This window comes from Homo sapiens, chromosome 18, assembly GCF_000001405.40.
Source record: "Homo sapiens chromosome 18, GRCh38.p14 Primary Assembly".
Taxonomy (NCBI): Eukaryota; Metazoa; Chordata; class Mammalia; order Primates; family Hominidae; genus Homo; species Homo sapiens.
The window spans coordinates 25,803,559-25,875,647 of NC_000018.10; the positions used below are offsets into that span (position 1 = coordinate 25,803,559).

Consider the following 72,089-nt stretch of genomic DNA (forward strand, 5'->3'; position numbering starts at 1 on the left):
TATCACCTGTAGCTACTTCACTCCCATAAAAACCAAGCCCCAAGATAAGACTGTGCAATGCCAACCAGAATAATTATAAATAACTGCAACAAAACATTTCCATTTCTCTCACTTCCGAGAGTATTTTGGGCTATATTTTCCGAATAATTGCTCATCTCAACTTGCCTATGTACATTTAACCCACTCAAGCCAAAGTTGATAGCAGCTGCACATCCAGAAGGAGCTTACACACAGTTGAGGGCATTCAAAATTGTTTTATGGATGAGGCAAACATTGTCTGAGACATTGTGTCATGCCCTACCGTTTCTGCAGATTTCCAGGAGACCTTTCATCTTACCTAATGTTTCACAAAGGACATCGCTGTAGCATCTCCACCTCCTCGTGGTTTCACATATAACGGCTGCAGCCCTCTCTCGCACTGCACCATGGGGCTGCATGGGAAATCCATGAAAGACCTTCAACAGATCTGACTCCGGCAAGTCATAGGCCCAGAAGAGAGAAGCACATGAGCTTGTGTCTTTCTAATCAAAACCAAAATCCAGAGCTTCTCCACAATATCATAAAAGCAAAACCATCACATTTGTGAAAAAAGCAGAGCATATGGTAATGGGATCATTAAGATCAGCCCTAAAGTATGTTCACAAATATCATGACAGCGTTGTGGATACTAATTGCTGTCTAAAAACACCACTTCAGCCTAAGTGCTAGTATTAGACAAGGGTACATTCTATGAAATCTTGTTGGGCCCTTAATTGAAAGGGTCATTAAAAATTTACTGAAGGGGATACTGGAAACACTATAAAGGACAAAAGGTGTGTTTGATGCTCCATTCATTGTCAAGGATGCCACATCAAGTGTCAAGCGCTAGGGGTCAAGATAGGAGAGAATGGATTTGAAGGCAATGGTACAGAGAGCTTTTTTACATGAAGACCAAGCCCAGGGCTGCCTGACTTTAGGCTCTGTGAAATACACTGTGATGAAGCATTGGTGGTCCAACACACTTCCCATCTAAGAAATGTACCTATGAATTTACATCTTATGAATATTTGATCCAGCTACAAATATGAAAAAAATCAGCAGTCTCTGAATTATTTCATTGTTTTTGCCAAAGTCCTAAATTATTTTTCCTGTAATAAAATAAAATGTATTGGGTGGGAATAAGAGTCCAAAAAGGCAAATACCAACTCAAGCCCGTTAAAACTAAGGTTCCAGCCATGCTGATTTTCTTTACGACATAAGCGGTCTACTTGGCTGATAGCAGCAGAGACTTGGGTCAATACTGTCATTCCCACCTGCCAGCACTGCAGACTTCATGCATTCTCCCTTGAATTAACTTGACCACAGGCTATTTCTTGTAGGGTATAATGAAGAAATTGGCCAAAGTTCCTGCAAGAGATATAATGTTGACATGAATTCTTTAAAACACATAAACAAACCTTGAAGACTAGAAAGGTCATGGTGAAAGAAGCAAATTTCTTTACTTTAATATTTATGGGAAGAAAAGAATTCTAATCTGGGAAGTGACTTATGAGCAATAGCAATAGGTCGGGGCAGAATGTCACATGTGACCATGGGGACCAGACAGGTTACTAATCTTTGGTAAGGACTGTGGGGAGATGCTGTAGGTGTGCTGTGCTGTGTGTGTGTGCGCGTGTGCATGTGTATGCAAGTGTGTGTGCATGCTAAAACAGCAAGATTAAAACATTCTAACCAAAAGAATTTGTTCTATGCTGAAAGTTCACAGAAAGATAGTACACTTAACATTTGAGAAAAATAAGATTTTTAAAAAGTGAACAAGTATGTCCTCGGTAGTTACAGAGACTGCTGGCAAGGAAAATCCCTTGAGGACTGCCAAGTGTGTCTTGATATCCAAAAGAATGAATGCTGAGCCAGAAATGTTGTGAAATGGGCTCCATGATTTCATCCCCTGATATTTATGCCCTTGTGTTGTTCCCTCCCACTGCGTGTGGGCAGGACTGTGAGTCGCTTCTAACTGATCACATATGGCAAAAGTGTTGGGATGTCCATGACTCCGTGTATGTGTTTACTTTACGTAAGGCTGTAATCCTTGTCATCAGAGGAGAGTATCTCCCTTGCTGGCTGCAAGAAAGAAAGCAGCCATTCTGAAAAGACCCATGTGGCAAGGAACTGAAGGCAGCCTCCAGCTGATGGGCAGCAAGAATCTTAGGCCCTCAGTCCGGCAGCCTGCAAGGAACTGAGTGCCAGAAGTGGATTCTTCCCCAGTCAAGCCTCAGATGAGTCTACAGACCTGGCTGACACCTTGAAAGAAGCCTCCTGAGACTCTGAAGCACAGGACACAACCAAGATTTGCCCAGACTCCTGACCAATGAAACTGACATAATAAGTCTGTGTTGTATGTAAGTAGCTAAGTTTGTCACAAGTATTATTACACGGCAATAAATAATTAATACAGAACTAATACTGATGCCAAAGGCTTTGACTTTGACTCAGTTCTTTTTTTTTTTTTTTTTTTTTCTTGGATATGGGATTTCACTCTGTGGCCCAGGCTGACGTGCAGTGGTGCAATCAGCTCACTGCAGCCTTGACCTCCTGGGATCGAGCAATTTTCCTGTCTTCAGTCTCCTGAGTAGCTGGAACTACAGGCATGCACCACCGTTCCTGGCTAATTGTTTTATTTTTATAGAGACAGGGTCTCACTGTGTTGCTCAGGCTGGTCTGGAACTCCTGGGCTCAAGGGATCCTCCCACCTCAGCCTCCTGAAGTGCTAGGATTACAGCACACCCAGACTGACTAGGTTCTTTCATCCCTAGGGGCTTCTCCTTTATACAATGTGATCACCCACATGTGCTACCAAAAAATCCAAAGAAGATTATAACAAAGTTATAGAGGGCCAGATTTTATGTCGAGATATCACTAAATGGAACAATGTAATACATAGAAGAAATTATAGAATTCACAGCTGTGGATCTCCATTTATCTTCCAAGGAGAACGAATTCTGACTTTCTAAAGAAGCAGTAACAATCCATCTTCTGTGGAATATAAAAAAACATAGTTGTGTCTGTAATGTAGCCTATGATACATTAGAAGGAGCTTTGGAGGCAGACAGATTGAGGTTCAAATCCCAGTTTTTCTCTTTACAAACTTGGATAATATATTGAGTTTCAGTTTACTCATTCAAACAATTGAAACAATCAAACCAACCCCAGTGTTGAGAGAAAATGAATAAGATACATAACTTGGGCATCAACCACAGGAGGAAAATAAATACTAGTTCTCCTCCCCTTTCTTTATCCCATAAGATTAATGCATCTTAGATTTTAGAAGAGAATATTTTAAAACAAAATCAGGGAAAATACAACACTAGAAGGAAATGTGGCCCAAGAAGTGTTAGATGCACTAAACATGAAAACCTGATTATATAATTATGCATAGTATTAACAAAGAGGAATTATCCTAAGAAATCACAGTAGTTGCTTAGAGTACCCTCCAATAAATCCTTCTTTTTCTCTTTTTTTTTTTTTTTTTTTTTTTTTTGAGACCAAGTCTCACTCTGTTGCCCAGGCTGGAGTGCAGGGAGTGCAGTGGTGCGATCTCGGCTCACTGCAAGCTCCACCTCCTGGGTTCGAGTGATTCTCCTGCCTCAGCCTCCTGAGTGTCTGGGACTACAGGTGTGCACCACCACACCCAGCTAATTTTTGTATTTTTAGTAGAGACGGGGTTTCACCATGTTGGCCAGGATGGTCTTGATCTATTGACCTCATTATCCACCCACCTCAGCCTCCCAAAGTGCTGAAATTACAGGCTTTAGCCACCACACCTGGCCAATAAATCCGTTTTTTAAGTGTGTGAATGAAAAAGAAAGGACAGTTGTATAATCCAAGGTTCAGAGTAGGAGGAGGAAGAGGAGGAGACAATGGACCACAAGAAGAGGGCCACAGAGACCACAGGCCAGAAAGAAACTTAGGCCAAGCTTGGTGGCTCACACCTGTAATCCCAGCACTTTGGGAGGCCGAGGTGGGTGGATCACTTGAGATCAGGAGTTCGAGACCAGCCTGACCAATATGGTGAAACCCTATCTCTACTAAAAATACAAAAAGTAGCCAGGCATGGTGGTGGGCACCTATAATCTCAGCTACTCGGAAGGCTGAGGCAGGAGAATTGCTTGAACCCAGGAGGCGGAGGTTGCAGTGAGCAGAGATCACGCCACTGCACTCCAACCTGGGTGACAGAGCAAAACTCTTTCTCAAAAAAAAAAAAAAAAAGAAGTAAACTTAGCCTGGCAAAAAGTGCAAAGACAGAAACACATCTACTGTGCTGTATTCAAAACAAAGAAGTGAAAAATAAAAGGAATACTATCTTTGGTTGGTGAAGATGTGCAATATTGTCAGGTAGTACAAAACAAACTGCTTTTACTTTGCACTCATCTTTACCAAGAAGGGCGATCATCAAACAGAAAAGAGAAGAATAGACATAATTAAGATACAATCAAAGAGTAAGATTATGGAGATAATAGGAAAATTGTAACTTGGCTCAGATAATTACTCCCAGGAGAAATAGTTTGCAAATACAATTGGAGAACCACTTCCAGTAATTTGTTTAAAATCTTATAGAACCAGAGAAGCCAAAAAACTACAGATAGGCAAAAAAATTGATTTTTAAATAGTAAATGCTTGATAAATCTTGATACTGATACTCGACTAAATTCTCTAATGGATAATCAAACAGATGCTTGGTAAGCACTTTGAGAGAAGAAATTATCATCACTAGGAGCCAAAATGGGTTCACTTAAGAAGATGTTAGGCCAAACAAATTTTATTTATTTCTTTAAAAAGTGACTGCATTGGTAAATTAGAAGATGCTAGAAGCATACTTATAAGATCTAGAAATTAGAACTGAAATAATTATTTTTAATTTTATATTTAGACTAGAGGGATAGGACTTGAGAGAAGTGCTATCTTCAAGTGTTTCAAAGACTATCATGGTAAAGGAAATATGGTTCATCACATGGACACAGGGAGAGGAACATCACACACTGGGGCCTCTCGGGCAGTCAGGGGAAGAGGAGGGAGAGCATTAGAACAAATACCTAATGCATGCAGGGCTTAGAACCTAGATGACAGGTTGATAGATGCAGCAAACCACCATGGCACATGTATACCTATGTAACAAACCTGCACGTTCTGCACATGTGTCCCAGAACTTAAAGTAAAATTAAAAATAAATAAAAGAAAATATGGTTCATGTACACCATGGAATACCATACAGCCATAATAAAGAATGAAGTTATATCCTTTGCAGCAGCGTGGATAAGACTGGAGGCCATCATCCTTAGCAAACTAATGCAGGAACAGAAAATCAAATACCCTGTGTTCTCACAAGCAGGAGCTAAGCATTGGGCACAGATGGATATAAATATGGGAACAATAGACACTGTGGACTACTAGAGGGTGGAGAGACAGGGATGGGTTGAAAAAACCACCTATCAGGTACCATGCTCACTACCAGAGTGATAGGATTTGTGCTCCAAACCCCAGCATCAGGCAATATTTTCATGTAACAAATCTGCACATGTACCATGTATTACAAGGAGTTAAAATTACTGAGCATTGCTGCACCCTTCAAATCGAAGCTCAGATGACTTGAGGAGTCTCTCTGATCCCTCGGGTTTAGAGTTGAAATCCTTGCTATATGTTGCTATCACGCATTTACATTTCCACGATTGTAGTGTTTTTGTCAGAATGTATTATGATTGCTTGTTTAATTGCCAACCTCTCCAGTGGGATGTAAGATCCATAGAGCAAGGACCAAATCTATCTTTTTGGTTTGTTTTATCCTCAGGGTCTAATACCAGACCCCATACATGGAAAGTGCTTTATAAATACTTGCCAGTGGAATGAATGGATGAGAAAGTAAAGGAATTTTCAAAATGTGTGCTTCACAACGATGTGGTTTTCATCTCAATATCAGGAGGAACTGTCTTATAATTAGGAAAGAAATTATAAATTCCTCATTCTAAAAGTGTTCAAGAAGAATATGAAAACCAAATGATCCATACAGCATTCCATATAGTGGAATGGAAGTTCAATTCGATGGCCTCTAAACTCCCTTCTAACTCTACTCAAAAATTCAAAGCCGTATCACCTTTTAACATAAAATCAAAGTGCACAGCCCCAGAATTCCAGAGGCACAATAGCTGCGCTAAACAGTGAGCTCCTGAAGGCTGGTTTTATTCTTTTGTTGTCTCCTACCTTGCCTAGAACAGAGCTTTGCCCAAGCTGACAGTTAATAACTGTTGATAAATAAATGGCTGCAATAAATGTAGATTGTTTCTGAAATGAAAACAACAATGAATATATTCAGTCTGACCATCTTATTTCACAGAAATAAGTTCTTTCCCGAAGATTGAGGTGACTTCTCAAAAGTCATCCAGCTACTTGGGGACACAGCCAAGACTTTATACAGTTTACTGCTATTTCCACCAGTCTAGGTTGCCTTAAAGACTCTTTACGGAAACAACTGAAGACAAAAAACCCAAGGACTCAAGACATCTAGACCATCTGGGGACATAAAAAGCATCTCTATAGTGAAAAACCAAGGGATCAAGTCATCACTGTAGTAAATCCAAGAGGGATGTTGACCAGGATCAGAAGAGATAGCACAGAGAACCAGAGGTTCATTGCATTTCCAGGTGATCCATACAGTGTTTTGTACAGTGGAATCGAAGTTCAATTCAATGGCCTCTGATCATTGCATTTCCTAAAGTAAATTAGGGCTAGACAAAATAATAATAACAATAGCATCATATGTTAAGGCTCTCCTCAAAGGGCTGAGCCAACTCATTAAAGTTCAGTGTCTATAACTACAACATAAAGAAAAGTGGGCAAGTTACTGTCACTTGGTTACCTTGGTCAAATAAAAATTCAGTTGTAGAATGTAATAAAGGAGATTTTTTTGGCCTGGTTCTCTGCATATACATATAATTAACGTATATCATGACGATCAATTTTAGGGCCTTTCTTATTTCTACTGGTGGTCTATATTAATCTAAATCAAAAAAAATAGGAAATCATTATGAGAATTTTCACTCTGTAGCTACAGTCCATAGGTCCAGGATCAACAGAAAAGTTTTACCCAGCAGTATTTCCTAGGACGACATGCTGTTTCTTTCCTTTTGTAGAACTATTTGACAAAATGACAAACTGTTGCATTTGTCCATTCAAAGGATATTCAGAGAATGCCCATTGCATGGTGGCCACTTTGATGACATACATTGCAAAACATAGTCCCCTTAACAGTCAAGAAGGCCAGAACCAAGGACCGGGTACTGTGGTCATTGCTTCATTAGCAGTAGATCCGGTTCTATGGGAATCCAAACAAGGGGGAACGGGGCCTGCCAGAGGAGCTAATGCTGGAGGGGAATCTTGAAGTGACAGTAGAAGTTAGCTGGCTAGACAATGGGTCACCATTGTTTCTGGCATAAGGCAGAGCATTTGCAAAGGCACAGTCATGGCAGGAACTTCAGGCAATCTGGTGTGGCTGAAGTTTGTGGATCATTGAAAGGAGGTGCTCTAACCACTCTGGTCATTTAGCTTGGAACAGGGACAGTCAAGGACTTTTTCCTACTCTTTATCCTCCCTGTCTCTATGTGTGTCAGGCTCTCTCTCATGCTCTCCAGAGGTATTACAATAACTTCCTAACTATGCTCCCTCCTGCCAATCTTTCTTTCCACTTTTCAATGCATCCTCTACACTTCAAAAGATTTCACTTTCCAGAATGCAAATCTGATCATGTCATTCTCCAATTCAATCTTTGCCTATCAGATAAAGTCCAAATTTCTTGGTGCAAAGCATGAACATTTTCCATTCTGGCCTCTTGCCTTTCTAACTTTATCTGCTAACTCTTCCCACCTCACAGCTGAAAATGCAGCCTGGTAATGCATACCTACTCAACATCCCCTCACATCTGCTGCACCTCCTCACACCTCTGACCTTTGTACCTAGTGTTTCCTCTGACTAGAATGCTTTTCACGGAGAGAGATCAAACTCACCTTCAGTAAAGCCTTTCCCCACACGACTACAAAGTCCTTCCTCCATCTCCCCGTAGTCCCCTATACAAATCTCTACTCATCAATTTGCACAATATATTGGGTCTTTTTAACTTCCCCACCCAGAGGAATATCCGTATCTCAGTTTTCTTTGACTTACCATTACCCTTCAGAATTACCCAGTACTTGGCAAACAATAGATCCTTGAGGTTTGTTAAATGAATAAATGAGCCACTATTTCTTCATATTAAAATTGAAACCCCTTCTCAGTTTGACTTTTTGTTTAGACCCATCATCACCTATGTCTGAACATGGACAACGTTCCATCTCTCCCCTTTGATTTACACTTCTTGCAGGCCCTGCCTCACCTGTCAATCACCTGCTTTTTCCAAGCCATGGTCTCCAAAATCACCTGAAAGTCCTCCAATGCTGTGAGGATTCATCAGTCATGCAAAACACCCTACGGGTAAATAGTCACAAACACCTTCATTAAAAATAACCTGTGCATGCTTTACACATCCGATGATGATGTGTAATTTTGAGTGTGAAAATTAAGGTGAAGCATATCTCATAGTGCTTCCACAAACAAAAAAAAGTGCTTAGAGAAAAAAGGCCTAAAAGTTAGTTCTTCCTGCCCTGGGATAAATGAATGTGTATAAACAGGAAAACCATAAGGAGTCCATACACTGATGTTCCTAGGAAGAGGGGAAGCGACACTTGTTCAGCAGGAAGAAATCACACTGGACTGCTGTTTATTCCTGTTCCTTCATGTGAACTGGCCCAGAATCCCTCCATTGTCCAAGGGAACAGATGGTAGGGAAGGGGAGTATTTACATGAAATTCCTGTGTTAAATTAAATCTGAAATTCGCATCCTAATTTCACAACTCTTTCCCAGAATGTGGACAAATACGTTGAGGCATTGATGGTTCAAAAGACTGAGTGGCTTCTGTAAAAGGTAGACTCAATATTGTGCAAATACAGATATATATATAAATATATATGAAATGGAAATTAATGTACTATTTGAAGGTAATCAGCCTTTCCACAATTATTTCATGGTCATGGATTTTGTGTTGATGCTGGTTAATTAGCCAAATATGAATTATATATGTATATTTTAAGTAAGTGTGCATGCATATTAAAGGATTTTTCCCTTTATTTCATTATGAAGCAACTCATTTGATGTGGCTCTGCATAAAGCTCTAATACACATCAAAAAGCAATCAACAAACTCTTCGAGTACATCAAGCAGGATAATTTAGATGGTTTTTAATCATGATTATGAAAATATAATTAGGTGGTTTCATGTTTGTTGTTCAGTACATGTAAGGAAAAGTGATTCTCCAAATAGAAACTGTGGGCAATATTACACAGAAACCACAAGAGAACTGTGCACATGAGACACAAGTGTGAGCACATGCTCACTCACACGTGCATGTACACACACACACACACAAGAGGGTCCCTTTCTTTAACACATCAGCAGCTCTCATATTTAAAAAGAATATTATTTCTTTCATAGTGTCAAAAGAAATCTTATTTAATAAACTGATTATCTAGAAGTAGGTTTGAAAAATGCCTCCCTTTAATGTCATCATAAACTTTAGCCGTTGCCTGCAATTTAAAACAAATCCTCCCTGCCATAGCCCCTACAGAAAGAGTGGGGAGGCTCATCAGGGCTGAAGCAGCTCATGTGTCATTAGTGACCCCTGGGAGTCGGCACAGTCGTGGATCTGCACAGCTAAATGATTATGCACTCGTGGCTTTTAGTAATCCATTTGAAATAAACCTCATATTTATCTATCTCCAATCACCCAGTTTAGAAGTCAAAGGATCTGTAAGTTCTCACACAGAAGGATGAGTCACACACAAGCAAACTGCTGTCTCATGCCCACCTATGCAGGCATCCCCTACCACGGCCAGAAGAGATGACATGAGGGACTTAAGGGACTCCATTCCCCCTGTCCCCCATGGTCTCTCTTGCTCCAGGGTTCCCTGGTGGGCTCTCCCAAGCCACATTTTATTTTTTTCCCTGTGCAGACAGAGTTGATTACTGGCCCTCTTAGAAAAATCCATCCTTCCTAGTCCATCTCAGAAATCATGTATAGGAGCCTGGGGTTGTGCTTGGAAGTAATTTGGTCACCAGCAAGCTGGCCCCTTTTATTGAGAAATTCAAAGAGTTGCAGCGCCATGACTTTAACGAAGCCACAATTAGAGCGGCTTTCTTCCAGCACTGTGTGTAATCTGTTTTACCACAGAAATACAAAGTTGCTGTCTATGCACACAATTTTAGCATTTCTGGTTTTTATGCCATCTTACTTACAAGAAACTCCCAGCTGTTATAATTTGTCTCATCCATCGCTCTCTTGTAGAGCCAGCCTTTGTTCCTTTTTTTCAGTGCCAGGGACTTGCTGGGTTTCACCTGATGTGATTTGTCCAGGCATTAATAATGCATCTTCAAGATGCAAGATGCATGAATTCCTTTAGTAACGGATCTGCTGGCAGAGGGCTGTATGGTATTGTACAGTTTTGCTGCAAAAAAGGTAAGGCAAGGGACAAAAGGAAGGTCATCAGCCTTGGGAGTGAGGGTACCAGTTGTTTCGGAAGGTCATTGCAACCAGCTCATAGTAAAGGCAAGGGCATGCTGAGGATAATAAACATTCGACCAACAATTCCTTTTTTTAAAAAAAAGTTATTGCCAAATCTGCAACTCATAACTCGTCCCTATAAATGAAAGTGAGTTGCACATTCAGATGACTATTCAGGAAGTCCAGGATGCTGTCTGTCTTCATGTCTTACTTGGTCTATCAAAGGATATTTCCTACTTACAGATCTTCATTCTCCCTTTGGATTTTGGAGCACACTCCAGCTACCTTCTCAGTGGCCTTGATGTGATTGTTGTTAGTGCTACTCGTATGCATTTTTTATCATCTTGCATTTGTAAAGAGCTTGTATTTTCAAGTGCTTTATAATCATTAATAAGTTATTTCTCACAATTATCCCAAAAAGTAGGGCAGAGTTCTTTTCTCGATGTCACAGTTAAGGAAAAAGAAGTGCAGATAGGTCACAATGCCAAAAGTTCACAGGGAGTATACATTCCAAAGTTGGAATAAGGTCACATTTAGAGGGTCACCCTACCTCCAACACCAAACAGCTACCTCTAGAGTGGGAATGGGAACAACAGAAGGCAGAATGTGGAACTCAATTAGAAATAACCAGGTTGCTTAGTGGACACATTCATAAACCCTTCAGAAAATAATCCTGCTTCAGATGACCAGGTTTTGAACTCAAGATTAGCAGTGCTACCTGGTTCCAACATCATAGGCTTTCTTAAGAAACCATGAATTGCCTGTGTAATGTTGAAATCAAAAAGTTCAGCCATGGACTGAAACGGTAGCTTGTGCAGATGATCATTTAACTTTCAGTTTCTATAAGGACTCCTGACAAGATTTGTCAATATTCAACCGAACCACACTTTCTGTACAGTCATTAGAGTAGGTTCACCTGCCTCCTCCTCTCATTCTGCCAACCTCCCACCCCCCAAAAAAAAAAATTTCATTTAATCAATAACATTTGCTTTCAGGGCAGCTCTCCTTTACTGCTGTTCCATCTCTGTCTGGGTTACCATAGCAACTATTCTCAGAGCAGTGTGATACCCAGTTTATACATTTCAGCCCTGTCACGTGACTGACTACCTGCTTCTACTTTAATCATTGCTGGAGGGAACACTCAAAAAGTGGCTGCTTCCTGCTTCCTGTTGCAGTCCACCAAACTGCCCTCATGTTTTACATTTCCTCCCTCAACCTAGAAAACACGTGTTAATTGTGCTGACTTCCAAAGCAGAGAAGAGGGAAGGCTACTGGGGTAGGTGAGAGTACCCAGATTGCTAGAATTAGCAGAGCCTTCCAGGCCCTACAGCCAAATTCTCCTTTTTCCCTGTAGAGATACTTTTGTATTTAGAAGGCCCCCTTTCTAAGATCTTAATTGTAGAGGAAAAGATGTGTCTGACCTCATCCTAGCCTGAGATCCATCTTCCAGCGGCCCCACGACCTTCGAACACTCGTCTCCATTCATGTGGCCATTTCGTGGGCCCCCTGCAAGGCAAGGCCAGGAACTAGGGACCTCAGGAGCCTCCCTTGTTGCAACTTTGAGAGGTCTGTTTAAATCACATTATAAAGCTAATGAAACACAGCTAATGAAGCACAGATGTCCCATCAGATTTGGAGCTCTGAGTCCCCGTAAAAGCCCAGTAAAAATAAATGAAAGGAGCCTTGTATCCATGGAAATGGGCAGCTCACATGCTAATCCTTCCCCTCACCCATTTATGAGTTCATTACCATTTCTAATTCCAGGGCTTCTGAAAGCATTTGTGGCTTCTGGGTCAGTCATTTCCTGGAACTCATGGCAGGCTGGGCTCGAACATCCTTGGCCTGGCCCCTTTATTCAGAGATAGAGGAAAGTAAAGAGGTGTATATTGCTTATCAGTTGCACAAGCTCCTGGTTACCTTTTTTCCTTCTGAGATGCTGGGAAGAATCTAGAGTCCTGTGTCCTCCTGGGACCTAGCAGAAGGATTTCCATGACCAGGCTCCTATGTCTGTCGGCAATAGCCGTGGTGAACCAGATCGGGAGTGGTCTGATACCAAACAGCTTTTCTGTCAGAGTCAGTTACACCCCACATTCATCATCTTTCAACGAACACAATATTCCTTCATTAAATGGAGTTGATTTCAGCTACCATTATACAGTTACTATTATATGACAAGGTAATGAAGAAAAGTAACAAAAGGGGGTAATTTTATTGGGGAATAGGGTTAGACTGAATCAAGGCACTCCCTGGAATGACGGGTGTGGGCAGGACGCTTAGGGAGCTCTAAGAAGCACCATGAGGACATCAGCTACCCAGGGGTGGAGGGTCCAAGGAGAGGGAATATGCTACAAAAAGAAGAAGAAAAGGAGTATAGAACATCTTCAGAAACAAGACCTGCCTCTCTCACAAATTTGGCTCAATGAGATAATTGAGCGGCTTCTTGGGATATAGGACAAGGGATGATGGGGGCCACTGCCCATCAGAAACCTTGCTTCCTAAAATTTTTTGGCTACTGGGTAATGTTCATTCTCTTTCTTGGGTATTTTTTGTTGTTGTTTGTTTGTTTGTTTGTTTTTTTGTTTTGAGACGGAGTTTCACTCTTGTTGCCCAGGCTGGAGTGCAATGGCACGATCTCAGCTCACCACAACCTCCACCTGCCGGGTTCAAGTGATTCTCCCGCCTCAGCCTCCCGAGTAGCTGGGATTACAGGCATGTGCCACCATGCCCAGCTAATTTTGTATTTTTAGTAGAGACAGGGTTTCTCCATGTTGGTCAGGCTGGTCTTGAACTCCCAACTTCAGGTGATCCACCAGCCTCGGCCTCCCAAAGTGCTGGGATTACAGGTGTGAGCCACTGTGCCTGGCCTTTCTTGGGTATTTGTTTATAGAAATAGGTATTTCATGTTGGAGCCAAAGTGGTTCTCTCAGGGAGGCCCTTGGGGGATAAATCTCCACATGTTTTATTTTTGAAATATAATTTTAGAATTTTAAATTCTCAAAGATGTATTCTGAAGGAAGAGAACATGTTCTCAATTTAAAAGTAAATATCTGAGTGTCAGTAATACCTCGCATTAATGTTCTCCCTTTAAGAGACTAATTGTACTTCTCTATCACTTAATCAGCCCCAGAAACTGAGGATAAGAGATGTTAGAGATGAGGAAACTGAGGCACAAGGAATAGAGAGACTTTCCTGGAGCCAGGCATTATCACAAGCACTAGAACTGAGGTTCCTTGTGATACATTTCAGACCCCAAGGAAGGAAGCTATAAGCCCTAGACATTCTTCCAAAACAATCAATTTTGTTCATCGTAATAGCTGAAAAATGAATGCTCTGTAAAAATGGTCCAAGAAATTAAAGCTTAGGCTTGTGATTATTACAGTGATTTGTCAGCGGTAGTGTATGATTTTTGGAAGAGCACCAGCTGTATTAACAAGAGAATAAGAGTGCAGTTCATTTTTCATTTACCTAATATAGATATCCTTGCTTCACCAAAGAAAGAGCTAAATAGAAGTGATAAAACACCAGCAATGGAGCAACATAAGTGACTTCACGGAAAATGATTTAATCCTTTCACCACCTGCTAACACGAGAGATTTTTACCACTGACTTATGTGAACAACTCTCTGAACTGTCAGAAATAGAAACAACCCTAACCAAAAAAAAAAATAAAACTGGAAAAGTTATGTGGGCAGCTAAGACCATTTAGCTACTCTCTCTACCATCTGACTCAGGGCCAGTGATGGGGGAAATGTATCACAAAAATTAAACACAGTGACCTATATGTTGACAGGAAAGGTGTGGAAAGAGCTGACGGCTTATAATGAGAAAATGTGGGATGTGTTTCATGGATCAACAACCTGTTGCTCAGAACTTTCTTCTCCCAGTTAAGACAAAGCAGCTAGACTTCAGCAGGCAACCTAATCTCCCAGCCCAAGCCGGCTTCCCAGCTGTCCTGGAGTTCTTTGGCTCACACTGTTTTTCCTTTCTAATCACTGTCCTCTTTTCTTCCTTAACCTTTTATTTAACACATCCTTTGTCACTCTTTTTTTTTTTTTTTTAAGAGACGGGGTCTGGCTATGTTGTCCAGGCTGGAGTTCAGTGGCTATTCACAGGCATGATCCCTCTACTGATCAGCATGGGAGTTTTGACCTGTTTCGTTCCCAGCCTGGGCTAGCTCACCTCTTCTTAAGCAACCTGGTGGTCCCTTGCTCCTGGGAGGTCACCATATCAATGCCAGATTCAGTGCAGACACCCGGCATAGCGCACTACAGCCCAGAACTCTGAGCTCAAGTGATCCTCCAATCTCAGCCTCCCCTCCTGAGTAGCTGGGACTGCAGGCCGGTGCCACCACACCCAGCCTCTGTCACCCTTAGTAACACGTTTCAGACAGAGTGGATTAGCCCAAATTCATAGAACATCCTACCTATTTAAGATGTTTAAGATAGAAGAATGTTCACTCAACAATTTCAAAAATGAAATCAAGACCAAAGTATTCGAATTATTTTAAAGCAAATTTAAGAAACTGCTGACATCATAAATTGAGAGACTTCCTATACTTGACAGAATGGATGCTTTGAAGTGAAAGAGTTGACATTTTAAGTTTCAGGCCTAAGAGTTAACTTTCGCTAATGCTGATGGCCCCAGCCAGAGGGTAGGCGTGTGATTTGGAGACATCAGGAGAGCAGTAGAAACCCATGCCTTGCACGGCTACCTTTTCCTCATTAATGCTCTTTCCAAAGTTAACAAGAGTTGAGAAGACTTAACTTCTCAGCGATACAAATTAAGCTAATATTTTGCACTTTGGAACAAAGTCCTCAGGAATATTTCTCAAGCTAATAGCTCTGCATCTTAACATAAACCGGAAGTAACTCTTTTCTATAGTAAAAGTGTGTTTCAAAGCCCTTGGCATCTCTTGTCTCAAGTGGGTCTTCATGATCCTACAGGGGAAGGAAAGTATTTTACAGATAAGCTACCAGAGTTGAACGGCATCTGATGGCCCCACAAAAAGCTGGGGCAGATTTGCTCCAGAATCCAGCTCTGCCAGTGCCTGATCTCTGCTCTATGTGTGGCCACATCTTTCTAAGATCTCATACTCAAATAATACATCAGTTTGATCCGCTGACCCAGTGTCTCTACTTCTTTTGGAGAAGTATGACTAATATATAATTGAGTGGGCCGGGTGTGGTGGCTCACGCCTGTAATCCCAGCACTTTGGGAGACCGAGATGGGCAGATCACCTGAGGTCAGGAGTTTGAGACCAGCCTGGCCAACATGGTGAAATATATATATATATATATAATTGAGTAACTAAAATAGCAGATTCCTCAAAACTACATCTTGAAAACGTAGTGCTTATTCTTGGATTAGAAATAAAGCTATCTCTTGCTTTCTTCAAAAGTTGTAAGTAAATTTTATAACCAAAGAATTTTAATGATTAACTGAATAATTTAATCCAAGTCACTATAACCAAATGAATGCTGGACCAGGGGCTCTGAGTTTTACTCCTGATTTTACTACTGTGAGATTTCTAGGTATCAATTCTCTTCTTTGTAAAATAAGGGGATTAACCCAATTTATTCATAAAGTACCTTCCTATAAGTGTAGATTTTATGAATCTAAAATCTGTCTTTGGGGATATTAGGCTTTCTTCCTAAATGCTGTATCCATATTAATCCTGCTTCATTTTCCCCACTAGGAAAGAGCAAGCAGCACTTTCCTCTCTGTTCCCTCCCAAGAGCTCTCTGGGGAATAAGGAGGAGTCTCCTGGGTTTAAGCAGAGACTAGCAGCCTGTGCTGCTCACATATCTATTCTGGAGCCCCAGAGGCCCTAAAGGGAAACCAGCCAAAGAAGGAGAAAAGGGGAACTGGTGCCTAAAAATGCATGGACAATCTCCCTGCTGGCTCCCCTCCCTGGGAGCATCCCTGTGCCCTTCCTCAAGGAGTCCAGAAAGGCTTCTCCGTTAGCAGCCAGGTGACCTCTGGCCTCTTTGCAAGGACTCTGCTCTTCAGCTGGTGTGATGCCTGCACACAAAGGACTGTAAGCAAAAAGAGAATCTGCTCAGCTCTGCACCAAGAAGGGTGACTTTCCAGACACAGAGAGCCCAGAAATAAATAATGCCCTGCCACCTACAATTTCACAGGAATAATGAGGAAAATAATGAGTTAAGCATCATTACTTGGGCTCCTGTGCTTTGAAAAATAGTCTAGTGGTGATGATGATGATATACTCCATGACATTATAGATTGATATCAACCAATATTCACATGACTAATCAAGTAAGCATCTTATTAAGCAAAATTACTAAAATATATTTGGCAGAACTTTTTCCTCCATCTTCATGTTTGCCATGATAGCCCACTCTTACTACTATCTTGAGACTAAGAAAAATACATTTAAATATGCTATCTTGCTCATTTCTTTCACATACTAATCTAGCCAACAAATGTATTGATCATCCTCTTCATGCCAGGCACTGTGATAAGAATGACAGAAGGAAAGACAAAAACACACAGTGCCCGCCTTCGGAGACCGCCCTGTCTAAGAGGGCAACTGACATTAACAGCAACATAAGTGCTATGATAAAGATATTGCAAAATAGAGTGCCAGCTCTGGAGAAGGGAACTTTAATAGAGATTTATTTGAGAAAGAGAGACAAAGAACAAACGCCATGCCATTTTAAAATAAACTATTTTCTCAGTAAATAGTTTAAAGGAAAGAAGAATCAGTGATTACCAGGGAAAGACCCTTAAAATAATGTAGACATGGAAATCTTCAGGTGTCATAGTTTGCACCTTCAGAGACAGGCTGGTGCACATAAGATATGCTATGATACAGTATTGTGCTAGAGAGGGACACCAGAATTATGGTTATTCTGAATTTATTTATACAGGAAAATTTTTATCTTTCTACAAGTAACTTACCCGCTTGAGGAAAGGTGCAGATTAGCAGAACATTCTAAAGCCTTCTATAATGTGTTCTGATGTGGACTGGCGGAGGGTGCGGTGCCTGCCAAATAGACTCTAGGAAGGAAAATGTCCTGACGACCCCAAGGCTGTTTCTATAGGTCACACTTGCACTCCAGTCTTAAGCACACAGCTGACAGTGCCGCAGCCACACATTTGTGCCACATCAACGTCAAGTGGTGTCTGAGCAGGGCACTGTCATTGCTTGGACTGGCACAGGGTTTCCAACACTGTGTTGGTACAGCTTTGCTGCTAAGGCTTTACTCATTATTCCACCCCAGTCCTGATGCCCGCCAGAACCATGCATACCTAGTACCCATCGTCTCCTTTCCCTTCCTCCTGCCAAACATGTCCTTTCTTCCACCCAAAGGGTAAAAAGCAGTCCGGCCACCGTTTCTACCACTGAAGTCTAGGAACATGGACCCTCCTGTTTTTGTTTTGTTTTGCTTCAATAACCTCCATCTCTTATCTCTTCTCTCCTTTTTCATCCTGTTTTTCTTATACTTTATCCCTCCATTCTTCCTTCTTACATCACTGTACAAAACAGCATATTCTTTACAAACCTATTTTCAGTTTTTTTATATCAAGACATCATCTACTTCCTGGCGTATATTCCCTCTAATGAGTAAAGAAAGGTATCTCTTTGAACAAGCCATAGAAAATTTAAAAATCTACTTATACATAAGCAAAATGAGTTAAGTAAGGAGAAAAATAAAACGTCTTCCATTTAAGTCAAGGAAAGGATAAGAAATCATGTCATCAAGTATGACGATCATAACAGTAGTCCTCACCGATACAAGAAGCCACAGAAAATAAATGAGATGGTAAATTGGAAGGAGACAAAACTGCAATTATTTGTATATGATGTTATTATCTACCCAGAAATCTGAAAGAATCAACTGGAAAACTGTTTTGATTAATGTAAAAGATAAATAAGATCGCCAGATACAAGATCAATATACATAAACCACTAGCAGCTTCATTTATCAACAATGTCCCCTTAGAAAATGTAATGAACAAAGGCTTTTATCATGATAACAGAAAAATGCTTAAGTTTAGACCTAATCATAATATGCTAAAAGGCTCAATATTTTATATGTAAAAATTCTCCCCAATTAACCTGTATATTAAAAACAACCAGAATAAACTTAACACACTGATTGTAAAGTTTATATAAAAGAGAAAGGATTTGTAAATATCCAAGAAAATTTAGAGAAAAAATAGCAAACCGAACTTGTGCTAGCAAGTATTAGATATGTTATGTAGTTATACAAATTAAAATGATGTGGTATTTGGGAAGGAGTATGCTCCAGCTCAAAAAAATAGAGAGGAATAAATACAAAATATCTCATATATATGTGAATTTAACACATACAGTCAATCAAGTATTTTAAATCAGTGGAGAAATATATGCAATAAATGACTCTGGGGAAATTATGTCTTTACTTTGGAAGAAAACTTGATTCCTACATCACTCCATATACAAAAATAAATCTCAAGGCAATTCAAGAACTAAACACAAAAAATATAGAAATATAGTAGAGGAAAATATGGGAGAATTCTTTTATAATTTTGTGACTGCATATAGTCTGCACAAAGAAAAAGATGGACAGATTGGAAATAATTTTAAAATTCTTTAAGATAAAATACATCACTACCAAAGCTAAAAGGCAAGCAACTTGAAGAATACATTTGCAATAAATGTGTTTCAGACAATAGATGAGTTTTTATAATATACAAAGAGTTTTTATAAATCAATAATAAAGCAACCCAAGAGACAAAAAATGGACAAAGATATAGCTGATATTGATTGATAGGATCCTATTTGCCAGGCAGTATCTTAAGCACTTTTTATCTATTAACTCTATTAATTTGCATAGTAATTCTTTTGATCAGATACTATTATCATCTCCATTTACAGACAAGAAAATTGAGACAAAGAGAAATTTAGGAACTTGTCCAGAGTTATCAGTTAGTAAATGCTATAGTCAGGATTCAGATTTTTAAATTCTGATGCCAGAGACCAATTCAATGAAAAAGAAAACAAATAGCTAACAAACTTAAGAAAAGCAGTTCAACATTAGGAACTATCAGAGAAATGCAAACACTAAAACACAATAAGATACTTTTACCTACCAGTCATTGTTTTTTTTTTAAGTGGATTTATAAGACTAACATTACCAAGAGTGTTGGGAAACGTTTTGTCATCAGTTATTGGGGGTGTCCCTTGGTATAGAATTTTTAGAGGGCAATTTAACAATATCCATCAAACTTAAAAAAAACTTATGCTTTGACTCAGAAACTTCATTTCTATCTCATAGAAATATTTGGACACGTGCCCAGAGATGTGCAAAGTGAAAAACTGAAAATAGCTTATATGTCCATCAATAAGGGGATGGTTAACAAAAATGATTATACATCCAATCATAAATTGTATGTAGTGTAGCAGTTAAAAAGAGTGAGTTATATCTATAGGAACTAAATGGAAAGACATCTAAGATACATCATTAAGTGTAAAAAGCAAGTCATAAGATATTATGTGTAATCTGATATCATATACAAACATGTCCACATTAATATTCATTTATTCACTCAACAACAACAAAATTAGCACCTACTACCTGCTAGGAACTGTTCTAGTCAGTAGAGATAGAGTAGTGGGCCAAGTAGACAAAGTCTCTCTTTCCTGGAGTTCACATTCTATTGGGCAGGCTGACAATAAACAAACAAGCAAACCAATAAAAGACCAAAATAATTTAAATGGTGTGTTAGTTTTGCATTATTGTCAGAACAAATTATTGCATACTTAGCAGCTTAAACAACACAAATTTATCTCCCAATTCTGTAGGTCAAACGTTCAATCCGAGTTTTGCCCAGAAAGGGCTGCATTCCCTGCAGGCTCTAGGGAAAGATGTGTTTCCTTGCTCTTTCAAGTTGTTGCAGAATTTGGTTCCTTGTGGTTATAGGACTGTGGTCCCTGTTTCCTTGCTGGCTGTCAGCCAAGAACCATTCCCAGTTTCTAGAGGCCACCTGCATCCTTTGGCCTGGTGTCCCCCTGCCTCCATCTTCAAAGCCAGCAGTGGCAAATCAAGTCCTTGTCATGCTCTGAATCTCTTGCCCTTCTCTCTGACTCAGCCAGGAAAGGTTCACCACTTCTAAGGCCTTGTGTGATTAGATTGGACCCACCAGGATAATCCAGGATTATCTCCCTTCCTTTGGGTTCATGCTTTTACTTGTATCACATTTGGTCCCCTTTGTCACAGAAGAGAACATATTCATCCACAGGTTTCAGGGATTAGGGCGTGGACATCTTTGTAGAGAAGGGAGCTTTATTCTGCCTACTACTGATGGTAATAAATGCCAGGAGGAAAACCAAAATAGTGAAAGGCAAAAGGTGATAATGAGGGCAGCTCATTTACATTGTGTCATCAGAGAGGCCCTCCCTGAGGAAGTAAAATGGGTGACCAGCAAGTGACCACTGGGACAGAGCAATCCAGGCATGTATTTAAATATACAGAAAAAGGCATGGAAAGCTACATATTAAACTATTCACATGCTGCCTCTGGAGAGAAGAACACAATTCAAGAGTGGGAAAAGATAAAAGCTTTATCCTATATCCTTCTATTTGTTTGGAAGTTTTACTTGTGTAATTTTTTAAATTATGCTTATAAAGAGTTAGAAAAAGAAAAGGGAAATATACTTTGGGGTTAAAGCAAAGAAAGTTTAAGATTTAGGTACTAGTGAAAGTTAATATATTCTAAATTCTGACACACACAGTAAGAAAATAAAAATAAAACGTTGTCTTGGATTCTACAAAAGAATCTGTTCTAGAGGGCAGCAATAGATCGATACCCTCCTCTTCTGAGTCTTTAAGGAGAATACACTTGCCAATTAGACATTTTTACACGTCAGCAACCTTGGAAACTTCTCCTGGCTATAACCTCTTTATTTTGCTTCGAACTCCTAACTTGGTACTCATTTGCTGAGCTCTTACCCTGGATAGCTCACATTGTTTCATGTGGTTTTCCAAGGAGGACACTAAAAGCTTCTCTGAGAATGCAGGCAGGCAAAAGAAAAGTTATTTGAATGGGCTCTGCAGTGTAGCAATCTGTCACAGCAAAGGGGTGAGTCTTGCCGGAATGCATTTCTGCTACTCAAGACACAAACAAGGGAGAGATCACAGAAGGATACACGGAAGTGCCTGTCGGGGAGCTGAAGCGAGTGGCTTCAGGGAGACAAGACAGAAGACCAAAGGGCTCTCCCAGGACACAGGAAAGCAAAACTTTGAGCAATTTAGTATCAAGACTCCGGGATACAACTGCAGCAAATAGGCTTTGTGTGTTTGTGTGAGAGAGAGTGTGTGTGTGCGCACGTGTGTGTGCTCACCCATGCATGTGATACTCAAAATTACAACTCCTTCGGAGCAAAGATATGACACTAAAAGCAGTGAGAAGCAAACAATAGCTACGGCTATAAATTAAGGAGTTCCTATTTCTGTACTAATCACATAGATTTGTTTTTGCAGACAGCCTGCCTATCAAAGATAGGGATTCTCTGAGTAACATGTTTGCAACAGTCTAGTAAATTTTTCTATTTGAATGTCTCTTCATCACCTAAAGAGTGACAAATCCAAAACCGAACACATCATTGTCTGCTCACAAATATTTTCTCCTCCCAGCCATTCTTCCTGCCTGAGATAGTGACACCCTCTTTTTCTCCATCACTCAGGCTTGAGAACTTGGAGTCATTCTTACCTCATCCTTCACCTTCAACTAGTCATCCCCCTCCAATCCTTTTTGGAAGTAGGTAAAACGTAAATCACATACAAATAAAAACAGTATTTAATCAGCATATAGTCTATGTAAACCTCTCCATCTTTGTTCCCACTTTCACCCCTGGTCAAGGATCTTATCCCAGAAGTATTTATCTGAAGTATTTCCTCAGGAGGCCCCTCCACCCACTGCCTGTCATTTCAGTCCAAACCTTCCATATCTCACTAGCTGGTGAACACAAACACAGCCACATTATCATCCCGTGAGCAAATAGTGTTTCCGAGGGCCTTTTAGGTTTGTCTGAGGTTCAAAGGCAGGAAGTCGAAGTCTCCCAAAGCCCCCCTTCCTCACTTTCTGAGGCCTTGGCTGGCTTAAATATGCCCACACATGGCCCCCAGCCTTCACTCCTGGCCCTACACAGCCCAGGGGCCTGGCAGCTCCTTCCTCTCAAGAGTGAACTACAAAAGCCTGGGTGCAACACCTAGAGGTCCAGAGACTCTGTGAACACAGGGAGGCAGATCTGGCAGAACCTCCTTCCTCCGTGGGTTTCTTCCATGTGGGAGTCCTGAGGCCCTCATCCTTAGCCTGGCTGGCATGTCTAGTTTCCTCTCACTGCCTTTCCTTTCCAAGAGGTGGCAAAGCAGGACTGAGAGCTGACCAGCTGTCCTCTGCAGCTCAGAGACAAAATGAAGTGTGAAACCAAACAAAACCACACTCATCCACAGCAGAGCAAGAGCAACTCAGGCTTGTGTTGTCTGTGTCCATGCAGCAAGCCCAGACTTTTGCTCCCAGCCCTAACAGAGAGAAAAGGAAAGAAGTGGGGGTGGGAGGGGGTGGGATCAGCAGTGCCCAGATGCACAGTTCTGTCTACACACAAAAAATCATATTCCCAAATGAAGCTTTACCTCTTCATTTGTTTCTTCTTGCAACAAGTGTTTTTTGAGCACCTACTATGTGCCAAGCATGGGACAGACTGACAGAAGCCTGCTGGAGCAGAAGCTCTGGTGTGGAAAATAGACAGTTTTTAAAAATCAAGAAAAATAAGCAAGGTTGTTTCAGGTAGTGATGAGTCAGAGAGGAAATGAAGCAAGGTGCTGGGATGGAGAGCGCAGGGCCTGCTTAGGTAAGGCAGTCCTGAAGGCCCGTCTCAGTGGTGACATTGGGGCTGAGCATCAGCTGAACGGAGAAGAGGCTGCCCAGACTGTGCTCCAAGTCAGTGGCAAGCTGACAGTTTTCCCCAATAAAATTGGGTGGACACATAGCCTCGCATTTGTATTAGTTTGCTAGGGACGCCATAACAAAGTAATACTAATAGTTGCTTAAAAGACACAAATGTGTTTTCGCCCAGTTTTGGAGGCCAGAAATCCAAAATCAAGGTGTCAGTAGGGCCCTGCTCTCTCTGAAGACACTGGGGAAGGATCTGCTCTCGCCTCTCTTCCAGCTCTGACAGTTTCTTGGCTTAGAACAACATAACTCCAGTGTCCACATGGCATTCTCCCTGTGTGCATGTCTGTGTCCCAATTTCCCCCGTTTATAAGGACACCAGTCATATTGGATTAGGGGCCACCCTGTTGTAGTATGACTCACCTGAACTAACTGTATCTGCAACAACTCGATTTCCAAATAAGGTCACATTCTGCAGTACAGGGGAGGGAGAAGTGTGGATTTCAACAAATAAATCTCAGGGGATGCAATTCAACCCCTAACAACATTTCTGTAATAAAGGGGTCCATCCAGGATGGGTGGAGGACCAGCTTTACCCACAATGATCCAACCTGCTCGTTCAGAGAAGGCTGAGCTTTCCACTCTGTCTCCCCCACATCACAGAGCACAGCACATAATAAATGAATGAATACTTGTTGATGGTTGATTAATGATACATTTTACTCTAAAATTTAAAAAGCTTGTGTTATCATGTTGAGATAGTTTGGGATTTGTTTGTGTGCCAGCAACAGTTCCCGTGCTTAGTAGCTAGGAAAGGTTTAAATCATTTTTGGGTCTGATATGATTAGTTAACTGTTCCCAGAGACCATGTGGAAAAAAATAGCTGGCATCCAACGCTGACCCAGCCCCCTTTGTCTCCCTCCTGGGTCCCAGAGGCAGCAGAGCTGATGAGCTCAGACGAGGTTGGCAGAGGTCACATTTGTTGAAGATCCGCGAAGAGATACCGGTGAAAGTGCGGCAGCAGAATGCAGCCATCCAGGCCTCCAGGCAGCTCAGCCCCCTCGCCCAGCCTGGGGACACACAGCTGCCCGCTCCAACCTCAGAGGGGCAAATTCCCCGACATCAGAGAAGCCGCCCTGGGCCACTAAACGGAAACCTGGCTAGCGAGGAAGCAGCTGGTCTTGGCAAACAAAAAATAATGCCCCAGGCAAAAACAAAGTAAAAGGGAGCCTGGAAAAGCTTCATTCTGAGGAGCCACTCCCTCCCTAACCCAATTTTTAAATCCAATATAAAATTCTAAGGCTATTCAGAAAACACCGTGGCAAATTCCTTCAGTCTAAATTCTCTGTGATGAGAAATTCCTAGAAGGCTTTTCCTTTCCTTTCAAAACACTGGACAATTTTCTCCAACAGTATATCTCACATTGTGGCCAGCCATCTTGTTATCTGTTACTCTTTTTGAATGTAACACAGAGAACCACAAGATCTTGTGGAATTTCATTTCTGTGTTACATAGCATTGCATTTTGAAGTAGTGTTTATTGTTTTCCTTTTATTTTTATCTCATGAAATAAACTATTCATGACAAGCTACTTTTCATTGTTAAAATTATATTTATGTATGCACATATAAATATAGCAATCTCTTATGAAATATATGTTTAATTGATTTATTAGTTTCCCACTGTGCTTAAGAACTCATGAACCTGAAATTAGCTGTGCATAATGGTTCTTCTGATAAGAACAGCGACTCTGCAGATACAAATGAAACAAAGCAAGGTGAAATTTTCAGAGAAAGATCTAGTCAAGCTGTTTAGAGGTCTAAAGCACACATTTTGTCATTCTTACTGATGACAATAATAATAGCTGAAATTGATTATTGAGTACATACTATGTGATAGGCAGTGTGCTATGCCTTTTGTACCTACCTTAATTTAAATCCTTTCAACTCCATTGACAATGATTGCTTAGAATCACTATGTGATTTAACCATCATCACAGCTAGTAATTGGGAAGAGTTGGGATTCAGACCCTAGCTCATCTAACTCTAAACCCCAGGCTTAGTTCAATATACTACATGGATTAAAATAGGGACAAACACCATTAAAACATTAATCAAAGCTTGAAAGCTATAGGCAAATATCACTGGTATATTCTTTTAGAAAGTTGATTTATAACAATAACGCTGTAAAAAAAAGATAGGCAAATTCCAAAGGGTAAACTGAGGCATGTGGCTTTTTAGAACTTACTTTGAAATACAACTGTGGATATATGAAATATCATTTTCACTCTTTTGAAGGTAAGTTCTGGAAGCACTGGAGACTTATAATGATAAAAATTACATGATAACCTTTTATGCAACAGGCTTATTGAACACAACATTAGGTGAGTGATGCTATTCTAACAAGAACTAGTCATGCTGGGCTAAATTTTCCAAGAATGCAATTTAAGCCCACAGTAAGGTGTATTATAAAATGAATGGGATACCGTGGTTCAAACACAGCCCTCCGAATGGTCCATCTGTGGACCTTATCTCACCAATTCTCATTAAACAGTGATTTCATTTCTCTCCATCATCACAAGCTCCACTCCTGGGCAGTGTTCAGCTGCCTGGCTGGTCTCACGACACATGCAAATATGAATTAAAGGCGACCGCACCACAAGACTGAGGAGAGTTCAGTAATACCCTTCCCAGTGTGAAGCACAGGGCCCCAGCCATCACAGATGGGAAAAAGAAATTGGTGGTCCCAGCAGGCCCTCTTTTTATTACCCCCTGAGGCCTCATTTGGAGCATGACTGTCACACACATGCACATGCGCACACACACACACGCACATATACACATGTACATACACATATCTAAACCACTCTACCTCCTCTTTCCATCCCAAGCACCTGTAAGGTTAAAGATGTGTTTGGACTCTACAAAAATAAAATCCCAAACCTTTACAGATACCTTGTCACAGACTCTCACTGCTCCTCGGTGATACTTGTAAAAGGAGTTATGTTTTCCTTATTATCTATATGGGGAAAGTGGAGTGTGAAATGTAAACATCTGTTTAGAGCTAGAAGGAGAGTCAAAGCCAGAATACGGGAGTGGAATTCTTCTGTCCTCTGACCTCCTACAACATGGAGTTTTTGTAACTTTCCTACAGCCCTCATTCTTTATCACAACATGATAAAGTTTCTTGTACATTCGTCTTTTCTCCCTTATGGTACAATAAGCCCTTCAGGGTGGAGAACTATTTCTGGTTCTCACCATATCTAGCAAGGTGCTCTCCAAGATTAACTGTGCAAACTCCACATACGTTTATGGATTGTAACAAGAGGGCAAACAAGATACTAACAGTTCTTGTTAGCTGGATGGAGTGGGGGAGCACTGGCAATTGTGGCAATGGTTGAGCATTAATGGGTTTCCTTTACGATATACACATTTTCCACCAAATCTTCTCACTGCTGGTCACCATGAACGGAAGACAGAAAGCACATGAGTGAAAGAGAGAAAATATACACCATGGTGATTTCTAAAGCAGCTAGTGAAGGCTGAAGTAAGGGTGAGTGTGCAAGATAGCCATTGGAAGTACTCACCCATTCAGTTCTGGGTGCCCTGTAGCCCTACCAACCAATTACAAAATATATATATTTTATATATATATTTTTTAATATATTATATATTTTATATATATTATATATTTTATATTTTATATATTTTTATATATATTATATATATATTCAGCTTGAAGGAAATCTCCTGCAAGTCACGTGTCTACTGGCTGAGATTAGTCTGACTGTGGCCCAGACAGAGGTCCAAACCAGTCCTGAACTACACAAGGCACAGCCTAGGGCTACCCATGCTTCTCATTCTGTTAAAGACCTGGACTGCAAGTCTCAAAGGCCAGCCATGTAGTGAGTCATCTGCACTTTCCAGCCCAGCCAAGCCTTGGATGGCCAGAGCCTGAGCCAAGATTACAGGCAGCAAAACTGCCCAGAGCTCTAACAATCCACAGAATCCTAATAATAAAGTGGTAGTTGTTTTTAAGACACTAACTTATGGCGTGCTTTGTTATATAGCAATAGGTAATGAGAATAGGTCATGGATTATTTGTTACATAGAATAGATAATGAGACTGATGCCTAAATAAAACAAGATTTGGGGAGGAGGACAGGGTGTTATGGGGAGGGGTGAGTGTATTTTGCACGTGGAGGGACATGAATTATTGGCAGCAGGGTGCAAACTAAGGTAATCACTCTTCAAAGATGCCCCCGCCCCCCGCAGTGAATCACGCCTCCTGTCATTCATGAGTAATATATAGTCCCTTTCCACAGAGAACGTGCGATCCAGAGAATGTGACAGAATCACTTGGAATGGCTTCCAAAGTTATGTCATAAGCAACCTTGAAGATTTTGTTCTGGGGGAAGCTGTCTAGTGTGTCACAGTCCAACTACCCTGTGACAACATGCTAAGGACAGACCCATGGAAAGAGAAAAATGTCTGGTCTGCCCTCCTCCAAGCCAGCCTTCAGCTGCAGTGCCAAACATGGGGGTGAAGAAGCCACTTGAGTCTCCTGCCTTCAACTGATTCCAGCCTCAGCTGTGTCTAACTTCAATCACATGAGACACTCCTGGCAAGAATCTTTCAGCTGAGTCCAGTCAATCCACAGAATTTGGAGAGATGATATTAAGTTGTTTTTAAGCCAATAAGTTTTGGGTTTGTTTACTACGCAGCAAAAGGTATTTGTTCAAAATATTAGGTATGTACAATGTGAATATCTCAAACCTTCTGGTTCTTTTGCATGCAAATATTTTCTGCTTTCAGCAAATGCAAAATTTGGTATGTCCTCTATATGATCAAAATGTCAACAGATCATTCCTATCCAGGTTCAGAGACCAAAAAAAAAAAAAAGTAAAGAGAAATCATTAGGCCTTGGACTTCAAGTGCCCACTTACAAGAAATTTCCCCTAGAAACCTTCTGGACTATAAACCCAGCAAATTAAAGAAGTCCCTAAATTATGTAAAAGACTATGCTGTATTGGAAAGTTGAACCAAAGGAGCAGCTGTGGAAGAACAGTTGCTAGGTTGTGTAAGGAAAAATAGTGGGCTCGGGAGCCATAGCCAGCAGTGCAGGGAATGGGGTCATGCGCCCCCATGTGGCAGCAGAACTGCCTCCCCAGCCAGGCCTTGGTTCTGTCCAGATTGCTGTCTATCTGTCTGTTACTCAGATGCAGATGCCCTCTCTCGTGGCACCCACTTATCCCCAATTTTCTCAGACATTTCTGATCTCAGACATGCACATCCATCCTAGAATTTCTTACCATATGAGATATCATTCTGTAGCTTTGTATGGAGGCATTGTGTAGGCTCTGAAGAGAGATTGACCTGATTTTGAAACCCTGCTCTGTCCCTTACTAGCTGTGAGACATGGGTAAGTTATTTCACCTCTCTGAGCCTCAGTTTCCCCATTGATAAAATGAGGATAATAATGGTGCCTATATGATGGGAATACTGAGACTATTTCATGCACAAAGAGCCTCAAATATTGAACACACTCAATGCTATGGTCTGAATGCTGGTGGTCCCCAAAATTCATATGTTGAAACCTACTCTCCAATGTGGTAGTATTAAAGGAGGGGACCGTTGGGACGTGATTAGGTCATGCTGGTTCCACTCTCATGAATGGGATTAGTGCTTCGATGCGACAGGCCTGAGGGACACAGAAAGGTAAATATCGCACATCTTCACTCATATGTGGAAGGTAAATAAGTTGATTCACAGTAGAGAGTAGAATAGTGGTTACTAGAGGCTGGGAAGGGTAGGGGAAGGCAGGGATAGGGAGAAGTTGGGTAATGGATACAAAATTACAGCTAGATAGAAGGAATGAGTTCTAGCATTCTATAGCACTGTAGGGTGACTATAGTTAACAACAATTTACTCTATATTTTCAAATAGCTGGAAGAGAGAATTTTGAATCTCCCCAGTAAGAAGAAATGATACTATTTTAGGTGATGGATAAGCTTATTACCCTAATTTGATCACTATGCAGTGCATACAAGTATTGAAATATCACACTGTAACCAATATATTTGTATAATTATGTGTCAACCAAAAATTTTTAACTGTGAAAAAAAAGAGGCCTGAGGGAGCTTGTTGGCCCCTTTCCCCATGTGAGGATACAGCTAGAATCATCATCTGTGAGAAGTGGGCCCTCACCAGACACGGAATGTACCAGCGCCTTGATCTTGGACTTCCCAGCTTCCAGAACTGTGAGCAATAAATTTCTGTTGTTTATAAATTACCCAAGCTAAGCCATTTTGTTATCGCAGTCCAAATAACCTAAGACAATTAGGTATTATCTTATTCTTTAGAAATAATGTATATTTTCCTCTCTCTTCCTCCTCCTAGGAGTTGCACATACTAAACAAATATTGCTGGAAGACACCGAGGCCCCTTTCAGCCTAATTCCCCACAGGATTGTTAGCCTGTGCCTTGGGAAGATGTAATTATTTTGCAGATAATTCATCCCAAGGGCAGAACCACTAAAGACATCTTCCCCGCCTCACCCCACCCCAGCCCTCCCTCAGCGTCCTGAGAGGTAGTGAGAAGCCAGAGAGCAAGGGAACAAGAAGCGAGCTCCTGAGCATAGTGAACCAAGGAGGAGATGAAGGACACAGGAAAGGCCCCCAGGAGGGATGGGGGAGAAGGGGATGGGAAGAAGGGAGGAGGAAGTCCCTCTGCCTATGGTGAGGGTGCTGGACCAGGGCCCACACTTCTGAGATAAACAGTGGGAGGCTTAGGCGTGGAACAGAACAGAAAAACCACTCACTTCTCAAGCCCTCCTTGAGGGCTCCACAATGGTTTGGAATACATTACTTAAATCTCAAACACAAGACATCTTGGGTCTTAGAGTGGGCGCTTGGCTAGCTAACAGCAAGACCTCTGCAGCCTGGGATATTGGGCTACAGCACAAGGGCATACTGTTATGTTTTCCACACCGTGTAAGTACAAATCAGAAAAAGTCATTTCCAGACCATACATCCTAATTTGCAAGGGTGAGCAGAAATATGCTTTGTGACCTTTTTTGCCCCAGTGAAGTCAAGCGTCTCCGATGAACATCCTTCTATAGCCTCGTGGTGCCTGGCTAAAGCAGGCGGCACTGCCCCAGGCCAGCCATGCTTGGGGAACCACCCCTGAACGCCCTGGGAACTCTGCAGAAGCTGTTGGGCAAAAGCTCCCACCTGGTTGTCACCCTTTGCTGGTCACTGCTGCCTTGCATACGTTCTATGGCTTTGCTCTGCTCCCCCGGGACCTGCAGATTTCTGGTTTACACCCAGATTGGCTGGATGTATTCAGCCTTTTTCTAGGCAATTTTCTCCTGCCTGTGCCATGACAATACCCATTCTCCTTTGCCTCCCTAAGCAGCTAGACCCTCACTAGCAAAAAAAGCATAGGGAAAAGCTGTTACACTGAAGTTCCTCCCATTGGGACAGTGATTTGGAATCGCCAAGGATTTTCACATTTTCTTTCATTTGATTCTCTCAACAGGTGTTGTTAGCTTTTTTTTTTTAGATGAGGAAACTAAGGCAAAGAAAGGTCGAATGACTTGTCCAAGGACATTCATATTGTCCAAGGTCATAGCCGGCAAGTAGCAGAGTAGGACTCAGGCTATAACTGCTGGAGACCAATGTCTAGATGAGCCACAAACTCCCTCACCCTCCTTTCCACTGGTGCTGCCACTGCCGAGGTTCAGTACATCCTCCTGTCTTGCCAGGGCAATCAATCAGCATGGTGTCCTCACCGTCTCCTGCAGTATCCCCTGACAATTGCCTGCCAGGACATTCTCCAATTACAGTTATATTATTTCTTTACTTAAAAACTTAGAAGCAGTGACACAGCAGCAACAATCACACCCAGTGACCAGATATTGGTTTTTAAATACCATTCTTCAATATATGCAACCAAGCCTCTCTGGAGAAATGGCTGATTCCAGGGCTGAGACAGGGAAGATACAACATACACAATATGAGCCTGGAGCATCTTGCAATGCCAGAAGGTAAGGAAGTGCACAAAACACACTCAGAGACACCACAGCCACAATGACAAGGGCAGGTCAAAATGACACAGGAGACAACCTCAAAGAATTCCCAATGGCCAGAGCAAGAATGATTGAAGAAACAAAATAATTAACACTAGCATTGGTTATAACCCAAAGGATATCCAAAGAATTAAATGAGTATCTGTGAGTCCATACTGATATAAATAAATGACTGAATAAATAAATAAGTGAAGAAGAAAGGACAAATATTCCTTACAGAAGAATTCCAAATAATAAATGTAAAAGGAATAATAAAGAGGAAAATCACTATTAGGACACCACAGTAATGATTGCTTCAGGCAAGATTCACTGATGAATACTAAAATTAGGAGGTGAAATATTAAGAAGAAACAAGATATCTGCATAGCCTCAAATTATCTCCTCTATAATATTTATTAATTACTGTGGTTGTTTTAACATATGTCCACCAATTATTTGATACTCCTCTCTCCAGGAAGTGGAGCTTAACACCCCTCCCTTTGAGTGTGGGCTGAATTTAGTGACTTCTAAAAAACAGAGTAAGAAAAGGGAAAAAGAATATCATCGTAGCCGGGTGTGTTGTCTCACACCTGTAATCCCAGCACTTTGGGGGGCCAAGATAGGCAAATCCTTGAGTCCAGGAGTTCGTGACCAGCCTGGACAACATGGCGAAATTCTGTCTCTACAAAATATAGCAAAAATTAGCTGGGCATGGTGGTGCACACCTGTAGTGCCAGTTACTCAGGAGGCTGAGGGAAGAGGATCACTTGAGCTCCGGAGGTCGAGGCTGCAGTGAGCCATGATTGGTCCACTATGCTCCAGCCTGTGTGACAGAGTGAGACCCCCATCTCTCTCTCTCTCTCTCTCTCTCTCTCTCTCACACACACACACACACACACACACACAAACCAGAGTAACATTGTGGTAGAGAAATTTGACAGACATCACCTTAACCAGTGGTCATGGTTCATGTCTCCAGTAATAAGTTGTGTTAATTTCACGTATCCCCTGATACCATGCACTGACAGGGCAATTCACCTCTGTGGCATTCTTCCCCCAAATCCATAAGCCTGGGCTAATCATGACACAATATCAGATGAACCCAAATTGAGGGACATGTTACAAATACCTGACCCAGACTCCTCAAGAGTGTCAAAGTCATGGATAAGAAAAGATTGAGGAATGGCCACAGATTGGAGAAGAGTAAGGAGATGGGACAGTTAATGCAATGTGAGATTCTGAATTTGATCCTGTAACAGGAAAAGGGCATTCTTGGGGAAACTGACAAAATGTGAATAAAATCTTTAGTTTAAAAACAAACAGGGCCAGGCCCGGTGGCTCACGCCTATAATCCCAGCACTTTGGGAGGGCGAGGCGGGCAGATGACGAGGTCAGGAGATCAAGACCAACCTGGCTAACACATATTTAAAAACCAATATCTGGTCACTGGGTTTACTTGTTCCTAACCCCATCTCTACTAGAAATACAAAAAAATTAGCTGGGCGTGGTGGCACGCCTGTAGTCCCAGCTACTTGGGAGGCTGAGGCAGAAGAATTGCTTGAACCTAGGGGGCAGAGGTTGCAGTGAGCCAGGATCACCCCACAGCACTCCAGCCTGGGCAACAGAGCAAGCTCCATCTCAAAAAAAAAAAAAAAAACAACTTCCAATGTCTAAACAACAAAGTACAGACTCCTGAGTAGGGCACACAAGACCCTTCTGAGTGTGACCCGAAACCCCCTCAGCCCCTCTTACCACCTCCTGCATTGTGCTTTCCTCCCCAGCCATTCCACACCAAAGGAGGGCCAGGAAACCCCCATCGATCATATCATCTTGTCTCTTACTCTTTCCATATCTCATCCCTCCCACTGGCATGGCTTCTGCCCTCTTCTCCACATGCCTACTCACTTGTTTACCTGATCATTATCTTTATAAGGCTCAGTCTGAGAATTGCTTCCTCAATGAATATTACTTTGACCATCCTCATATCCCAGTGGCCAGTCTTCCTCCCTTCCTGTCTCCCTCTCTTTCATTGACATGGGGAATCTCATACCTACTTTCATCAGCATCTATAACATTTTAGTGCATTTCTGTAAGTGACTGTCTTCCTTGTCTAGGTAATAAAATTCTTGAGGAAAGTTGATCTCATTCATCTTTTATAGCTTCAGAATTTAGCACACTGAATGAATTAATGAATGAACAAATGAATGAATAATGAATGAACAAATAATGAGCAAACTCACACTAGGAATTTATTGGCTAGAAATTCATAGATGTGTAAATTCATCTCAGCTCTGTAGACATGTTTGAAGAAAACTTTTGCTCAAAAAATTTCAAAATGCTTTGTGGGAACACATGCATCAATTCTATAAACACACCTTGAGCTCAGCAGAAATACTGACAAAGAGCCAAGCCTGCCTCAAAGAAGCAAGCCTCACAGAGGGCCGAGGCCCTGGAGCTCACCTCTGGACACTTCATTCCCTGTACTCAGCCAGCTCAATTAAAATAGCTTTGCACAGAGCTGCACTGGGCCTGCTTTAAATGCACAGCATTGGCCAGCCACAGTGGCTCATGTCTGTAATCCCAGTGTTTTGAGAGGCTGAAGCAGGAGGATCACTAGGCACCAGGAGTTCAAGACCAGCCTAGGATATAGAAAGACCCCATTTCAACGAAAAAAATAAAAATTAGCCAGGCATGGTGGTGCATGCCTGTATTTCTAGCTACTCAGGAGACTGAAATGGGAAGATCACTTGAGCCCAGGAATTCAAGGTTACGGTGAGCTAAGATTGTGCCACTGACCTCCAGCCTGGGCAGCAGAGCAAGCCTTGTCTCAATAAATAAATGAATGAATACATAAATAAAATGCACAGGCTTTATGTCAGTCAGATCTCTACGTTGAAGTAATAGACCTTTAAAAACTCTCCCAAGTCAACCGAGTTGCTTCCTACTGTGGTTGCAGAATCAAAACTCCTTTTCCATGGCATCTTTCAACAAACATATATGAATTTTGAGTTCACTGCCATTTATCTGGGCATCTTTAGGAATTCTTCTATATTCCTTCTTACAATGTGAGCATTTGAGTAAGTATATAACCACACCTCTTATAGTAGGAATTTGCACTCTCATTTGAATGTTGAGGCAGCTGGCTTTCTGTGTTTTTGTTCACATGCTGCCTCAAAAATAAAACAGCCGTTAGAACATGTGGAAAAGGCAAAAGTAAAATAAAATAACAGCAGAAGCCATGCTTCTCAAGGTGTGTTAAGGACACAAGAATAGTGTCTAAAGTTGAGCAAGAGTTCTCCAAGCATGAAGATCATTAAGTTTGGATTGGTCTGGAAAGAAGATAGAATTCATTGATCTGACCATTATCAATAAATGTATCCATTAAGCACCTACTGCTTAATGTATGTATGTAATACATACATACAAAGCACTGTGCTAAAATTGTGTCAGGTGCACAAAGGCTTAACATTACTGTTTATACCATGACAGGAAGAGCAGTCTAGGGAAGGAGAATAGTAAATGCATTTGAAAAGATGACTAACATGACAAAAAATATGGTTGAAGTTCAGCTTCAAAGATCCCTGTCTCTCCTTCCCAGGGGATGCTGGACAATAAGGTTTTGTCTTAGGGCATCATCTTGACAATAGAGATAATAGCCTCTACAGCAGTCTCTGCATATGACCAGGGCTCAGAAATGATCCTATGTCCCCCAGTCTCAGTTTATCCATCAAGGAAAACTGGCTTCCCACTTCCCATTGCTTCAGAAAAAGGGCACTTCTCTCTCATTGGCCAACACATTCCTAGAATATAGGCAGAGGATAAAATATCTAATTACCTTTTAACTCAACTATGTTAGCTAACTGCAGGGCAGGAGCACAATAAATCACAACACTGTCACAGTTGGGTTCATTCAGTTGGGTCCATCCAGTTAGCCAGTACAAAGTTATCTCTTCACTCATGAACTCTTTTGAACCAATACACAATCACCATCTGAATCTCCAATATTATGGCCTTCTGTCTTTTCAAAACAGAGGAAAAATGCACCTGAAATGGGAGTTTTTCACATACAAGCTTTTCTTTCCATCTCAGTCCCTGAGCTACAATAGCCACAAAGAGAATCTTAAGAAAAACACAAGTTTGATAAATGTGTTCTGAAGGAGTTCAGAGATGGGCAAGTTTAAAGAGAAGTTGAGGGTTCAGCTTAGCTTTGAGGAATAAAAAGACATACAATGGTGATGAGAAGGACAGATATTCCAAGCAAGCAGAGCAAAGGCACAGACAGAAATGCATTGGCAGGTTCAATCCCTTCCTGGACTTGCCAATGCAGGGACAATGGGAGATGTGGTTAGAAAGTTGGGTTGGCAGCATACGGGGATGGCCTACAATGCCAGGAGAGGGACTTTCCTCTGTGAATGTGAGACTGGGAACCATTTTTGATTTGTGGTGAGAGGACAGCTACATTGAGGGCAATGTCTTAGAAAGCATAAATGTGCTGCCTGGATGGATGATGAGGTGCTGGAGGCCAGAGGGAAATAGTGGAGACTTTAATAGCAGTTTGAATAGAAAGGAAGGAGTGTTGTGAGAAAATTCTCTACACTCAGATTGGGTGTAGAGAAAAAAAGAAGAGATGAGGTAACTCCCAAAGGAACCAAGAGACTAGCCATGCAATCTAGAGAAGATTCAAGACTGGAGCCAGCTGCCCAGGTTTCAATTCTGTCTTTCACACTCATCAGCTGTGTGAAATTAGAGGCATTCACTTGGAGTTTCTGTGCCTCAGTTTATAATCTGTAAAATGCAGATAATACAGTTGAGCATCCCTAATCCAAAAATGTGAAATCCAACATGTTCCAAAATTTGAAACTTTTTGAACACTGACGTGGTGCCACAAATGGAAAATTCCACACTTAACACAAACTTTGTTTCATGTACAAAGTGATTTAAAATATTGTACAAAATTATCTTCAAGCTATGTGTATAAGGTGTATATGAAACATAAATGAATTCCATGTTTAGACTCAGATGCTATCCCCAAGATATCTCATTATGTATATGCAAATATTCCAAAATCTGAAACAATCTAAAATCGGAGACACTTCTTGTCCCAAGCATTTCAGATAGGACACTCAACCTGTAATATATGGCTCATAAGGTAGTTGTGATATTGAGTTAAAACATGGAGAATAGTGCCTGGCACCCAGCAACAGCAGTATGTTTAGAAGCTATTGTTGGTGCTATACTTGTTATGCAAAAATCAAGACCAGTAGCAGTAGGGACAAAAACTAAATCCTTTCAGAAATTGCTCTGGTGAGAATGGAGCCATTAACTGGAGGAATATATTACAATAAGTCATTTTACATTTACCATTAGGATATGAAGTCCCCATTCATTGCCCCTGCTTCCCTAACATGTATTTCCCCAGCTACCCTCATGTGTCCAGACCTCCTAATGCACCCATCCTAAAATTTCTAACCCTAGTTTATTTGAATGGAAGTGAAATTTCATTTGGGATACTGGTTGAAAGGGGATTTTAAAATCATTTCTTAAGTAGAAAAGCATTGCTCTTAATGCATTGAGAGAGCCAGAAGCCTCCAAGAGACACACTTTTCAAAGGACATTGCTCTGAATATTATATAATCTGGGCATCTGAGGTTGAAAATAAATCCCAGGCACATTTCCCTCTTGCCCTGCCTCAGACAAGGGCATTGCCAAAGCTCTCAACCACATTTCCCCAACTACAAAGCAAGGATAAAAATATAAATATTACTCCAAGAGGAACTGCACTCATTTGAAAGAAAAGGAACAAGGGAAAAGGAATAAATAAAGAAAAAAGAGAGTGCATATTTGGAAACTATTACACTTTATTAGATTGGGAGGAGGGAGGCATTGTGGCATCTAAACACTTAAGGCAAGAAAGGAGCTGGGAAATAGGAACACCACTGGCCCTAGCCTCTTCTCCACAACTGAGCCACAGCTGGACTTGGAACAAATTGCTTAATCCTTACATGCCTTGGTTTATCCTGGGATGTCATGAAATTTCCCTAATGTCTGATCCTCCAGGTTCCTTAAGTGGCAGGTGGCTGGAGTAAAGGCATCATTTTCATTCAGCTGGTTTTCATTTTCTAAATATAATAAATGATGAAGGTAGCAATGATCAGTACTGACGTAACACAACAACCAAGGGGCTCAAGGTGTCTATAGACACCATCATTACTCTCAAGGTTTTTGCTATTTTTGCTCTACATTTTGTTACCCTTGGTAATGACTGTTGGCTCCAAGGTATTTACAGTCAAAAAACCTTCCTACTTTAGACAGAAACTTTACTCATGCTGTTTTAAAAGATCCCAAAGTGTGATATGTCTATCCAATAGTTGGAGGAAAGATAGAACTGAAGTTTGAGGCAAGTTAACTTTTTTCTGAAATAGGCCATCACCATTCAAGATAAATGTAAATTTATGATCTGATGGACACCCAAGCTTTTTATGCATGTACAGGCTCTTCCTGGTGTGTGCAGTCATGTCTCTTGTCCTTCACAGGGAGGTTTATAATGACCCTCATTTTCAGACTCAATTCCACCCCAATTCCTGAGCCAATTCTACCTAAAGCCAAAAGTCTATCCATTGTCTCAGGCCACCCTGAACACACAGGGCATCACCTTGAACTAGCGATAGGCCCAGATACAACTGCTGGGTTCACACCTTTCCTCCAAATTCCCTTGCTGTTCATTTATCATATCCAGTTCCTAGATTCCCAAACTCCTCAGGGTCAGCTTTCCCTGCCATCAACCCCATGCCCACCTCCCATGCGTACTCCCCAGGAGTCCCATCACTCTCACCAGTTACCTTCCTAGTTGCCCAGGCACAGACTGGACAATGGCCATCTCAACAATGGCTTAGGGAGACATGTGACCAATATCCACAAGGTCTCTCCAGGCCTTGAAATTGTGTCAACCCTCTAGAACCATCTAATGGCCCTAGAGAGGGGGAAACTCTGAAATAATTGAGATTAAATTCACTACCAGCACAAAGTGATAGAGGTTCTAATAGAATTGTATTTTAGAAAATAAAATAATTTTACATGCCTCTCTGAGTTTGGAGCTGCAGTCCATATCCCCACCATTTTGCCAGCATCCATCCTCCTGGGATGGGCCTGCTGCAGTCCCTGCTGGCTGGCATGATGCTGCCAATGGACAGAGCTCTCTGATGGTAAGTGACTCCCCACCTGACTCCAGTGGCTGAACAGCCGGCTTCAGCACCTCCTCCCTATGGTACAAACTGTACCAAAACACTTTCTCTGCCATTCCTTCCATCTTGGTAGGGACAACCCAACCCTCTTGCCACTTGATTTTCTCCTAAAAACCTAGTACACTCTTTCTTAACCAATGGGTCGTCTCCCCAGGAAAAAGCACACACCCATATACACAGGGAAACGTATTTTGGCCACAGGGATTCACTGACACATCAGAGGCCAGTGTATGAACTCCAGATTAAAAATCCCTGCCTTTGATACATACAGCTCAACACACACTCAGTTCATCTTGCTACCCAGAAAACAAGAAGCGACATGGACACCCACCCCAGGTCCAAGCCACTGATGGCAATTGTAGATGCTGCAAGGCAGCCATCTGGATTGACTGCCTCAAAGAATGACCCCTTCTGGGCATAATTCCAGAACACTCATGTGTAAAATTTATGGCTTTACTTAGAAACTAAATAATGCATGTCATTTTTAAAAGATACATCTTAATTATGCAATAATCCATTTAAAGTAGGTTTTAGTGGAAGGACTGGGGAGAGATTAGTCTACAATCCCAACTGGGAATAAATACCAGTAATAAATACCCCAACAATGGGAGCAGAGACCTTCCTGGCCCATCCTGTCACCTCCCAAGCCTTAGGGCAAAGCTGGGGAGAGAATACTCCAACATCAACCCACTGATTATGTCTTCTGTGGCCTGGACCAGAGATTCTAGAAAAACAGATGTGGAAATGAACAGTTAAGATATAGAAAATGGTTCCAATTTTAGCAGATACCATGAATAGCTAGCTGTACTTTCCTTACTCTTCCTTTTTCCTCATGAGGGTTCTGTGGCTAGAAACAAGGTATTGATGGGACTGAGATCGTAAGATTTTGCCTCCTTTCCTCTTTTGCTAGTAGTCCTATCCATGAGGGCCAAAGCTAAGACTAGGATGAGAATATATCATAAGTATTTTCACTTCTTTTTAAAATACATACACTCATGAAATCAATGTTTGGAAAGATTTTGTCTCCTAGAATAAATCACCCTTATTTTTTAAAGATCTCTAAGAAAGTTGACTCCCCAAGTTTTTAGCCAATATTTTATACCTGACAATCACACATTCAACCGTTATTAATATTTATTGTGTATATACTAGATGTCAAGTCCTATTCCAGATAGTACAGATATAACAAGGGCCTGCAGAGATCCTATGCAGTGAGCTGGCTAACGTTGACCAAGTGTAACATCTACAAGGAAAGAGAAGCGTGGTGTCCCCATAGGGGACCCAACCTAGGTAAGAAGTTCCTCCTCATGTCTAACTGAAATATGTCTTGTGTTATTCAAGTTCATTTTTTCTTCACACAAATAGAGATGAGAAAATCATTTCTTTTGTTAAAACCCTTATAAAATGGTTACATTCATGAAATCTTCTCTTTTTCTTCTCTTCTGTTGATTAAACAGCTCCACTTCTTTTAACATTTCCTCACAGGACATATTTCCTTGCCTTTAATAATAAGTTTCCTCTTATTGGGGCAGACCTTTACCATTTATAAGGCACTTTGTGGTTTACAGAGCACTTCCGCATCATTATCACACTTTGATCTTCACAACAACACTGCAAGGAAGGTGCTGCAGATATTTGCTGAGCGCCAAGTATGCCCAAACCACTATTCTAGGGCTGTGGGGGTGCCCGTGCCACTTTACACTTGTCCCCATTGAAATTTATCCCAGCTTTGTGGAGCCATTTTCTCAATGAGTCAAGGCCATTTTGAATTTTATTTCTGTCTTGCTGAGCAGCAACAACTTCACCTAATTTAGTGCCTGCTGCAAATTTCATGAGGATAATCTTAATTCCTTCATCCAGCCCATCAAAATAGCTATTGAGTAGGATAGATCCTAGCCCCAATACCTCTGAGATAGCACTCAATATGTCCCCCTAGATTGATAACTCCCCTTGGGGTGAAGCCTTCTATCCTCTAGCAGAAGTGTAGACAGAAATATACTTTAATAACATATCAAAGACAGTGCCTTAGTTAAGAAATCAAAATCTTTACTAAAATTGAGATAGATCCCATCAATCAATTCCACTGGTCTACATAGCCTCTCACAATCATGGGAGGAAATTAAATTGGTCTGGCACTATTTGCTCTTTACAGAGCTTTACTGATTGCTACTTAGTATTTTATGTCCTTTCAGGTGCTATTCAATTGATTATTTGGTGATTTATTTCAAGATCTTCCCAGGTATCGATGTTAAGCTCACAGTTCTGAAATTTTCAGGGTCATCCTGTCTTTCTCTCTCAAAGATGGGCACCTCGTTTACCCTTTTGCTATCCTTAGGGGATTTTCCAATCCTCTGTGATTTGGGGGAAACACTATCTAACAGTCCTAAGATGAAAGTTGAAAATTCATTCAGTATCCTACAGGGCAAGCCATCAGGTCCTGCTGACTTGAACATATTAGGTTTTTCTAAGTTTTCTAACTATGCAGTCCTTTTGACCTTCTGTCCTCCTATTACAATTGGGACTTATTCCAGGCAGCAATTTATAGTTGTTATTATCTTCCCCCCTGGGGGAGGGGAGTGAGGATGACATTGTAAAAAAATAAAATAAATAAAATAAAAAGCTCTACTTTTTACTCTCTCTTCTGCTTTAGCATCTCGGGCAGAGACCATGTCATGCATCCAGATCCCGTTTCCTTTTCCTCTTCTTGGCCATCCCGGAAGACTGCATTTCCCAGCCTCCTTTGCATTAAATTGGGCTCATGTGATTGGGTTTGGGGCCAATCTAATGATGGAAAGAATGATGCACACCACTTTCTGGCCTGAACACAAACTCTCTGCATGATCTTCCATATTTTCTCTTCTCCTTTGGTAACAATGTGGTCAGTGCATGTTGATGCAGGACCAACACAAGAGAAGGGAGATTGGACACATGGAGAACACTCAGGAAGGCTGCCCTAGAGAATTTCCTGACTTGCACTGAGCTGTGACATAAATAAGAGATGCACTCTGGTACTGTTAAACCACTAGCTAATAGGAAGTTTTCTTTATGTCGATCTAAAATCTCTCTCCCTGCCGTCCTCTCACACTGACCCGAGTTTTACCCTTTGAGACAGACAGGGAATATTTCTCTGTCAATTATAAGGTAAAATTGTCTAAGTGTCCATTTTTGATGAATAAAATACTTAAAGAATATCTTTTCTTATTTTCTATTATGTTTCCTAGGTATATATTTTTTATTTCGACCTTGCTAATCAGTCATACTATTTTATATATTTATGTAAATTGTGATTTCATGTTGAGGAGACCTTGCCAAAGGACCTTAATCCATCATATGCTACACAAAGAGAAAACTGACAAGATCAATTTTTTTGTTATAAGAAATTACAGCGGGTTAGATAACTATGTATGCATGTGTTTTAATTTGAAAAGGTTCTGTAAAATTACCTACTAGAAAGAAAAATGTAACAAATACCTGAGTAACCATCACCCAATGTTTCTATGTCTTAATCTATAAAAGAAACAAAACAGCCCAAGTGCCTCAGTTCCTTCCTTGGTCTCATTTCCCTTAATCCTACCTCAGAAAAAAACTTTAAATAGACACAAGCTCTCACTGTGTTGTCCAGGCTGGTCTCAAACTCCTCAGCTCAAGCGATGTTCCTACCTTGGCCTCCCAAAGTGCTGGGATTATAGGTGTGAGCCACCACGCCTGTCCAAGTCTGCCTTTATATACTTGAACTACAGATAGATAGATAGATAGATAGATAGATAGATAGATAGATAGATAATAGATTTATAGATATGTGTGTATATATGTATATATATTTGATCATGAAGAATGTATTATATTCTGTGTTTTTAGTTTACATAAATGGTGGTATGTTTATCTCTACACAACTTGATTTTTTTTCACTTACTGTTATATTTTGAGACATAATCAATATGATACATATAGGTCTAGTTTATTCCTGTTTAACTGCCTTGTGGTATTAATCCATTGTATAAATACAGCTAGAGATTATTTCTCCATTTCCCTGTTCATTAATGGACATAGGCTATTTACAATTCATCACTATTACAATAATGCCAGTTATACTCTGAAGTGGTTATACTGCTTTTCTTTCTCACAAGTTATGTATGCCAGTTTGTATTTCACCATTCCTTAATCAGTACTTGGTATAGTTGAGATAGTTTTATTTTTGCTAGTCTTCTAGATCTTCCTGTTTAAATTTGCATTTCATTCTATTCAGCCTTCAATTTTCATAAGATTCTTCTATAAGGTATTATGCATATTATTCATATAAATTATTAAATATTTTATAGTTTTATTCATACTATAAATGACATATTTTTGTACTGCTGCATTTTCTAATTTTGTTCAATTAATAATTTTCTGAAAGGACACAGGATTTGTAACAACCAACCCAGGAAAACAACATCTAATCAAAAAATTTTTTAATTTTAAAAATATTTTATAGTATTTTTATTTGTTAATATAAGGCTCAGCCTTCATGCATTCAACAAATATTATTTAATGGCTACTAGGTTCTAGGCCCACACTTAACAAAGGGGCCACTCCCTTGAGTATAAGACAGGCAATGCCTGCAGTTGTGGTCCCATTGACAATCTAATGGTGCTCAATAAATAAGCAAACAAAAAAATGAAATGGAATATTTTTATATTTATTGATAATCTACTTCCCATGATTGTGGAAAATTCAGTAGCTCTTGGGACTCCAACCCTCCCTCTAAATTGTCCAAACCCCAGAACACAAGTACATATATTTGCTTCTTTCTGCCATGTGATGTCACTGCAAGAAACTGAGCCCCCACTCTGCCACAGATGATACTGTCTTCTGTAACTGCAGAGGCCTGCCCTTCACCACACTAGCCCTGACACCCATGTGCTCCTGCCCATACCACGTCAAACACCAGTACTTGGACTTTCTCTTCTACATCCCCACTGCTTGTGTCACTGAAGAGTAGGAGACAGTGTGACTGTCCCCTCAATGCCATTTGAGCACAATTTAACACATTTTCTGGGCACAGGTACACTTCCTTCTACTGCAGGATCCATAGGCAATGCACATTGTGCATGCAGCTAGCAGAGGGTGATCCTCACCTGAAGAGCAAGTCCCAAGAAGAGCAAGTCCAGTCCTTCCCAGTTGCTCCACCCAGGCCACTGGCTATGCTCTCTTACATACAGGGACCTTCTAGAGGATTGGCTCTGCTTCCATGGGCATCTCTGATAATGCTACCCATGGGCCTCAGCAGTTTCTCCATGAACTTACTACTTCTTACTTACCTCAAGAATGGCTTCCTGACATTTCCAACCCTACCTTCTCAGCCCTGCCCACAACAAGTCCTCCAAGGTGACCTGATTTCCCCTCTATTCTTTTTCCAATCTATTGTGTACTGTGACGGCATAAAATCCATCCTCAGCTTTCCTTCTCTTTTGATTCTCAAGAGCCTATATTGAAAGCCAAATAGATCAAGTATTGAGTCTGTCTTCTGCTATTGCAATGCTGTCTCTTCAAGGAAATGCAGCTACCTGTGACAAATCAGAGAATGAGTTATACACCATGAAGTGCAGAAATAAAAGCATGAAGATTAAGACTCCAGGATACTATACAGCAGAAAGCTGAGAAACAAGAGAACTTAGAGTTCTGGAGTCAGACTACCTAGGTTTGAATCCCACTTCTGCCATTTACTGGTATGTAATTTTGGACAAGTTACTTAACCACTCTGTGCTTCAGTTTCCTTGTCTGTGAACTGGAGCATATAATAAACTACCTCAAAGTATTATTGTGATGATCAAATAAAGCCTACATTTTTAAAGCATTTAGAATAGTGCCAGGAACATAGCAAACACTCAAAAATATGAGCCATTATTGTATACTTGAAGATAACTCGTGGCTAGTTCACGTTCAGCTAATCACACAGCATCTTGGGTCTAGATGCTTGTCTCACAATTCCCAGACTTTGGTTATGCCTGAATATGGGGTGGTCATCATCTGGAAGCCCTGCATCTTCATGAAGCTGTTCTTCATTCTTGCTTGGTTTCCAAGAAACGTATGGCCCAGATGTCTCACTACATAGTTTCACTCTTTACTACTGGTTAGCATTTCAACCAGAAGTCTTTTCTGTGTCTCCTGCCATGGAGATAGCCACATGGCTTATTGCCTCATTTCCTTCAGGTTCTACTTAAATGCCACTTCCATGGAGAAGCTGTCTCCAAAAAGAGAACCTGGTATACTTCATTCCACCTGTCTGCTTTATTTTTCTCCATAGCACTTACCAGTACCTAACATTTTATTTGTGTATAAAATGTTATATAATGACATACATGTATGTAATTTATATGTTGTAAAATGTTATATAAATAGATATTACACATGTACAGTCATGCACCATGTAACAATGTTTGGGTCCATCACAGACCACATATATGACAGTGGTCACATAAGATTATGATGGAGCTCAAGAATTCCTCTTGCCTAGTGATGTCGGAGCTGTCCTAATATAGCACAATGCATTACACACATTTGGAGTGATGTGGGTATAAACTGATCATATTGTGCTGCCAGGCGTATGAAAGTATAGCACATACAATTATGTGCAGCTCATAATACTTGATAATAAATGACTATGTTACTGGTTTATGTATTTACTATACTATACTTTTTATCATTATTTTACAATATACTCCTTCTAATTATTAAACTAAAAAAAAAGGTTAACTGTAAAACAGGCTCAGGCAGGTCCTTCAGGGGGTATTCCAGAAGAAGGCATTGTTATCATAGGAGACAACAGCTCCATGTGTGCTATTCCCTCTGAAGACCTTCCAGTGGGGCAAAATGTGATATTGATATTTATAGGCAAAGACAGGGATATTGATGATCTTGAGCCTGTGTAGGTCGAGGCTAATGTGTGTTTGTGTCTTTGTTTCTAACAAAAAATTTTAAAAGTAAAAAAGTCACACTGAAAATTTTCAAAATAGAAAAAACTTATAGTATAAGGATGTAAAGAAAGAAAACCTTTTTTAATGACTGTTCAGTGTGTTATGTTTTAAGCCAAGTGATATTAAAGTTAAAGATAATGTAAAAGTTTATAAAGTAAAAAATTTACAGAAAGCTACGGTTAATTTATTACTGAAGAAAGAAATATATATTTTTACAAAGTTAGTGTAGCCTAAGCATACAGTGTTTCTAAAGTCTACAGTGGTGTACAGTAATGTCCTACGCCTTCACATTCACTCGCCACTCACTCACTGACTCACCAGAGCAATTTCCAGTCCTGCAAGCTCCATTCAAGGTAAGTGCCCTATATAGGTGTGCCATTTTTTAATCTCCTCTACGGTATTTTTTTTTTTTTTTTGAGACTGACTTTCACTTTTGTCACCCAGCTGGAGTGCAATGGCGCAATTTCAGCTCACTGCGACCTCCCAGATGCAAGCGATTCTCCTGCCTCAGCCTCCCAGGCAGCTGGGATTACAGGCACCCACCACCACGCCCAGCTAATTTTTGTATTATTAGTAGAGGTGGGGTTTCACCATGTTGGCCAGGTCTCTAACTGCTGACGTCAGGTGATCCACCCACCTCTGCCTCCCAAAGTGCTGGGATTACAGGCATGAGCCACCACACCAGCCTCTCTACTGTATTTTTATTGTACCTTTTCTATGTTTAGATACACAAATGTTTACCATTGTGTTACAATGGCCTACAGTAGTCAATGCAGTAACCTACTGCATAGGTTTGCAGCCTAGAAGCAATAGGCTATACCATCTAGCCCAGGTGTGTCATAAGCAATACCATCAAGGTTGGTATAAGTACACTCTATGATGTTGACAGGATGAAATCACCTAATGGTGATTCTCAGAGTGTATCCCCATTGTTAAGCAATGCACAACTATCGATGATTTACAGGAAGCACTTTCCAAAGAGGGGCATGTCTGGCTCATTCTCATTTCAGGTTTCTGAACTAATGTCATCTTCTCAGAGAGGATTTCCATGGCCATGGTAGTTACTCTCCAAGGCTGCTTTATGCCTTTCTAGTAGCTATGGCTCTATAATTATTGTATATTTTTGTATTCATTCATTCATTTGCTAATTATTTGGGTCTTCTAGAGCAACGCAAGCTTCATCGGGGCAGGGGATTGTCTTTTTATTGCTGTATTCCCAATACCTAGGACAATACCATAGTAGTTACACAGTAAATAAATACTGGGTGTATGAACAAGTTTGTGAATGAATAATTTTCTTTAGCTCATAAAATCCTTTAGCTTTACCCTTCGTTCTAGTTTTCCTTTCAACTGAAAATATCTTCCTCCCAACCTCTACATTTCCAAATCTTACCCAGTCTTCAGCTCTAACTAAAATGTCTCCTCCTCCAAGAAGACATTCTTGAGGTATGGCCAGTTTGCTAGCTGGCTTCAGTAGCCATTCTTTCCTTCTCCCATAGGAACAGAGCTCCAGCTTTGAGCTGTCAGGCACATAATCTTTCAGAAAAACAGCTACATTTCTCAATTTTCCCTGCAGCTAAATGTGGTCATGTGGCTAATTTTTAATCAATGAAATGTAAGCAGAAATGTAGTATGTCAGCTTTCAGATGGATTCCATTTTAATAAAAAGCTTTTGTATACCCTACCTCCCTTTTTCATCTCTTTCTCTATCCAGCTTCCTGAAATCCGTTGTGATGGCTGGAGCTCTAGGTACTATCTTGAACCATGAGGATGCAGGTCAGAGCCTAAGGATGGCATAATTGTGAGCCAGAAGGAGCCCAAGTTCCTGAAGACCCAGCAAAACAGAACTCCCACACCAGTTCACCTACTGACCTCTGGACTTTACCTGGAGGAGAAATAAACTTTTAATTTGTTTAAGCCATTATTCACTTTTTTTAAATTAGAAGCCAAACCTTATCTTAACTGATATATTCAGCTAAAAATCACCTACCTCTTCAGAATACCATATACTTGAATACTGTAGCTGGAACTTTCTTATAAAACATCATTCCACTTTTCTGTTTTAGTATTAGCCAACCATTTATTGAGTGAATACTGTGCCAAACACTGAGTTAATTCTCCCAACCACCCTACAAGGTAGGTATTTTTATTTCCATTTAGCAGGGGAGAACGCTGAGGTTCATGGGGCTTTGGTGACTTCTCTAATTTTTTACAGTAATAAATGGCAAGCAGCAGGATTTGAACCCAGACCTCTCCAACCCCAAAGTCTGTGCTTTTCCTACTACACCCATATGCATGTCTTCCCGCATCTACTGTAAGCTCCTTGAGGGCAGGGACCATGGCTTATGATCCTTTGTACTTTCATAATGCATACCCCAGTTCCTGCCACGTCTTAGGTCATCATAAATACTGAGTGGATGAGTGAGCAAGTGAGTGAGTGAATGAATGAGTGGACAGATGAATGGCTGGATAGTTTCTTTGGCACACAGTTCATGGAAATATCATTCCATTTTGTTTATAACTTTCTGACATACACCCTCAGGACCAAAGCTGGAGCCATAAGCAACAATATTAGGCAGGTGTTGTAGGTTAGATTCCCCAGAAGCAGAGCCTGAGACAGGGATTTGGTCCGCATGATTTGTGGAGGGAGTGTTCTTCCAAAAGCACCTGCAGGGGAGTATGTAAAGGCAAGCAAGGACGTGGTACCAGATCAAGTCCTCCCTTGGCCTGATCCACAAAGAGCCTGGAATACAATCCACCCGACAGAGTCATCTCTGCCTTGAGGCAGTCAGTCCTTGTCTGCAGGGCTTCCCGCTGTGGGAGGCAGAATCCCCAGTCCTCCTCAGTGCAGGGCAGTCCTCCTGAGAAGGGGGCAGTGGTGAGGAGCACCCACTACTCACAGCAGCCAAGGGATGGGGGACCTGGGGAAGGAGCTCTGGGCTGCACCAACAGCACTCGGACAGCAAGATTTTCATTGGAAAGGGTAAAAAAGAAATGTCACTCAGCTTCATTTCAGAAGTGGGGAAAACCTGATGTCAATGAGCTTATCTTGACTGCAAATATGTAAAACCACCCCAAATCTCTACCTCTCTCGAGTGAAGTGAGACCCTCCCTGCAACCATATATGTTTTCAATCACTTCAATTCCATGATTAGGCTTCCTCTTTGAGATTTTTTTTTCAAAACTTTTCAGACAACTTCTCAATCTTCTATACACATAACCAAAACCTTTAACAAATATGCCAGGGAGGGGTGTTTGTGTGTGTGTGTTTGTGTGTGTGTGTGGTATGTGTGTCTGTGTGTCTGTCTGTCTGAATATCAAACTATGCAAATAAACAAAGCTTCATTATTAGTCACAAATAAGGATAATCATTAAATAGTATTTTCTTTGAAGTCGAAGAGTAGAATATTCAGAAAATGAAACCAAATTATTCTTCTAGCCCAGATTACTACTTAACAGTAAACTCTATTCATTAAATACAGCCATTGAAGAAAATTCATGAGGGAAAAATATGATGCTATTTTGTAACTTGACAAATATGAGGCAACGATGTTGTCTGGGAACATCATTTGAACAGTAGCAGAATTATGGAGCTTTGAGAAAGCGTCTGTCTTTTGGTCAGCTTCTTCACTGACCCTGTGTGACCCAGTTTGTTGGATCTCAGTGCTAAAGAGTGGTGTTGGTAGCATATAACAGCTTCCCATCCCCAAAAGCCAGCCATCAATGCCCACTGTACCCAGTTAGCACACCAGGAGAACAAAAACACTGATATTCCAAAGCTACTCTGCTGTCACATAAAGGGGAACATGCACTAATCTTTTCCTGGATTATACCGATTAAATAGAAGAATTTCCTTGTTTTATCTTCTGGCTCTCTTTCTCTCTCTCTCTCTTTCTCTCTCTCTCTCTCTCTCTCTCTCTCTCTCTCTCTCTCTCTCTCTTTCTATTTCTCAATTTATCTTTGAGATTTTTACCCCAGGACAACTTTCCCAAAAACTCATCAAAAAATGTTCCAAACCTCAGCTAAGGTTTACACCCTGAGAATTTGTTATTCATGAGCCAGGCCTTTTGAAGTCTGATTTCTCAGGATTGATGCTTTATCTTTAAACAGTGAACATGAACATTGACTCAAAGGGCCTCTGACAATCACTTAGGAATAACTCAGACATTTGTGTCTGGGCAAGGTCTCCCCTACACAGGGAACCTTTTGTAAATATTACTTACTAGAACCATAACACTAATAGATGTAGTTAATAATTATCACAATGTGCCAAAACTGCACAGTTTGCTCCCTGATTACAATATTAAATTGCTATTGAGCTGTGGTATTCGCTTCAGGCAATACTAGTAAGAACCCCCTAAAGACCATGGCTGGCCTCACCATACAAAAATGGAAAATGTTCCACTGCACACAATGCTCAGGCAGCAGTGGGCTTTGCCAGAAAACAAACACAAAACTCAAACAATAGAAGGAAAGTTTTATCAGAGCTGAAGTGTCCTTTCACTTGGGAACTGTCATCTCTCAGAAAGAAAAACACGCACACGCTTGATAGCGGCTCACAAGGCAAGCCATTACTATGAGCACGGTGACTCACAGTGCAGATAGAGAATACTGTGCAGCCAGAGCTGAGAGGCTTTGTTTTATTTGCATCTGATGATGTCTTGAGATAGGCCATTCCAGCTCTGAGAAGTTGAGAGACCCTCAGAATGCGAACAGGCTTCTCTCTCTGTGAGCAGGGAGGGAATTTTCTTTTCCCACACACCGTCTCCTCTTTGCCTGACAGGTCAAGTGGCCTGGACAATAGGGCAAAGCTACTGAGAGCAAAACTGCAATTTAATTGAGAAGTGTCATTAGCTCCAGGATGGCACATTCAAAAGCAGACACATGGGAGGCACTTGTCATATGCAGCACACACCAGTTCACTCCTCATTCACCCACACACTGCCATCCTACCTCCATATTTGCAATTTCAGAAACCCACAGTGGGAAAATGAGCACTTAGCAATCAATTTGCACAGACAGCCGCCCAGCCTGCACAAACAGGAGGCTGGTTTGCCCACCCTGGAGATGCAGAAGCATTTCAAGGGGACAGCCACTACTGAGGCTGAACTTAAAATATGGTGCTTTACAGGAAATCGGGGCTCCTGAATGCTGCAGTAACAAGAAAAAGAAACAGCGGCTATTAGGCAACTAATTAAAAGAAATTCAACAAGAAGGATGCTACTTGTGCCTTGACCCAATTCAGACCTGGCAAACCAGTAAACAGCCAGCAAAATGCTTTTGTGCTGGTTAGGAGAGGTTACATTGGAAGTCATCTGCCGTTCTCTTAGCAGCTGCATTGGCTCTGGCCTGTGCAGGCAGGACATGGTAATGGATGTTCCTGGCACAGAGGAGAGAGTAAATGGCTGCTCCTTTTCTTCCCGCAATGCAGCAAGTCTACCTGCTCCAGATTACCAAGGTGTGCTGGGTTGGATCCATTCCCCAGGCCAGTACAACCTGGTGTGAGCTTGGAACTCAACGGGTAATTCAAGCCACCACATCACCTGTAACACATATAAGGTCTTTTATGTTTAATTTTCATCAAATTTGCCAATAGTCAATGTACCTGGGCCTCTTTCTTAGATGCTGCAGGATAAACATTCTCCATTTCTCCTGGGAATTTTTGGTATTACCTTTCCCTTCTTTTTGTTTACAAAAATATACTTTTTCACTACAAATTTCTTTTTCACATCTTAATCTATATTTTATGAATCCCTCAAGGATAAATAAGATGTTTGTTTATTTCCCCATTTACAATGCTGTGTGACCTTGGGCAAGTTACTACCACTCTGTGCAGCAGTTCCTCATTTAAAAGTTAGGATGATGCTAATGCCTATAAAATCTCTTAGCAGAAATGCCCAGTACAAAACAAGCCTCCAAAACCTGTTAGCTGATGATGTTGTTATTATTATTGCTATTGTTATTAGCACTCTTGTCTTTTATCCTCAGAATCTAACAGTGCCTGGTACACAAAAGAGGTTCGGAATATGTTCTGTGACCAGCTGACTGACTGAATAAATGACTGAATGGATGACTGCTTTAAGTAACAAGCAGCTTTCTATCCTGAGTTGCTCCATCCCAATCATCATTCTCCCCTATGCCAAGAAATAAGGAGGTTGGGTCACATCATTTCATCTGCTGCATTCTGTACCTCTCAAGTCTCAAGGTCAACTGTCAGACACAACCCAACAAAAGAGGATAGCAACATAAACGAGATTTTCTTTCTTTATTATTATTATTATTTTTTAGAGACAGAGTTTTGCTCTGTCACTCAGGCTGGAGTGCAGTGGCATGATTATAGCTCACTACAGCCTCAAACTCCTGGGCTCAAGCAATCCTCCCATCTTAGCCTTCCCACCTCCCCAGGAGCTGGGACTACAGGCATGCACCACCATGCCTGGCTGTTTTGTATTTTTTGTAGAGACAGGGCCTCGCTATGTTGTCCATTCAGGTCACAAACTCTTGGCCCCAAGCAATCCTCTTGCCTTGGCCTCCCAAAGTGCTGGAATTACAGGCGTGAGCCACTGTGCCCACCTAGAAGTGTAATTTTTTAAAAGTCTTGTCTTTCACTCTAACGAGCCTGTGAATTTGAAGGGAATAAATAATCCAAGCTGTTCCTGATGATTATTTTCAAGGATGCTCATACTGGGATGGAAGGTTGGGGAAGAGGAAGCACATATCAGCAGCACTATCTATGGCTCCTCCCAAAACTACCACGAGAAGAAGAGAAACCAATAGAAAGGCTGGCTGTCTGTATAGAAGTTCCCATCACAGAATAGACCACTGAGCTCAAGCTAATCACATGTCAATGAAGTGATTTCACAGAGGCATTGAGAGTAGAAGGGCACTGGAGTTACGCATACCCATGTTCTAATTCCAGTTCTGACACGTGAGCCATGGACAAATGACTGAAGCTCTTTGAGTCTCATATCGTTCATCGGTGAAATGGGGATGAAATCCCCTCACAGGGCTTTGGGAAGTGTAAATGAAAGGATATATAGAGAGAACTTAGGATAAAGTCTTTTACACAGAAAGCTTAGGTATTTTTGAGGTTAGTGGATCACTCTCCATGCTGAATTCCAAGCAAACTGGGAAATAGACTCAGGCCTTCAAAATGGATCAAATGTTACTTTTGTAATTGGGGAAACTAGACTGGGTTTAGGGCCAAATTGGGCCTTCTACTCCTCATAACTTCAAACCGACCCACACCTTGAGATCCACAAAAGGGAGAATAGCATCTACTATTTCAGCGACACAGAAACACCCCTTGCTCCTCCTCCCACTAGTGGTATTGGGATCTGCCGCTAGAGCTCCATTTCCCTCTGCTGTCCTCATTGCAACAGGCAGGTGAGCTGCGTCATTCCCATTGCAGCCTAATCCTTAAGCTGAGTCCATTCCTCCTCTTCCACATGTAGGACTAGATCCCAGAGCCTTCTTTCCTTTTGCTTCTCTTTTTCTTTCTGCCCCAGATACTCATCTCTCTTAACCTATTCTTGCATATTCTCCTGGAGCCCGAGGCTATATGGGATGGTCTGTTGCTTCTGGGCTACAAACCTGGACAGCATGTTACTGTACTAAATACTGCAGGCAACTGTAACACAGTGGTAAACATATCTAAACATAGAAAAGGTACAGTAAAAATACAGTATTATAATCTCATGGGACCACCATCATATCCACGGTCCATGATTGACCACAACATTGTTAGATGGCACAAGACTGTATTTCCCAGGAACCTTCTCTCAGGGGATACACAATGGTTACATTCCCACCTACAATTTCTGGGTTACACCAAAACTCATCTAATTCTAGTTAAATTTTTCATCTCCCATCTCCCTGGTCTTCCTAACTTAAATCTGTGCAAAAGGATAGCACACTGGACACAGCTATCTCAGTCTCCAAGCTTTCCCAATGGCTTTTATTTTGACTCTTTATCCCGGCATTAAATACACCCCTCACAACTGGGGCTTCTCACATCCCTCAGGGATAATCATTCTCATTTGTTCTCCGAGACCTTGCCTGTCTTCCTCTTTTGGAGCTCTTTGTGCCCAGTCCCTCCCCTGATCTGTTAATTCTCTTACTCTCCTATTGACAAGCAATATGCCTGACTATATTTGCTTTTTCCTTTCCCATTAGTCTAGCCCAGTATTTTAGATGCTTGCCAAAATCTTTGGGACAAGATTGTATTGTGTTTCTTTTAAAATAATCAAGGAGGCAGATGTTTCAGACCATCTCACTTCTAAGAGACTTAGACATCCTGTGGTTTCTAAGAAATCCTGTGACAGACCAGTCTCTACAGGCCTGAACCATTGACTGACCTAGAGACCAGTCAATAATTGGTTTATTACCACTGCTTTGGCCTTGACTCTACATAGATTACTGAACATTGAGATATTACTCATGGGTTTTAGCCATTTGCTTGTGAGATGAATGATTTCAAGCACCCACAACAGCCTGGACTCCCTTGGCTTTGAGGGGAGCAAGCATAGAGGTCTGGCCTATAACCAGACAACTGCTACAAAGTAGGGCAGCAGGTGGGTGTGCTCTCATTCTTTATACAATTTCCTGAGAAAGAAACGTTTGGCAATGAAGACAACCAATGACAGTTCCACTCCCTCCTTTGAAGCAGATTTTATAAACTAACCTCAAAGATCAAGCTTCCACAATTTTTGAATACTTAGCAAGCATTATATATTCCATATGTTGTAATAATATAAAATTTATCTTTTGGGAAAAGCATACACAAATTTTGATGTGCCTTAACTTGAAAACAATAGCTAACTCAACCGATATATTACTTTCTTCTTTTTCCCCCAAGAAGGGGTGACTGAATCATCAAATACACGATAGGAGTTAAGGGAATATTAGGCCTACAAAGGAGAATTTGACCAAGAATCTCCCAGAAGGACATTATGTTAAGTAAAATAAGCCAGGAACAGAAAAATAAACACAGCATCTTCTCACTCACATGTGGAAGCTTAAGAAAGTAGTTCTCATAGAAGTAATAAGTAGAATGGAGGATACTAGAGGCTGGGAAGGGTAGGGGGGAGGGAAGGATAGGAAGAGATTTGTTAAAGGGTACAAAATTACAGCTAGATAGGATCAATACATTCTAGTGTACTATATCACTCCAGGATGATTATAGTGAACAATAACATATTATATAGTTTCACATAGCTAGAAAGAGGATATTGAAGGTTCTCAACACAAAGAAATGATAAATGTTTGAGATGATGGATATGCTAATTACCCTGATCAGATCACTAGACATTCTATGTATTGAAATACCACCATATACTCTATAAATATGTATGATTCTGTGTCAATTTTAAATTTTTAAACGTAATTTAATTTTTAAAAAGAAAAACAATTCTGGAAGAGATGGAGGAGAATTCATATTATCTATCTTATAAATATTTGATGGAATTTACCTACAAAGCCATCAAGACTTGAAGTTGCCCTTGTGGGAAAATTTTTAACTACAAATTCAATTTCCTTAATAGATAAGATGCTATCCAGATGTTTTGTTTCTTCTTGGATGTGTTTTGGTAGTTTGTGTTCTTCAAGATATTGGTCCCTTTCACTTCAGTTTATCAATTTATGGGCAGAGATTTACTTGCAATATTCTCTTATCACTATTTTAATATTCCTGGTGACTATGGTGACATTTCCTTTTCTTTCCTGATACTAAATTTAGTTTCTTGTCTCTTTTCTTTTGTTAGTCCAGATAGAATTTCACTAATCATTTAATTTTTCAAAACAGAAGCTTTTACTTTCATTAATTTTCATTACTGTCTTTTCTATTTTTAATTAAATTGGCTTCTTTTACTTTCATTATTATATCTTCCTTCCTTTTGCTTTTGGTTTAATTTGCTCTTTTTCTTATTGCATAGAGTCAGTAGTTAGTCTGATTATTTGAGAGCTTTCCTCTTTTCTAATATAAGCATTTAATTTAACTCTAAGCACTATATTAGTTTTATTCCATAAATATTGACATGCTATATTTTATTTGTATTCATTTCAAAATACTTTAAATTTCCTTTTGTGGGCTTCTCTGAATCATGAGTGATTTAGATGTTTTGCTTAACTTCTAAATAATTCAAAATTTTCTGTTTTCTGTTACTGATATCTAATTTAATTATAATTGTAAACTTTTTAGTATATTAATTTTTTAATGTTTTATGGGAGAAAATATTCTATATCTTTATGGGTGCCTTATCAGTATTTGACACAAATATGTATTATTCTGTTGTGGGGTTAAATTGCTGAAAAATGTAGATTGAGTCAAGTAGGTCAAAAAATAAAAAGAATTTCTTGGAACATGAGGCCTCCAGGAGCTCAACCTCTGTCCTTCTTTCAGATCTGCCTTACTGGGCCTCCAAGACCCCAACCTTTCCTTACGATTGCAAGACTTCACTTTGCCTTTTCTATCTGTTTTGTTTAGGCTACTTAATCTCAGCCTTTTCTTAAGGAAACTTTCTTCCTCAAAAAATGATTCCTAATCAGAATGATTTTTTTTCAATCTCCCACTGTTACTATTCCTATTTCTAAATCAAAGCCTGCTATTAAACCTACTCAGTTTTTCCTGGAGAGTCTCAGCAAACCTGATTCCTAGAGTACTACATAAAGCTTTTTAATTGCTTTTATTATATTAAAAAGATGGAATTACAGTAATTCCATTGAGGTTTTCCTCCACCTAACTTAAGAGGATGACATCTTTGTATTGTAAGCGCCCATTCCCCTTTAGAGGTTTACTAACAAAAATCTGCCTGCATCTGAACCCTGCATGGGTCCTTGAAATCTACAACCGTAATAGAAGATTATATAATTAACAAGAGAAAGTCAATTTGAGACCATGTTGGGTGAAGAAGGGCATTGGCTTCAATAGCACACAAACAAACCACATGATACCAAGAAGGTGGTCTTGCCATTGTTCCCTCTTTGACCTGAGAACTGGTTACAAGTCAAAACAAGTTAAAGAACAGGATTTGAAGCAGCTGACCAATAACTGCTACCAATCTCTTTATAATTTAAAGGTTGGAACAATACATACCAGTATTTCTAAGTCCTGGCCTGCAGAGAAACATGTAAAGAGAACAAAATGTTTCCACTTACCAAAGCCAAAAAAACTGTACAACAAAAGATACTTTTATTTTATACCCAGTGCACCTGCTAAGGTCAAAAACAGCAACCCCCCTCCCATAGCTTGTGCCTCATAAAAATAGCCACACACCTGTGACTACCAGCAATAAAGATGTCACAGATTGTAAAGAAAAATCTGACAGATCCACCTTTTCCAAAGCCTTTTTCCAAACCATATCACCAGCACAATGTCTAGGTCCCAGAATGGATGTCCAAACTTGAGACTTTATATCATTTATATAGGAGTTTGAGAAGGTTCCTAAATTGCACATACTCTCCATTCCAAGTTCTGAATCAATATAAGAGTCAAATAAAGATCAAAATACTGATTTAATTACCAGTATAAAGAATGAGGCTGCTTGATATTTACTGAAAAGGAACAAACTACACGATGCATAGTTAAATTTAAAAGCTAGGTGCATAACTATGTGAGGTATATGTCATCTTTATGTGTGCATGTATGTAGACATGACCGGAGATCAAAACAGTCTTTTTATACCATCCCATTACGTCTGGATTTTAGAATCCACATGTGGGAAATATGGGACAACAGAGTAGATAATTAACTAGACAGTCACTTAAAGGATTATGGCTCGACTCACCCCCTGTTGAGAAAAATATTAAATAAAGAAAGGCCATCCATATGTGGCCACCTGTAAGCCATTATTAACCCCTTTTACTAGAGAAACAATGGATATCCCATCCTTACTGCCTCGTCAATCACATTCATCTCCAACTCCCATGGAAACCCAGCAGTGAGAGAGGTGGGGAGGAGAGAAGGTTACTTCTCAATGCTACCGTGATGCTACATAGGAGAGCTAAACAGGTACATAGTAACAGATTTGAACTTAGTTGGCACAAACTAATCCTTGACACAATTAACCAAGTTACAGGTATCTCTGACCATGTTATCAGGGTTCAACTAATCCCTATCTGTACAATTTGGCAAACTTTTTCTTAAAAGGACACATTAGTAAATATTTTAGGCTTTGGGGGTCACATAGCTCCTGTTGCAATTATTTGACTCTGTCCATGTCTTGTGAAAGCAGCCGTAGATGACACATAAGCAAAAGGGTGCAGCTTCATTGCAATAGAGTTTTATTTACAAAAACAGGTGAGCAGGAGTTTGCCATCCTCACCTGCTGGGTGAGGCAACTTTCCTTCTTTACCTAAGAAATTTCACTGATGCAAAAATACAAAGAATATTTCCATAACCTAGGCCCTCACTATCTCTTACCCAGCCTATTGCAGTAACTTCAAATTTATCCCTGGCCTCAGGGTGTCCCCACTCCAACTCATTCTATGCACTCCATCATAGTTTTATCTCCAAAATTTAATTCTGATTACCTGACTACCCTGCATAAAAACTTCCCATGCCTTCCAGTTGTTTCAAGAATAAAATGCAATCTCTTTACCACGGCTTAGAGAATTCCTATTTGGTTCCAACCAAGCTGTAAATTCTTTCCTGCATATGCTAGCCTCCAGCTCTATTGAGGTGTTGAACATTCCACAGGTACGCCACACTCTCCTATGTCTTCAAATATTTCACATGCTGTATCAGAGTAATTAATGAAAACGGCCACAATAGACACACACAACACAATAAAATTCTATTACTCTTTCACACAAAGTACCATGCAGGTCAAGGAGGGCTCTCTTCTTTCCAGTGACTTAGGGATCCAGGTTCCCTGTTTCTTGTGACTCAGTTGGCTCAACACATTTCTACCAAGTATGTGGCAGCAGGAGAAGGGAGAAATGGATGAAGCATGCCAATGCTTGAGTGCCTAGGATACTAAGTCATGCATCATTTCTGCTCACAACCCTATTCACTAAGGATCCAATTCAACCCTATTCAATCACAAGGATCCAATTCAAGTACAAGAAATCTAAAAAATACAGAGGAGCACATTGACAATTTCTATGCACAAATTTTCTCTGCCACATAAGCTATGACCTTTGCTTGAAATATCTTTCCACTTCTCTTCCTAGAAAACATCTTCTCATTTTCCGGGTCCTAATCCAGTATCACCTTCTTAACCTCTTCCGACAATTATTTCCCCCTCCCCTATGTTCCTGTAAGTCTCCATACAAATCTGTGCATATAGATCATCCCACTTTACCATTATTTGTCTGCACAACTAACTCCAAGTCAGAAGACAAGACATTATCTTTCTCAGTGACTCACTTCCCAGCACCATGCCAGGCACCTATAAAGGCAGAATATGTATTTTTCTATGTGAACAAATGAGCCCCCAAAGTGAGCTATAGAAGGATTTGCCCATGGAAACAAAATAAGCAAAGAGGATTGATTCCTCATGAGTCCTCATGAGTCCTTGTCATGGGTCTGAGTTACCAGTTAAGAGTGAAACTACCTATGGTAAGTGAGCTCTCAGAAAGGGTGATTTCTGGACCAAATATACTAAAGTTTAAAACATCTAAAAGAGCCACGTAATTATAGTGTGCCCTGTAAAGTTTAAAACAATATAACCCTTTCATTCTGGAACCGGAAGACTTGGGGCGTTTCCAGTTGGGAGCAGGAGTTATTGCTTAGACTCCATGTCCTAGGGCTTTCCTCTGAGAAAATGAGAGGGGTAGCCGGTGGTACTAATATTTCCAGGCAACTGGCCAAATTAGCGATCCCAGGCATGTGTGTGGGTTGTGAGACCCACTGTCCTTCTCTCATGCTGGCATTTGAGTCCCTTCCCATGCCTAGTCATGCTTTTTTTTATCTTTAAAATAAAGATCAAATTTGGAAAAAGTCGGTAGACTCCATCCCATTTCCAAAGCAGAGAAATGTTAGAAACTGGAAGTTTCCAGATGGCTGCCTCACATTTTTTGGTAGCCTGCTGCATTCTGACTGAGGTTAGGTAACCATAACAAAAAGCAAAATGAATGACTTCAGTGAAAAGTTTGCCCGGGGCAAAGCCAAGAGTTATGATATTTCTGCTGGATTACAATCAACAGAAGCAACTTTAACTGATGTCGGTTTTGTTCAGAATTCTGGAGATACGTATAATATATCCAAGGACTTTTAAAGATTTTCAAGCTTTTGATATTGCAGTTGAACAGCTTGCTTGGCCAATTTTTATCCCCCCTGCCCCAAAGCATTTATTAATGAATCTAAGTCATGAATTTGTGGCTAGTGCAAAATAGCTACCTTTATATCAATGTCCTGTAGTTTATAAGTTCACCATTTTCCTGGAAGAATCTAGAATCATATTAGCTGTGACTCTCCTAAGCATGTCTCTCAATGAAACCCTGTCATTAGCACCAAATATTCCAGCAGTCTAACTAGCTGTGGGCAACATCTCATCTCAATGACAAAATCTGCCATCAGCCTCAATTAATTTGGAGAGCCTGTCTCATCAGAAAAGCTCCATGACAGATCTACTTCTGGTGCTAATGTTAACACGCTGCCATCAGGGCAACAGTCAAAACACATTTGAGTTCTGGGCTCCTGTGAAAACTTATCACTGAAGCACACTCCTTGCTGAAGGACAGGAGCTGCCCTTCGCTGAGGGTGAAAATTGGTTCCGTGGGGAAAGCTTCAAAGCCATTTCAGCCATTAAAATGTGACTGAATGTATTAGGAAAACAGGAGAGGTTGAAGCAGAGCGTGGAGGTGCCATGGGGACTGGGAAAGAACCTGCTCCAGAGAGTGGCCGAGTGACTGACCATGTCACCATTCTCGGGAGCAGAAAGCGTTGGTGCCACAGCCTCATTACAGTCAGGCGGTTTACCATACCAATTATTGGTGTACTGACCACGTTTAGATAGACTTCATATCAAAAATTAATAATGCCAATGAGGAGTGCCACTCTCATTCGGGTGTGGAACTTGTTGCTCAGAAGGAAAATAAAGACGATGTAGTCTTGAATCTAGAAAGCACTTTAAGTCTGTTTACCAGAGAAAAACTGCTTGAAAGCTTCATAAAACAAGAGAATGTTCAGCTGTGGCCAGGTATGATAAGAGTGGCCTTCTCTAGTGCTGTGGTTCTCGAGGTGCCTTCCTCAGACAGCAACATCAGCATCATTCACAAATTGGTTAGAAATGCAGATTCTCACCTGAAGTCAGGAGTTTGAGACCAGCCTAGCAACATGGTAAAACCCTGTCTCTACCAAAAATACAAAAATTAGCCAGGCATGGTGGCGCACGCCTGTAGTCCCAGCTACTCGGAAGGCTGAGGCAAGAGAACCGCTTGAACCCATAGGGCGGAGGATGCAGTGAGCTGAGATCATGGCCACCGCGCTCCAGCCTGGGCGACAGAGCCAGACTCCATCTCAAAAAAAAAAACAGAAATGCAGATTCTCTGGCCCCAACCTAAGCCTACTGATCCAGCAAACCCTTGAGGTAGGGCCCAGTAATCTGCACTTTATGGAGTGCTCCCCACCCCAGCCCCCAGTGTTTCTGATGCTAGCTCAGGTAGGAGAACTGGATTCTAGAGAATACAAAGTAAGCTTTGAGTTCACCTCCTAGCCCAGCTGCCCACTCAACAGATGACCTTATAGATGGACTTCACCTTGCTATCCTTCCATCCTATTCCAACTAGAAAATGGTTAGTCATTCCAAACACTGTGGCCCAAACCTGCCACTCCACCCCGTATCCCCTGGGGTGAAGCATAACCTATTCTGGAAGCCTCTATTTCTTCTGCAAAGACTGCAGGATTACACAGATGTTCTCTGACCTCATTTTGCATAAATCTAGGTCCTCTGAGGAACTGAGCAGAGTATTACTATAGAAAAAAAAATTTTTTTGTTCTGGGCTTGGAGTTGGAAAAGACCAAAAAACTCCAGATCAGAATCCATCCAGATCGGGGTTGGTCAAATCTGGCTGGCTGCCTGATTTTGCAAGTTAAGTCTTACGGAGGCACAACCATGCTCACCCATTACTTATTGTCAAAGGCTACTGTTGAGCTACAACAGCAGAGTCAAGTAGTTGCAACAGAGATGGTGCGGCCTGCAGAGCCTAAAATGTTTTGTCTCTGGCCCTTTACAGAAAATATCTTCAGATGCCTTGTCTAGATACACAATCAGTCGCCACTGAAATAGAAACTCAGGGTAAGAGGTGGCGTGTGGGGGGTCAAGAGCTGGAGAGGAGCAAGAGCTTCTGGTTCCACAGCAGAGGAGGCTGCACTGGAGCAAATGACATTTTTCTCATACCTCAAAGCCCCAGGTTTGAACCTAAAGGCAAGTGCAGGGCACCCAAAAAGGAGTCTGATCTGTCAAAAGCCCCTCTGGGAGCTGGGTGCAGTGGCTCATGCCTGTAATCCCAGCACTTTGGGAGGCCAAGGCTAGAGGATCTCTTGAGTTCGGGAGTTTGAGACCAGCCTGACCAACATGGTAAAACACTGTCTCTACTAAAATACAAAATTAGCTGGGCATGGTGACTCATGCCTGTAATCCCAGCTACTTGGAAGGCTGAAGCAGGAGAATCGCTTGAGCCCATGAGGCAGATGTTGCAGTGAGCCAAGATCACGCCACTGCACTCCAGCCTGGGTGACAGAGCAAGACTCCATCTAAAAAATAAATAAATAAATAAAAATTTTAAAAAGCCCCTCTGGGGATCTCACATATACTGGTCCACAGACCACACTTGGAGAAATGGGGGTTGATCTGGCCCTTCAGATGCAGAAAGATGTAAATATATCCCACTGTGCTTAGAAAGTTCATCTGATAAAAATCTGGTCTAAATCTCCCAACTGCAGCTGTGATTTCTTTTTCCATTTTCTAACAAATTTGGCAAGGAGTGAGGAGAATACGTTTAAACTTTCAGGCTAGTTTAATTAATTCAGCCTAGAATGTGTGTAATTACTCATTTAATATTCTTCTCAAAATTTATATGGTGACTATTCCAACTCTATACTTGTAAAGATCATTTTAAATTTATGGAACCCAACTTCCAGCAGACCAGAGAGCTAAATGTAGTTTTGACTTGTACTATCACATAAACAAGTGCTGGTTCCAAATGAAACCTTCGGGCATTTTGGAATTAGGAAGTCCTAATCTCTCAAAAACGCAGATGGGCGGATAGCTTACACATGTCAAGGGAATCCTCAGGGTATGGTGAGAAAACTGACTGATACCTCTGAGGTTACAAAGAAAATGTTGAAAATTGTCCACTTTACAAATAAATGCAGAATTGTCTAGAATTCCATAAGAATTCTAAAAGAACTGAAAAATAAGAAAGAATTTTTGTTCTAAAACTGAGCTATTTTAAATGCTTTTTGTTATACAAGCTATAAGATCCCATTATTAAAAATGTATAAAATAGAGAAAAGAAAATCCACCCGTGGTTCCACCATCCAAACATAGTCACTGTGATGAAAAAAACTCTCGACGTTTAAAATTACCGAGAATCTGTTTTCCTGCTATAGAAAGAACTGTTTCTAAATTGTCAATGAGCTAATAAAAACCACAAAGTTCAGTGATAACAGGTAACCAGGACCCAAATAATGATTAGTTCTTCATAGTAGCATCAACAACATACTCTCCATAGAGCCCTCCCCATCCCAACCTTCAAGACATAATCTCAACCCCTTTCCTCCATTCTATTCCTTCTCCCTAGTTTCTCTTTCTCTCTCCCTTTCTTAATTGGCTATAATATAATTACAACTTATGCTGATTGAGCCCTGTGCTGAGCACCCTGTGAGTAGGTACTATTATATTTTAATGTTACCAGTGAGAATCTGGAAGCTTAGAAAAGGAGTGTGGCCAATTGTTATTATTGTGATCCCAAATTTATTCACAGCTCTCTATATGTATGCCTATTCAAAAAGTGGCATCTATTTCTCTAGGATTCTTTTTTTTTTTTTTTTTTTTTTTTTTTGAGATAGAATCTTACTCTGTTGCCCAGGCTGGAATGCAGTGGTGCAATCATAGCTCTCTACAGCCTCGAACTCCTGGCCTCAAGGGATTCTCCCACCTCAGCCTCCCAAGTAGCTAAGACTATAGGTGCACACCATCATGCTTGGCTGATTTTTTTTTTAAGAGATGGGGTCTTCCAGCTTCATCCATGTCCCTACAAAAGACATGAACTCATTGTGGGGTGGGGGGAGGGATAGCATTAGGAGATATACCTAATGTAAATGAGTTAATGGGTGCAGCACACCAACATGGCACATGTATACATATGTAACAAACCTGCACGTTGTGCACATGTACCCTAGAGCTTAAAGTATAATAAAAAAAAAGAGATGGGGTCTTGCTATGTTGTCTGAGCTGGTCTCAAACTCCTGGCCTCAAGCCATACTCCCACCTGAGCTTCCAAAAACATTGGGATTACAGGCATGAGCCACAGCATCCAGCCTTCTAAACCTTAAATTTGGTCTTAGTCATGTGAATTAATTTATTTCATGGGACAATAGCAAATGAGACATAAGTCAAGGCTTGATAGATGCTTGCTCATTGGAGCTTACCCTCTCTTGCTGCTGAGAACTTTCAGCCACCATATAAAAAAACCCAGCCTAGCCTGTTAGATGAAGAGAGAAGACATAGAGAAGGGCCCTACCCAAGGCCCTAGACGTGTGAGTGAGCCCAGCCAACACTGTGTGGAGCAAAATGATGCTGTCCCAGTTGAACCCAGCTGAACTGTCAACCCATCAAATCATGTACAAATACATCGTGATTTTTTTCAGCTACTGAATTTTGGGATAGTTTGTTACACAGCCAAAGCTAACTGACACAAGTATTTTGCTAAAAGTCACACAGGCAGGATTAAGATTCAAGCCCAGATGGCCTTTACTCTAGAGCTCAAGTACTTAACCCCATGTTATACTGTGGAACTCCCATGAATCTAGTTGGTACCATGCATGTAATCAATGCCCAACCATGATGCAGAGTCCCCTTAAAGACAAACATAATGATGAGTTATCTGTCAAGCTGGGGCCAAAGATGGGCCCATTTCCTGTGTTGCCGTTAGTAGCTCATTTTTAAATTCAGGCCAGAGGCACCTGGGAAATAATTAGCTGCAGTGTTGCTGTCCTCCCATAACAAATTTGAGGGCAACTCTTTATTTTTGCTAAAGCTAAACAGTTTGTGGCAACAAATGTTACTTACACTTTTCTAGGAATAGAAATGTATTTACTTTTAATCAGTTGGGGACTCATTAGTGAGGCTGTCTTTATCTCCCTGAGTTTTTGCCTTCTTTGCTTGTTTTTATTGTGGTTTTGTTTTTGGTTTGTTTTCTGCTTTTTTTTTTCTTTTTGCCCTATATTGGTGTTTTCTTTGTTTTCTACAGAACCCTCTGAAATAAACTATAATGGGCTGAACAAATCAGAAACTGAAGCAACGTCAATTGCAATTTCAGAGTCAGCCCTTATAATCTACCCGTTTCCACAATCCTTCCCTATGCCTTACAAAAATGAAGGAATAACTGATAATTTAAAATCAAAAGGCTAAAATTCAAATAATTGAGCTGTATGAAGCATCAATCTGGTGCAAAGCCACTAATGAGAAATTCTGGTAAAGACCATACACCAAAGCATTTCTCAGAAACATGAAGCTTTTAAAATATTTTTCCACAATAACAGACTCTGAAAAGATTTACAGACGTAAAACCAAACAGAATGAAATATTTTGTTATATAATAAACTAAGGTCATGTGGAGAAGCAAATTTGGGTTACTAAATCTGAAAAACAATTATCACTATAACTAACTTGGGTAGCCTGAAGTGAATCAGTTTTTTTTTTTTTTCTCTTATTTTCTCTACCTGTAAAATGGGTCTCATAACCGTTGTGTTTTGGAATGATCAACAGTAGTGTTTCAGATAGTATGACTTGGGAAAAGTCTGTCTTTGAAATTCCAGTGATTCTTAAGGATTTTTTTTTTTTTTTTTTTTTGACAGAGTCTCGCTCTGTCGCCCAGGCTGAAATGCAGTGGCACCATCTCGACTCACTGCAACTTCTACCTCCCAGGTTCAACTGATTCTCCTGCCTCAGCCTCCTGAGTACCTGGGATTACAGGCACCCACCACCACACCAGGCTATTTTTTGTATTTTTAGTAGAGTCGGGGTTTTGCCACATTGGCCAGGCTGGTCTCGAAATCCTGACCTCAGGTGATCCACCCCCCTCAGCCTCCCAAAGTGCTAGGATTACAGGCGTGAGCCACCACATCTGGCCAACTTACGCATTTTTAAAATCCTGGGTCTTCCCAGAATTCTACAATGACCCTCCTAACACACACACACACACACACACACACACACACACACACACACACACACTCTGTCTCTCTCTGTCTCTCTCTTTCTCTCTCTTTCAGTGGCATCAGTCACCAGCAAAGAGAGCTCCCCTTGGTCCCTGCCTGCATCAGAGAGCCAGTTCTGGCCATGGGCTTGGGGTCATCCACCCCGCCTCTCTCCAGCAAGTGAAGTGTAGACACAGTCTGCAGTTCTCATACCCATCATCGAATGTGCCTCATGGATAGATTTAGTCATTCAGGAATTTCAGGAGCATCTGGTAAGGGTTTCCCTGCTTACCCTCTCTTTATGTATACCCTAATTACCCCTTTTGCCATGGTTTCCAGTGCCCAGTTTTTCCCTCCTGGTCCCTGGTAGGAACTAGAATCTAACTGTGCGCCACAGATAGCAAGCTGAACCCTTGGTCCCTCACTGGGTTCTTGCAGCCTGGGGCTGGTCTCCATTTTCTTTCTCACACATAGTCTCAGATCTCTTTAAAGGATGGCCTGGATAAGCTCCCATCAGATGATAAAAGCTACAGCTTCCCAGAAGACTTTCCATTATATCCTTCTCTCCTACCCTGGATTTTAATGTGCACTTGCTAAGAATTTAGTACGTCCCACTCATTTGGATCCAGTGTCCTGACAATCTGTTCTTCCCTGGGAAGAAAACTGAAATGTGGCTCTATGTCCCCAGGAAATTTCCCCTGGGCTCTTCCCTGCACTGATCCCAGTGGTCCAGACTCATCCACTTCCACCTGGCCAAGAGGTGGGGGTACTTCACCATTTAAGGGAGGAAAAACATCTGTTCAGAAACCCTAAGGACTGTAAAGATTCTCTAATACAAGTGAGCCACCCCTGGGGTATCAACAAAAAGAGAAGAGCGCTACTTAATTCTTGCTTCTTTATGCTAATATTCTCTCCCACCTCCCAGGGAGAAAAGGACTCTTGGTAAGGAAGAAACTTACTTTTTCTCTTGTGGATTTTGATTGAAACTTTTTTTTCTGATAGCCCTTTGTAATCCTGTGCTTTTTGGCATCTTCAAATTGTACCAAGCTCTCTCCAGAACACTGCAGAAGATAAGGGCTTGGCTTAGAATATGCCCTGTGTTTAACTGTATAATTGCATTGTTTGCATCCCCTTCCATCCTTGCATATCTGAAGGAGCTGTGTGCCTTTGATTCATTCTTAAAACTTGTGTCTCATAACCAGATTGTGTGTCTGTTTTAAAAGGGAATAGTTGGCTGGGCACGGTGGCTCATGCCTGTAATCCCAGCACTTTGGGAGGCCGAGGTGGACAGATCGCTTGAGGTCAGGAGTTCGAGACCTGCCTGGCCAACATGGTGAAACCTCGTCTCTACTAAAAATACAAAAATTAGCCAGACATGGTGGCGGGCACCTGTAATCCCAGCTACTCACAAGGCTGAGGCACGAGAATCACTTGAACCTGGGAGGCAAAGGTGGCAGTGAGCCGAGATTATGTCACTGCATTCCAACTTGGGCAACACAGCAAGACTCCATCTCAAAAAAAATCAAAAATTAAAATTTTAAATTTTAAAAAATGGAATTTTTGAGTAGTCAGGGATGAATTCATTTTTCTTACCTAGTTTTCTACCTTTCCCCATCTCAATCAGAAAGAGAAGACAGATGAGATAAGCTTGGCTATTCAACTGAGATCAGTTTGGCTATTACCTGGTTCCATTAATCCTGTTTTGTGCATGTTCCACAAAATATGTAAGCAGATTCTTTGCACCTCAAACCCCAGAGCCTGATGCCTGTTTCTCAACCACAAACTACAAAATACTCGAGAACTCATAATCTCCTTTTCTTCTCAGTCAAGTGTGCCTTGGCACTATCAAAAACTCTCTCTTAGAGACAAATTTTCCTCTAAGCTCAATTTACATGGAATGAAGGGCCTTGGGCAGCAAGCTGCTGGAATTCTTTCAGTATCATGTTTGCCTGCAAAAGGGCATTTACTCCTGACAGTTTTGAAGATATTCATTTTACAACCCAATTTTCACACTCAAATAATCACCATCTGTGTTGTCCAGTGTAGAATGATCACTGAAAGCAAGGGCGAGTTATTTTCCCCTTCACTTTGTGTTGCTTTTTGTTTTGTTCTAACTGGTGGGAGCATCATTAATTTAGTATTTCATTTCTAAGTACTATTGCTTTATGCAAAAAGAAAAAGAGAAGGAAGAAGGAAGCGGGGGAAGGACGAAAAGAAAGGATACCTGGGAAAGAATAAAATGCAGTAAACCCTAGCAAACTTTTCCTCATGAAACATCATTATTGTTGTTGCTGTTGTTGTTTGTGCCACTTTTGTTGCATATTTCACCGTAATCCACTGAGTCGGAAAGATAATCTTTATCCCAATCTGAGATTCTGTAATGTTTGGAAGCCAACTCAATCTACATATCGCACTTGATTGATAACTCAGTGCACTATAAACAGGCTCTACTGGCATGTTCATTTCATAGAATTCTTAGGTTCTCCTTATCTGAGGAAGACACCTCAAAATGGAACAACTGACACCCTACGAGCCCCAGATCCCTGTACTTCCCCTTTTGTAACACTCATCAGATTTTAAATTACTTGTGCTTATTACCCACTAAGTCCTATAATATTATGTACCATATCTGTCTTAACTACTCCTAGAGGCACAGTGCCTCTTCAGATTATGTTTGACACTTTCAGTGTGCTCTAAAAGCATTTATTAATTGAATTAGATAAATGAGTGAATCTTGATTCTGCTGCCTTTTCTTTCTTAAAAGGGAATCTGAGCCCTTTATATCATAAAAGTACCACAAGAATTATTATCCCTCTTAGACCAAAAAAGAAAAAGAAAAAAAAAGGAGAGTGCTCAATATATTTTGTATAAAAATCAGAATGGTTTCCTTGAAAAAATGCATTTTTCATATTAGAGTTTATTTGGGAAAATGGCATAAAAGTGAAGAAAGAACCAATATGCCAAGCAATTACAGAATTTCATGGTGCTTTCCTGTCTCAGCTAGTTTGATGGTATTTAAGGCTAAGTCTGATGGAAAATACTTTTCAATGAATTTGTGTTTATTTTAAGATGGGACTAACATAAGCTGAACAGAAAAGAGCAAATATAAAATTCAGCACACTACCACGCTGCATGAAGTGCTCGCAGGACTTGCTGACCACTCCATAGTAAACAGATACTGCATCAAGCCAGGCAAGACAGAGATGGAAACCATATGGGTTTGTAGTAAAATAACAGTTTATCTCCACAGGTGAGAGGAAGTGCCGATGGGAGCAAATACTGTATGCCATTAAATTTAAACCAAACACACATTAAGAGCTCTGTTTTGATCTTTGTTGGAGGAAAAACAAAGACATTGGACAACTGGACTAAGTAAGTACCTCTCTGTTCTCTGAGAGGGCGGCGTGTTTTAGACTACATATTGCCCCATTTCGACAGACCCCGCGTGAGCACATCTGGAGAGGCAAAGCAGTTTAACATCTGTGCTTCTGAAGATTAGAGTTATTGTTGCAACCACATCAGTGACTATGCATGGGTTTCCATTAATAAACCATGTGACTTATTTTAACTATTATTTTTATTGTCTTATACCTAGGTTGGGGTTTTTCTTACAAAAGTAAACTCGTATAAGTCCCCTGAGTAGTACTTCCAGAGGTGCTGGCTAAAGCTGGAAAGGAGTAAAAGATTCAAACTAACTGGAATTTATAGCATTCCTTCACAAGACAAAAGCAAATGCCTCAATTTAGAAAGTTAACTCACACTATACAATAGTCCACCAATATCTATGGTTTCACTCTCCACAGTTTCTGTCCCCTGCAGTCAACAACGTCTGAAAATATTAAGTAGGAAATTCCACAAAGAAATAATTTACGGCTGGGTGCGGTGGCTCACACCTGTAATCCCAGCACTTTGGGAGGCCAAGGCGGGCGGATCATGAGGTCAGGAGATCAAGACCATCCTGGCTAACATGGTGAAGCCCCATCTCTACTAAAAATAAAAATAAAAATAAAAAAATTAGCTGGGCATGGTGGCGGGCGCCTGTAGTCTCAGCTACTCGGGAGGCTGAGGCCAGAGAATGGCATGAACCCAGGAGGCGGAGCTTGCAGTGAGCTGAGATCGTGCCACTGCACTCCAGCCTGGGCGACAGAATGAGACTCCATCTCAAAAAAAGAAAAACAAGAGAAATAATTTACGTGCCTGGACATGAATCATCCCTTAATCCAGAGTCTCCAAGCTGTATACCTGCCCCTTACTCACTTAGGAGCCATCTCAGTTATCAGATGAACTGCAGTAGTATCACAGTGCTTATCTTCAAGGCCAACAGTAGCCTGACATGACGTCACACTGCCTACATCATTCACTTCCTCTCAGCACATAGGAATTTTATCTTCTCATGTCAGCACAAGAAGAATGGTAAATGCAGTGCAATATGATAGTTTGTGACAGAGAGGCCATATTCACAGAACATTTATTATAGTATACTGTTAGAATTGTTCCATTTTATTATTAGTTGTTGTTAATCTCTTACCATGCCTAATTTATAAATTAAACTTTATCGTAGGTATGTATGTATAGGAAAAGATGTCGTGTGTATGAGATTCGGTACTATCTGTGGTTTCAGGCATCTACTGGGGGTCTTGGAGCATATCCAAGGATAAGGAGGTATACTGTACTTAGTTCACATAAGCATTCAACACCAGGACTCACAATATCTACCTCTATAACAACACAAGCACCAGAGAAAATGCACAGATGCTCTCCGACTTTAAAATACAGATGTATATCATAAGGAAGACATCCATTTTCATGGCAAGATCATGTAAGATCAGTTTGGAAATTAAAATGATGGACCTTTTGTTCTTGATTAAGTTCTGGTGATATCAATGGCCTTCTAGGGGGCTCTCCACCATCTTGTGCTATGAATGTTCATAGTAACAAAACATCTATGCTTTTTTTCCAAGTGAATTATTAATTCATTTGATATAAAAATCAGACACCATCTTATTGGTGTATTAGGGTCATGCTAACTATCACAACAAATAAGCCCCAAAATTTTAGCGGCTTGACACAATAGAATTTATTTCTCATTCATCTAACAATCCCATGAGAGTTTTCCTGGTCATTTGGGTGATTTCCTCCACATGGTGATTCAGGGATCCAGGCTTCTTCTGTCTTGTGTTGCCACCACCCCCTAGGGCATTAGAGGACTCTGCTTCCATCCAGGGGAAAGGAAAATGAGAGACCCTACCTACTTAAAAGCCTCAGCTGAATGTGACTACAAATACCCTTTACTCATGTTTTATTGGCAAGAACCAGTCACATGGCCACTCATGGATGAAAGAGAAGCTGTAGCTGTCTCCTAGTGAAAACTCCACATTATCAAACAAGGCACACAAATATTATTTTGATAAACCATCTATACTACAAGTGTCTAATGTAAATCATTCTTGGTTTCCTCATTAACTTCCAAGACACTTAATTTTTGTTGGAGTCAACTGGGGCCAAGGAATAGGTGAACTCTAGGGTTTTTATACCTCCCATTCCTCCACTGAGAAAATATCTTGGGGACCAGACTCATTTGAAAACTGGTAATCTAGGTAATGATTCAAAAAATGGCAAATGTCCAAATGTACCCTAAACAGGTTCTCCTAGCTGCTCTTCAGAACACTTGATAGTTTCTGTAGCTAAAGTTATGCCTTTTGCATTGTCTTATAGCTGAAGTTGGGAGCCCTCTACCAATTTAAAAAGAATGATTAGTTATCAGTGCAGGATAACTATAAAGAAAAGGTAGTTGCTTTTACTTACTTCCACAAAAGAGCTACTTAAGCCCTAATGTCACTTGGCCCAATGAGATATACAAATGGTGCTATGGCTTGGATATTTGACCCTCCAAACCTCCTGCTGAAATTTGATCCCCAGTGTTGGAGGTGGGGCCTGCTGGGAAGT

At 40.8% G+C, this 72,089-nt stretch overlaps 1 pseudogene, besides 4 other annotated features; it reads right to left on the bottom strand.

Moving 5' to 3' along the window:
- Nucleotides 11,522–11,591: an enhancer, noted in NCBI's record as "active region_13175". NCBI's record gives its function as "activates an Ori minimal core promoter by ATAC-STARR-seq in GM12878 lymphoblastoid cells {active_cell/tissue: GM12878}" and the evidence as "EXISTENCE:reporter gene assay evidence [ECO:0000049][PMID:35858748]".
- On the bottom strand, nucleotides 14,676–14,974 carry RN7SL97P (RNA, 7SL, cytoplasmic 97, pseudogene; annotated as a pseudogene).
- Nucleotides 24,039–24,540: an enhancer, noted in NCBI's record as "H3K4me1 hESC enhancer chr18:23407561-23408062 (GRCh37/hg19 assembly coordinates)". NCBI's record gives its function as "activates a minimal SCP1, AML or CMV promoter by ChIP-STARR-seq in naive H9 embryonic stem cells {active_cell/tissue: H9 hESC(naive)}" and the evidence as "EXISTENCE:reporter gene assay evidence [ECO:0000049][PMID:30033119]".
- Nucleotides 24,541–25,040: an enhancer, noted in NCBI's record as "H3K4me1 hESC enhancer chr18:23408063-23408562 (GRCh37/hg19 assembly coordinates)". NCBI's record gives its function as "activates a minimal SCP1, AML or CMV promoter by ChIP-STARR-seq in naive H9 embryonic stem cells {active_cell/tissue: H9 hESC(naive)}" and the evidence as "EXISTENCE:reporter gene assay evidence [ECO:0000049][PMID:30033119]".
- Nucleotides 49,201–51,303: an enhancer, noted in NCBI's record as "VISTA enhancer hs1566". NCBI's record gives its function as "enhancer in: forebrain[4/5]" and the evidence as "EXISTENCE:transgenic organism evidence [ECO:0001131][PMID:17130149]".